The sequence below is a fragment of the Centroberyx affinis genome, unplaced genomic scaffold (genome assembly GCF_046629955.1).
Source record: "Centroberyx affinis isolate AG114_WGS23_722 - 3 ecotype Tasmania unplaced genomic scaffold, CSIRO-AGI_Caff_v1 ptg004369l_1, whole genome shotgun sequence".
Classification (NCBI taxonomy): Eukaryota; Metazoa; Chordata; class Actinopteri; order Beryciformes; family Berycidae; genus Centroberyx; species Centroberyx affinis.
Window position 1 is genome coordinate 132,339 of NW_027282064.1, and position 55,162 is coordinate 187,500.

Here is a 55,162-nt window from a genome sequence, read left to right on the forward strand (position 1 = left end):
GCAAACACTAACATGATGTACAATGTGCAGCTGGTGATTTGTGATTTGTACCAGAACTGTAAACAAGTTCTTGCCCCTTATTTTTCATATGCAAATAAGACCCAATGAGGATTTATCTGCTGTTTGCAAATGTAGTCAAATGAATGCAGATTTAATCACTACTTAAAAACATGAAGCCAGTACCATTTCAGATGTAAAGCTTTTGGGACCAAAAAACATCCGTAGATGTTTGTAATACAATACAAAGAAATTAAAAAGTTATAAAATGAAAATCAAATGGTTCATATTAAAATTGGTGAATTAATTTAAAAAAAATACATAACACAGGAAACAAAATGTGGGATGTGGGACACAGTTAAAGCATCTTTGTAATGTACCTTCAAGTCAGATAGTAACTGCTATGTGTACCAATATTGTTTTTCTCATTTTAATAAAGGAAAACAATGGGATTTCTAACCAAAGCCTGCCTGTGCATGTCATCAAATCCCTGTACCATGTAGTTTCTCCACTGACAGACTCAATGTCTCCCACAAATTACCATGTGTTCACACAGCTGTTATAGATGGTTTACAACATTATGTACCAAGTGTCCTTATTTACATTAAATAAGATTAAGTTACATTACAACGCTGAAACAGTGGACTGTGTTCAGATGTTTAAAAAAATGCAACCCTTTCCCTTCCTTGCAACCTTTCCTTGATCTTACTCATTAACTTTTTTTTTGTTAGCAAGGTCAAGGAAACAAGTGAGGTAAAGAAAACATTACAAATAAAGGAAATGACTTAGACAAATCCAAATTAGTCCTGGTCTCAAATGGAAAATGAGGTGATAGGGTGGTGATAGTGCAAGAAATAGAAGGCAAGTGATTTGACTTTGCTGTCAGATAAGGCATTGGCTGAATCTCAATAAAGGCTTGAATCTTGCTCCACTGCAAACTAACCAGATGACACAGAACAGTTGCCCTGCAATTGTCTATAATTTCATGATATTTACCAGAACTTGTCTGAAGGAGGATAAAGTGAGGTTACAAAAAAAAAGGAAAAGGTTGCAATTTTTTTTGACAATGAGAACGCAGCCCTGATGGTCTCCTGATAAATTATTGGTGATTTTGCAACCATTCAGCTTCCACTTTTGGACAGATCTCAGCTCCTGTTTGTCTGGCCTCAGGACTTGTCTGACGTCAGCGCGCAGTCAAAAGAGGCCGACAGCACCTTGCAGATGGACTGAGCATGCTCCTGTTCAGACGGAGGACAACACCATCAAATCAAGCCGTGTTCAGCAGCTGGGCAGATGTTCCTATCCTATGTGATATACTTTGATTTCTTTAAGTCTGGCACCTTCATACCATGAAGACAGAATCTCTCTCTCTCTCTCTCTCTCTCTCTCTCTCTCTCTCTCTCTCTCTCTCTCTCTCTCTCTCTCTCTCTCTCTCTCTCTCTCTCTCTCTCTCTCTCTCTCTCTCTCTCTCTCTCTCTCTCTCTCTCTCTCTCTCTCTCTCTCTCTCTCTCTCTCTCTCTCTCTCTCTCTCTCTCTCTCTCTCTCTCTCTCTCTCTCTCTCTCTCTCTCTCTCTCCACCACTCACCGAGCTGCTGCACTGGTAGACCCAGATGCTGCACTCCTCTTGCTTGGTGTCCGTGGTTTTGAGAGCCAGCAGGTTCTTTCCTGCTCCGAGGCCATCATCATAACACAGCATCCGCACAATCAGGTAGAGAGGGTGGCGATGCAGCACATCCTACCCAGGGGGGGGACAATTAAACACCCGGTTATGGACTTATTAGATCAAGCAACTTTCTTTTTTCCATTTGTGCTACGCTGTCAGAAGAGATTAGCCTCATCCATCAGTGTTGTTCCTGTGGTGGATCTCCATTAAAACAAAAATCTTTTATTTTCAGATAAAGCCTAAACCTATCTCAAATTCAGCTCACAATGTATCTGCTCAGATAAAATGGGCAATGTGTTGGAAAAGGGAACGAGTGAAATGTCTGAGTCAGCAGCCTTGTGTGAAGCCACGTCAAAAGTATAAATTTGATACTGAATTCATAACCCATGCTGTTACGCGGTATTGATGATGACACAGCGGTACTGCATGGCCCAATCAATGCGCACTCATCTCAAGTACAGTATATCACTTTTTTATTGCTTTGGTAAGCAAAGCCACTACTCACACACTGGTCCAGAGAGGCCACTTTGACTCCATACTTGGACACTCCCAGTATCATCTCCTCGTCTCCAGGCACAAAGGGCAGTTTTCCATCTTGCTGCGAAAGGGATTTATAGTGTTTTATATGAGATCGTAAATTCACATGGCATGGGATATTGACTGCTATGAGTGGAGATAACAGACGCTTAAAAGTAAGGCCCAGGGAACTGGCAAAGCATCCATCCCTGCTTGAACATCCGTGTTCTTATTTACCGCTGTGCAGGTCACTTTACCAGCTTCTTACCTGAGCTGCATCAATATAGTTGATGAGCTCCAGAGGCTCCTGGAGGGTCTTGCTCATGTCAAACTGCAGTTTCTCGATGGCTCCCACATACTTCACCCTGAACTCGGCACACGTGTCTGACGCGCTGTTACCTACAGGAACAGTCAGTCAAACAATCAGTGAGAGAAGAAGGGGAGGAGTAGAAGGGAGAGGAAGGAAGGATGGAAGTCAAGAGAGGAGCCTGGGAAGAACTAGATAGCAGTGGTACTGGTCGGTCTGACCTGAGCTCTTGGTGGAGTCTGTGTCGAGGCTGGCGACAGTGCTGGACCTGGACAGACCGCCCAAACTGGAGTCCACAGACTGCAGACAGACACAAACACAGTAAGACCTCAGCTGGATACAACAGGGAGATTGTGGGGAAGGAATATCTGGCATTTCTCTCTGGCTGAGTGTGTGTGTGTGTGTATGTGTGTGTGTGCGTGTGTGTGTGTGTGTGTGTGTGTGTGGTCTTGTACCTTGCTCTTGGTGCTGATCTCACTGCTTTGAGAGCTGCTGCTGCTGTGGCGCTTTTTGACCTTCCGGAACATCCTTCACCATGACGACGGCCCTGCAGCCCTCCAGCCCCGCCCACCTGAGCATCACACACCACACAGTGTTAAACACACCGCAGGGCTGACTTTCTTGTCTCTATAAAGGTGATGGGTTTGGTAACTGATGCTGACCTGTAGGCTGTAAGTTAGCCTAAATGTTGAGCATCCTATAAATGAGAGCGTGGACCTTCAGCAACATAGTAACCCTGCAGCTATCCTTTGCCGGTGTCAGTGTCAGTGTTTCAAAAATCAGGGAGGATGCTGTCCTCAAAACACAAGTGTTTTGTAAACAAAGGCCCTCAGGTGACTCATGACCCCCACCAACACGCCTATCTCCCAACTACATCAATAAGTTTGCAGTATGAGAATAGTTCTGGTTTAATAGTTTTGTTTTAATTGGCTGAATCACTTTAGAAGCCGATAATTGCACAGCTGTGACGGCAAAAAAAAATAAAAAATCATTCATTAAAATATTAATACGCTACCGTGTTGCTTGGCAACCATTTTATTTCGCTGCCGTTCAAGAACTATATTACTTGGCGGAAGAATAACACTTCATGATTGTTTTAATATTACACATTAAAATAAAAAATGTGCGAACAATTGTGTTATTAATTTTTAAATACAATGATGTGCTATAGTTTAAGTCGTGCCAAACCACTCTTAGCTGTTGTAACATCACTTTGAAACACTTAGCTTATTGCATAAGTAGCGTTAAATATTTAGAACTGAATCAACAGGTATGGACGCCATACTTTTACTTGCTTGGTTTGCTCTCATCACGGATCTACACGGGCTCAGTTGTACTCAAGCCGTTGATGAATCCTCCGTTAACGGAAACCCGTTGCTAGGATAAACAGTATTACCCTACCCCACCTATAACATGTCCCCCACCGCATTCAGTTTCACACCAAGTTGAAAAACGGCGTTTTTCACCAGGGAGTGGCAAACACAAACGCGCTGCTCATTCCCCACACATGGCCACATACCTGTAAGTATGTGGAAGGTGATCGTCTCAATGTAGAGTGATTTTTCTTCAAAGGAGCGGGTTGAGTAGCTTTCTGTTTATCTACAGTTGACACTTCAGCTTCCTTTTGAGTTTCACAGCCTCCACCCAACGCCACTTAAAGGGGACGCAGCAAAGTAGCACAGTGGTTAACAAAAAACACTATCCATGAAGTTGGATGTTGAGCCGATATATCGTAGACCCATGAATTCATTGTTGTAGAGTCTCTCTTGTGTAAAGTATTAAGTAACAGAGATAATTCTGAACGGATTTGATATTTACGATGACCCTTTTAATATTTTATTATTTTATTCACGTGAATTCGTTTATGGCAATAGCCGAGAAAGTCAAACAACTGTCGCGGAACAAATGTCAACGCCTCGGTTTCTCGTCGGCGGTATTTTGGCCCACCACCGGAAGTCTCTCACCTCAAGAGACCGCCCTCCCATTCATTCAACACACTGCACGTATTGTCAGATAACAGTTCCCAGTTTCTACACTATGATATAGTGTAGCTGTCTTTTTCCTCTCTTCAAATATAACAGCGTAGGTAGCCATGGCTGCAAAACGCAAAGTAGATGTGATTGTCCCCGCCGAGGAAAGCGACCAGCTCCTCATTCGACCATTGTGAGTTACTATCTGTGATTTTCATGAATAAGCCTAATGACTGAAGGATAACTTGGTAGTGATAATGACTGAATGTTACAGTATGTGCCTATATGTAACCACAGTATCAATAAATGCGTGCAAAATGCTCATTTCCCACGTACAGGGGTGCTGGTCAGGAGGTTGGCAGGTCATGCATCATCCTGGAATTCAAAGGGAGGAAAATAATGGTAAATCCTCACGCAGTTACACTTATTTATGCTTGACACACTGTCCACAACATAGGAAACCTACATATGGCTAGTGTGCTATAGAGGAATGATGTTAACAAAGTGTAGATAAGCTGTGTTGCCTGTGGGCTGCTGCACCCCAAACAGGCAAAATGAATCTATACCTGACTTCAAAACTTAAAACTAGCAATATTCCTACGACCAATAAGACTGATATCAACTGAGTTATGGTGAACAGAATTAGTAATAAGGATAGAGGATGGTGTGCTATTAAGATGTAAGCTGTAAACATGTAATTCTGTGTCTTTTCCCATGTGATCGGCAGCTGGACTGTGGCATCCACCCGGGCCTGGAGGGAATGGATGCTCTCCCTTATATAGACTTGATCGACCCAGCTGAGATCGACCTGCTGCTCATCAGCCAGTGAGTTTCAGCTAGTCAAGCCCTCTGTAATAGCACATGTACACATGCTATTACATTAGTTGTCAATATATCACTGCACCAATGTCACCAAGGCAAATTCCTCTATTTAAATTGTACTTTGCAAATCGAGTGATTTTGCTTCTGATCCATGATGAGTAAGGATATATACTGTTTGATGCTGACGTCTGTCTCTCTTCACCAGCTTCCACCTGGATCACTGTGGAGCCTTGCCCTGGTTCCTCCAGAAGACCAGCTTCAAAGGCCGGACCTTCATGACGCACGCCACCAAGGCCATCTACCGCTGGCTGCTGTCCGACTACGTCAAAGTCAGGTTGGGCTCTCTTTACTGTATGTTATCACTCAGTGATCATGTGTGGAAGGAACTATTCCTCTTTATAGAACAATCTTGGGGAAAAAGGTGCAGCTCTCCACCTATCTCCTGACAGTGAAATATCAGACAGTGTCACACATAATTGTAAATCCTTAATGTCCCTCCACTCATGCAATATTTTGACATGAATTATCATCTAGCCTGCAATAGTTTTGACTTTGATTTACTGCAGCAACATCTCGGCAGACGACATGCTGTACACTGAGACCGACCTGGAGGAAAGCATGGATAAGATCGAGACCATCAACTTCCACGAGGTGAAGGAAGTGGCCGGAATCAAGTTCTGGTGCTACCATGCTGGACACGTCCTGGGAGCCGCCATGTTCATGATCGAAATAGCTGGAGTCAAGGTACTGGCTCTCTTACATAAAGGACATCCTGGTTTGTTTTATGTACAACAAGATGTTCTGTTTTAGAGAACACTGTATGTTGATGGAGTGTCCACTAAACAAAGCCATTATCTGCTGTTTTGTCTTGCTTCATTTTGTCCCTCCCAAGCTGCTGTACACTGGAGACTTCTCCCGACAAGAAGACAGGCATCTGATGGCAGCCGAGATCCCCAGCGTCAAGCCTGACATCCTAATTATAGTACGCCGAAAGTGCTTTGCATATAAATGTAATCAATCATGTGTTTAATCAATTTGCAGATGATCGCAACTTATCGCTAAATGCTGTTATTCCTTTATCAGGAGTCCACCTACGGCACCCACATCCATGAGAAGAGGGAGGAGCGCGAGGCTCGGTTCTGTAACACCGTCCACGACATTGTGAACAGAGAAGGTCGCTGTTTAATCCCCGTGTTCGCCTTGGGCCGAGCCCAGGAGCTGCTGCTCATCCTGGGTGAGAAGTCCTGTGCCGACTCCCTGCTTTAGGCATTATGACTCTAAAGGCCCATTTCACCATGATATAACAGCAGTGCTATTTTCTACGCTGCTATCCTTGATATTCAGCACTATCATTCATCTGAGAGTTATGAGAGAAAAATTGCTGATACAGCACATTAAAAGTTAACTGTGTCCGTCACATCTCCATTCCACTCTGTATGAGACAGAAGTGTGTGTAAGGTTGTGTTTCGTGTTCCTCTGCAGATGAGTATTGGCAGAACCACCCAGAGCTCCATGACATCCCCATCTACTACGCCTCATCCCTGGCCAAGAAGTGCATGGCTGTGTACCAGACCTACGTCAACGCCATGAACGACAAGATCCGCAAGGCCATCAACATCAACAACCCTTTCGTCTTCAAGCACATCAGCAACCTCAAGGTAGAGCTTCCATCCTGCGTGTGCTGCTCGTCGTTTAAACACACTGGCTGGAAGCTCATCTGCTGAGGTACTATGACTCTGGTGTCTGTTCTTTGCAGAGCATGGATCACTTTGACGACATCGGCCCCAGTGTGGTGATGGCGTCTCCGGGTATGATGCAGAGCGGACTGTCCAGAGAGCTGTTTGAGAGCTGGTGCACCGACAAGAGGAACGGAGTCATCATCGCTGGATACTGTGTAGAGGGGACACTGGCCAAGGTGCCAGTAACTTATTTATTAAAGATCAACATGTAGCAGCATTAACAGCTTATTAAAGGATCAGTAAGGGGCAATGTGTTATTTTGATTCAGCCGATATTCCTTTCTTCCTTATTTCTGTGGTAGAAGTGCAATCATTTTCATTCATTTTTTTGATCTTCTAAAATTGAATCACGTGCGTCTATTGCAGCACTGAATGTGTACAAAGTGTATAACTATATGAAAGCACCTCAGTGTGGTATGATGTTTGTTCTGCAGCACATCATGTCAGAGCCGGAGGAGATCACCACCATGTCAGGTCAGAAGTTGCAGCTGAAGATGTCAGTGGACTACATCTCCTTCTCTGCCCACACCGACTACCAGCAGACCAGCGAGTTCATCAGAGCACTTAAACCTCCGCATGTGGTAGGAGAACCAGAGCGCCACCTGTGTCTCTCTCTCACTGTCTCTGCCTCCCTGATTCTCCTTAAATTCTGGTCTGTGTGTCATCCTCAGATCCTGGTTCATGGGGAGCAGAATGAGATGGCCCGTCTGAAGGCCGCACTGATCAGGGAGTATGAGGACAACGACCAGGTTCACATCGAGGTCCACAACCCCCGCAACACCGAAGCCGTCACCCTCAACTTCAGAGGGGAGAAACTGGCCAAGGTAAATAAACTGCCTCTCTGTTTCGGTTCGGTTTTTTCCCCCTCTCTCTGGAGAAATTTGTATGGGCTTTATGGTCTGAATTCACTATGTGCTCTGCATTATTACATGACTGTGTAAGTCAGAGTTATTGATTCCTGCACTTCTTCTCAGGTGATGGGTTCTCTGGCTGATAAGAAGTGTGTCCAGGGTCAGAGGGTGTCGGGCATCCTGGTGAAGAAGAACTTCAACTACCACATCCTCACTCCCTCGGACCTGTCGAGTGAGTAACTGCCGCTTCCTCTTCCACCCCAAAAAGAGTCAATTCCTCGACTCCAACAAGTTTGAGAGTCGAGATCGGGATCTCTTGGTGTCAGTCAGTTCCACTTTTTTTTTTACGTTTAAACACATTGCTGACCTGATGTGTCTGGTTTGCAGCCTATACAGAGCTGGCTATGAGCACGGTGAAACAGACCCAGGCGATTCCCTTCACTGGACCTTACTCTCTGCTTGTCTGCCATCTGAGGAACCTCACAGGTAAGACCGCCATGTTTGTGCATGTGTACTGTGTGACCATAAACTTTACATGTTGATATATGTGTGTGTGTGTGTGTGTGAACTTTTGGGAATAAACTCTTAATGTTTGTTGCACCAAACCCGCTTCCATTCATGTGGAGTCCAGCAGTCCAAATTGTAGTTTACCCCATGCTGACTGTTGCAGTCTGCTGTCTGTCTCAGGTGATGTGGAAGAGCTGGATGGAACTGAGAAGAACACTTTGAAGATCTTTAAAAACATCACTCTGATCCACGAGGTCGGCATGGTGCTGCTGGAGGTGAGAGGTTAGACCAGTTCAACCAGCTGGGGAGTTGTGTGTTTTGCTGATGTACAATTTTGTCTCTCTTTAGACCTACGGTGTCTCATGTTATGAATTCAGTTTGTGTTCACAAAAATCCATGTTGATCAGGCATAGGTTTTGTGATTGTTTCTGCTTTGGCTGTGTGTGGTTCAAGAAAACATAGTCCAGTTCCCCTCAGTCCCCTCCAGTTGAGTTGTACAGCTGCCTTATATCGAGCCTCTGACCTACAGTCAAACTGTATAATGGCTGCAACTAACTCAACCCCCTTTCTCTTCCAGTGGATAGCTAACCCTCTGAATGACATGTATGCTGATGCAGTCACTACAGTGGTGCTAGAGGTCCAGTCAAACCCCAAGGCTCAGAAAGGTTGGTTTGGCCACCGTCTCTGACTACATAAAGAATGTAGATGGCTATCTCGACTAACCATATTCTGTTTAGTTTTGAATGTTTTATTAAGTGCAGGAAGCATGCGATGAATTACTGTGAGAGCTTTGTCTGAACCCATTTACTGTTTTAGTATCAGTGAAATGGAACTGATAGAAAAGGGCATGATCATCTCAAAGCCACTGGTTACTGAATGGGAGGATAGGCAGCCATCTTTGTTGCATGTTGCCTGCCCATAATGTGATTCATGTGATTCAATTTGTGTTTCACCAACAGTCATGGAGAACCAGAGTGCCATTGTGGACATGGAGGTCTTCCATGCCAGACTGGAGGTCATGTTGCAGTGAGTATCTACTGTATATCTGTAGTGACTTGCTCATAATGTGAACAGTTTGATCTCAAAAGGCAGTTCACAGAAATATAACACAACAAACAAACAGATAAATAAGATATATACAAAAAACTCAATAAGCACATTCTCACACACAGAGTGGGTGTGGTAATCCTTAGTTATAATCCTTCTTTCCCTGTCTCTCTCCTCAGAGACATGTTTGGAGATGAATGTGTGGATTTCAGGGATGGTAAAAACATCGCTGTGACAGTCGATGGGAAGACCGTCCAGATTTGCCTGGAAACAAGAGTAAGAAGCTTTCAGCGTATATCACACCCAGACACTGACATAAAAATGCAACAGGTGCGGTTTTGTTGTTTTTCTTTTGATGTCTCTCACTGGCTTCCTCTCCCCTCGGCAGACGGTGTGCTATGAGGACGACTGCACCGAGGACGACTCTCTGAAGGAGATGGTGGAGCTGGCTGTGCAGCGGCTCTATGACGCTCTCAACCCCACCGTCTGAGACCGGACAAGCCTGGAGACACACACACACACGTTAGGACAGACTTCACCATTGGCCTAACAAGTGACCTGAGACTCAGACATCATGGATATGAAAGTGAAGAATATTTATACATATTCAGTGGGGAAAGTGAATGAGCGGATAGCATCTCTGAACTGGATTACAAATGTTCCCAAGGTTACCAGTGGTTCTTGGGTCTCTTTCAGAAACATGCATCATCTTTGATGGACTAGTCTGGCTGCATCCATCTTTTGTGCACTGTTCCAAATTACCATCATCTATATCAATTCAGCTCAGCAGAATTGTATCCGTCCCACATGTGAAAGCGCTGGTTTCACTGGCTATGTCCAATCTATAGATCCTAATCATTTAGTTATGCACCGGCCCCGTCCAGGATTGGTCATTTGGCATCGACCTGGGTGGTGATTGACAGCCTTAACAACCAATCCCAGGCATCCCAGACGTGTGTGTTTTGCAGAGCATGCTGAAAGACTTGGAAAGACCAGATTGGTCCCTTAGTTGTCTTTCCCTTGACCTCATTAATTGAATATGAAGGAAAACAGAAGGAAAAGAAAAAGGTTCCGTTTATGGGTGAAACCCGTCTTGTCTTTCTCTTTGGTTCAACAGTGGTACACTGGATCGATTGATATGCATCTTAAGTTTACATTTACATTTTAGGCATTTAGCTGATGCTTTTATCTTGAGTCACTTATAATGTGTGCAACAGTAAAATAAGCTTAATTTTCTTGATCACCAACATTACAAGCAATCAATAGTGAGGAGTGCATGGGGATCAGGATTACAAGAGGAAATTGCTGGGAAAATAAGGGAGATAGAAAGAATTCTTTTCATACTTTTAGTAGGCAACTTAAGTTTTTTGATATGTAAGTATTTAAAATTTTAAAAGCACTTAAATTTACTGTATTTCTGTAGATTCACTGTAGCTTGAGAGCTAAATGCATGACTGAATTGCACTGATCTGACACTGACTTATTTTGTTTACTTTTACCTTTGATGTAAACAGTGTATTTGTTAATGCACTAAACTTCTGTGATCAATGTATAACAAGTGAAAAATAGAACTCATCATTTTTGCATAAACTTCTGTGCTTTGATGACAGCAGTGTGTCTTGTTAAGTAATTTAGGAAATAATCAATGAAGGTAATTATTGCATCTGCTGTTAAGAGATTTTTTTTGTTTTTGTTTTAAATTATGTTTGCTGTTATTTTAATGTTTTCGTTTTCTAGAATTTTTTTAGATGTTATTTTTTTCATCCATTTTTTCAGGCACAACACATTGTACAGGTGGGGTTTTATCTAGCAAATGAATTTACAGTTACTGTAGTTATTAATAGATGTGGTTTCCTCTGCTTTCCCCTCCCAATACCACATGACACAGTTACAGCTGGCAGTGACAGTTTGCCGGTTAGGGGCAAGAAAGTTTTATGTTCTGAGAACTTAATTTTTCCCTCTAGCTCTCAAAGATAATCCAACAGCCTCAACCTACACCTAAAGGCCTGTCGCTGTCTTTTTGATATACAAACATGAAACTTTCATATTATTGATGTGTGTAAAATAAAACAGCGTAGATTATACATATCCATTTTCCCAGTCACGAAAAGAATTCCAACCTGTTATTTAAAAATGTGTGCTATAGAAAATAAAATTGTCACAAACCTTTCATTGTAATCATAATATAATGTGATACTTCTGGTAGGGGAATTTTCTATTTGCTTGTCCTTCCACAGGTCAACCAGAGGTTCAGCAGGTTCAGCTCCAGAAAGCGACCCTGAAGCTGGCAGAGATTCAGTGTTTTATACAAAGTCGATGTATATTATCATCTGATGGATGCTACTAAAAAACAGACATGCCAATCTCTGTGTTGGTGTTGACTAAGAGTGGTGGTGCATGCTATTAAAAGACCCGAGCAACATTTTATTTCACTGCTCCAACAGCAGCACTCATAAATAATTTATTTGTTAAATATCAGGAGATACGATTTAGCCATTTATTTTTTACAATAAATATCATCTGAGGCACATTCTTCAACTGAACTACCTGACCAAAATCAGCAAAATGATTCCCATGACGGTTCCTGTATGTCCAGTTTGGCCTTACTGATGGCCTCTCAAGACACGATTGACAAATTTGCTAGGAGCTACACTTCCTAGCACAACCTGTTCCACATGTCACATATTCCGTTAAATTGCTATTACTTTTTTCATGAATAGCAATACATGAAACCATAATCAAAAGTTATATTTTACCAATAAAAATAAAGCAATCTGCATGTAGGATGACTTTATAAAAGCCAAAGGAGTTGAATTGTAGCACAAACAGGTTGTAAATCAACCAGTGAAGACTTCTGTCAGCATGTTCACTCAGTGTTGTGGAATCCATCAGGATTATAGTATACATGATGGCACAGTGTGTTATTTCTGCTGGGTTTCAGGCTGACTTGTGTGACATGACTGAAAAATGAAAACAAACAAAAAAAAACAGCTAAGTGTGCAATGACTGAAACATTTGGACAAAATCTCAGCTGAGTATTGAATTCACTGTTACAGAGTGAGAAAGTGTACAGTTGTCCTGTGATACACGGCTGGCAGACTGAGGAATTCAATCATATGCACTTTGTCCTTAGGTTAGCAACTATCAACAGGACAATTTAGCCTAATCCTTTGGAAAATGTATCTATTGCATAGATGTCAAGGGGATGTTGGCCCAAATGATGATGGTATATGTCATCACGCTCAGTAGTTTGTTAATGTAATGTGACACTTTATTAATGCCTGTAGGTTCCTGTAGATTATTTTTTGTCTATCCCCTCAATAGGGAGGTCAGAGGTCAGCTACAGATCAGCCCTCCTGGAGCTGGTAGGGATTCAGTGTCTTGCTCAGGAGCGTCAATTCGCTAAACCATAAGGTATGGCAAAGTCCCTGCATCTAATATCACTTGCCACCAAAACATTGAAACCCGCTTACTATATTGACTGAATTTCTGGAGACAAAGGAGGACAATTACCGATGACTGACAAGATATTATTTAGTAATTATTATATGTGGGAAAGGTCTCCAACCTGTTTTGCACAGGCACACACAGCTTAGAAGAAACAATGATCCTGATCTCTTGATAGGATCAGGTATGGCTGCCTCTGCTCTCCATTACAATATTAAAAACTACAAATGTAAATCAAATTGATCAAATTTAGGATCATTTAGGTAAGGTATGGCAAGTGCAATTACTGGCCATATCCATTTGATGCCAATGGTCTTCTTGCTCAAGGACACTTCAGCAGGGTGGATGCTAGTCAACATGGGGACTTGACTTTGGACCCTGCCGTCCTGCAAAAGCCTACAAGTATAAATAACACCATGATGCACACATCCAGTTCCACCTCTGTGACTCAGCTTCAGCCCCGCTTTAAGCTGAGCATTATAGCCAGGGCCATCGCCAGCAGCACCGCTACGGCCATCTCTGTCATCTTGCCCAGCTTCCAGTCACTGACCGTCTCATTCTTCTTCCTCAGCATCTCCTCTTTCCGGACTCGTATGTCTTTGTCTCTCTGAAGCTGCTCGCTGTAGTGAGACTTGATAAACTTGTCGAAGTCGAAGACGCCCTTGCCATCGACGCCCACGACAGACTGGCGGGTCCTGGCTTGTTTCGCGGAGCCGCTGGTGTCCTTTGCGGAGGGTCTGGTGGCTCCAGTCAGGTCTGCCTGATTCAAAATGCCCCGGTCGTATTTCTTCCTCAGCCCCTTGTTACCCAGCACGTTGTAGGCCTCGCTGATTTCAGAGAAGCGGACAGTGGCGTCCTCGCTGCCGCTGTTCTTGTCCGGGTGGTAGATGAAGGACTGCTTGTAGTAAGCTGTTTTTATCTGGGCTTGAGTGGCGTTAGGTGGCACCTCAAGGACATCATAATAGCCTGTTCTGGTTTTATACAGGGGCTCAGACCGGTCTCCGTTACCGCTATAAGCCCTGCTGAACACCAACTGTTCATGACCCAGCAACAAATGACGACCGACGAGGCTCTGTTGTCGACGGGCCAACCTGGAAGTGCAGAAAGTGCGATTTGTGTTGCGTGTCGCCGTAGTCCGGTACCGTGTGTCAAAGGATTTTCTATCCAAAGTGTTATTCCTTGCAAGTTTATACAGTGATCCCTCTTTGCTGAGTCCAATGCTGTGGTAAAGTTCAGCAACACTGTCCCTTTCCCTGAGGTCGTTACCGAACAGAGAGGTTTCAGTTGTGTAAGAAACTCCAACGGTCGCGTCCTGCTGAGAAGACGGTCTGTCCGCAGTTTTGCCTCTATTAACTTGGACATTTTGCATGTCACCCAACAAAAATCCCGTCGATAAAGCAGAACTATGTATTGCACGTTTACCTTGTTTGCTCCGAGTTTCTAGAAGGAATTGGTTACATGTTTTGTGTGCAATATTGTAGGCTCCCCTTCCAAGTCTCAGCCTGACCTCCGCCATGTTTACCGGGAGCGAAGAAGAAAAGCAGACTTCCGTGGACTAAGGGCAGCCTTCCAAGTCCAGCGCCTCCCGGTGGGGGGTTTATAGTATAGTTATAACTTTTATAGTAGGGTATAGCCTAGGTATAAACCGGCAAAAGTAGGGGTATAAGTATAGGCGTAAACAAACCACATATGTTTACAGTAACAGGTCTTTTTACTGAATATACATGAGAACTAAAACGACCAAATGTAAAGGCTTTTATTGTGAAGTGTGATTTGGTGTCCAGTGCGGTGTAACACCGGGATCCGGAAACGAGTCATATTTCACATAGAACCAAATTGTATGCAACACCTGAAAATAACATTATTATACTGGAAGTTCGGTTTACGCTGCAGGTTCATCATGTCCAAATTAAAAACAATACGTTGGCCTCAAGTGGTTTTATTTGGCGACTCCATCACTCAGGTTAGTTCGCACATGAAACAGCTTTTACAGACACAAGTCACGTATTTTGTTTGCCAGGCGGCTATTCTTTCACTTTCATTATCAGTCTGTCAGCTGCTAGTCTGCTATCACAAGTTTTGAATGAATGACAGCGGGTGATTTGTCTGAGTCGTACAGTCATATATTTATGGTTTGAGTGTCTGTTTGATCTGAGTGACAGTGTGCTGTTGATTCTTTCAGTTTTCATTCCAAGCCAATGGATGGGGCTCAGAGTTAGCCAACAAACTAGCTAGGTGAGTGTTTCCCTTGTGTTTGTATGGGTGTTCAGCTCAACTGAGATGTTGTGGCAATACAATATCCACACAACTGATGCAAAGACAGCAATAACCTAACTAGTAACTCATTAGTGCACATTATGCCTTTTTGTGATTTTGTGTACTTGCATGCAATGCATGTAAGCAGCCAGGTTCATGCGTATTTAACAGTCTGTAAATCTGACCCATGTTTTGCCCATCATCAGAAAGTGTGACGTTGTGAACAGAGGACTGTCAGGCTACAACTCCAGATGGGCCAAGATTCTCCTGCCTCGCCTCATCAACAGCCAAACCTCTGCAGACCACAACATAGCAGCTGTCACTGTGTTCTTCGGGGCCAACGACTGTGCTCTTGAAGGTAAGGTAACTTGAAGCCCTGTTTTGATAAACACTGATCCTTGATTGACTCATCTGAATGCCTGATATTTGGCTACATAGATCATGTAGCTTATTTCATAACAAGCACTGATCACCATGTTATTCTTAAGTGTTTAGTCTTCATATCTTACAGGCCCAACAAACCACTTGCCAGGCTGATAGATGACAATGAAACTATACTTCATTGATGATTGATTATACTTTTCTGATGTTATATGAACTTTTCTAATGATATTTGAGCACTTACATCATTTGAGACCAGCAACAGTAACACTCCACTGATCACCAATGCTGTGGTACCACACAGAAATATGATATAATTGATCATCTGTGATTCACACACACCCTGTTCCTCGTTCTCCAGACAAGAACCCCCAGCAGCACGTCCCTCTGCAGGAGTATTCAGAGAACCTGAAGGAGATTGCCAGACTCCTGGCCTCAGCTGGTGTGTCCTCAGACAAAGTCGTCTTCATCACCCCCCCTCCTCTTCATGAGCCAGCCTGGGAGAAGGAGTGCACACTGAAAGGTAACGCACACGCAAACATTGTTTTCTCTCATATCTCTGTATTCTCACGTCAACAATTTGCTGATGCTTCTGGCCTGAAGAAATTACGAGTGCCTCTGTGTTCCTCTTGCAGGATGTCCTCTGAATCGTCTGAACTCAGTAGCGGGACAGTATGCCCAGGCGTGTGTCCAGGCAGCGGGTCAGTGTGGCGCCGACGTCCTGGACCTCTGGACGCTCATGCAGAAAGACGGACAGGTGGGCAATGCTGCTGTTTCATCGATGCCTGCCACTGTCACCGCTGTGATCCCCACACAGCAAACAGTACAGTACAATCCAGTAGTTAAACTAGTTGTTTAAATAAACCAGGGCACAAAGAGAAAAAAACTATGGTAATGTGAAAATGTAAGCTTGTTTTACTGATGCTGTCTCATGCTTGTTTTTATAGTGGGAAATTACACTAGAAAAGTAATTTGTTGATACACATTTTGGATTTTCAATTAATGTTACATAATTGTACGTCATTTTAATATACAGTATTTCAACGCTCTGAATATTTAATTCTCTCAAATAACCTTGATTCCAGAGGGCTTTGGATTAATAACATTAACTGAATGTGAAGACCTTAATACTTATATATTACCAATGTAAGATTTTGCTCCACTGACAAGGCATTCTCCCCCAGCTCCCTAAGAAATCCTCCATTAACCAAAAATGCATCGATATCTTCCAATATTCCCCATCACCTTTCTCTTTACCCCTTTATCCATCATTTAATAAAAGCATTCCCGAGTCCTGAGCCTTCCTGTTTTGTCCTCTGCTCCACAGGACTACACAGTCTACCTGTCCGATGGACTGCACCTGTCAGAGAAGGGCAACCAGTTTGTGGCCCAGCACCTGTGGAGGCTGCTGGAGAGCCGCGTGGCCGACCTGCCCTTCATCCTGCCCTACTGGGGAGACGTGGACGCCCAGAGCCCAGAGAGCAGCCTGCTGTGTGACCAGTGAAGAAGAAGACAGCGCTGGATTCTTTTGGAAAGCTCAAGATACAACAGAATACACTGTGGAAGTGAATGTCACTCACTAGCATTCCTGCGTTTCTGTAGTCAGTGATTTCTTGGCAAGCTGAGAACGGACTAAAATCAAGTTATGAAACAGTGGAGCAACTGGAGTCTGCGTGAACTGAAATGAAACACACAAAAAAACCTGCTGAGATAGTGATGATCAAAATTTGTATTGACCAGTATGTGAAATGTCAGACACACATATATTGCAATTATTTTTTTTAAATGCACAATAAAGAGTTTTGTTTATTATTTTAGGATGTGTGTAGTTGATGCAAGCAAGAACATAAATGGAACTCAAGGGTGGACATTTATCAGCATAGAAACATTAATATACACAGCATCCATCCTATACATGACACAGGGCATCTGCTATGCAGCAGAGCCAATGGTATAAAGGGAATCTACATTTTTCTTGACCTATAAGAGAGACATTTGTACAATATAATATGTGACACAGGCAACAGTGGTAACACGGCATTAAATAGGTGAAGGAGGTACATGGCTCAAATTGGCACATGGACAGAAAAAGTGGCAAGGTGGCAATTCTCTAAAATTAAGTCAGGATGTCCAGATCCCAGTTCATCTATTGGGAATTCTCCTCTGCTTCCAGTATGATAATAAGAAGGCATAGAACATTTAGGCACAAAATCAGAAAAGGCACTATGCTGTTTTCATGTGTGGAAGAAAAGAGCAGAAAGAATACATGACAGATTATCACCAAGCTATGAAGACAAACAGGACAATACAACTTTCTCTTAGGGTCCCTTACTTTTCAAAACGGTTTTATCAAATGGTCAAAAAAATAAATTGAATACTGAAGAGACCTGCTTGTTCCTTAAACAGTATTAAAACTTTGCAATTAAAAATAAGAGGTCAAAATATTAACAAGAACAAAGGCATTGATGACATACAGTACAGTATGTACATTTTAAAACACACACATATAGCTAATCCTCCAGTGATACCAACAATACTTTAAGTGCAGTTATGACAGATACAGGATATAATCATCTTTACTAGAGTTACGGTTCAGTGTCCTTTAGTCTGCACCTCAACAGTTTACCCATGTATCACACTGAAATGTCTCACTCCCATTCAACAGAAAATAACTGCAGCTAGAAGATTATTTCAAATCTTCCACCTATTAAAACTGTGAAAGTGGGTCAAACCTGTGAGGTTGCATTGCAATACAGACAGTACATTTTGGGGAAAAAAGGTAAGTTGAGGTTTTAAATATGACGCTTTCTTCAACTTTGATCTACAATTGCTCACTTTTTTTTTTTAACGTCAACAAGACACAAGTGAAAACCACGGGATTAACTTAGTGGGTTTTGAATTTGATTGGTTGCTGAAAAGCATCTGCACACTACAATCACATTTATCCATGGGGTCACAACAACAAAGATAACTTAGCTCTGAGATGCGTTGGGGGAACCGGCCCATAGCAAATCAGTCACTTAGATTAACTTCCACAGGCCAATCTCTCTAGGTTTCATCTAATCAAGGACCCCTGCTAATGCTTTTACACATTTAACTGAACCCCCTCTACACACAAATACATTAAGTAACTCAGTAGCTATTTTGAACTGCAGTCACTGGCATTACAAGACTACTCATGTACATCTGTACTGGTGGTTTAATCCATATCTTACAGCTGGCCAAATAATATCCTCATCTAGTGTTGCCTGAAATGTGGTCCTCAGTTCTGTGCATCACCAAATGTTGAGCTATGTATGTAACATGTATTACATTACCTTTCAACGAGTGCCGCCTGTTCATCGATGAGAAAAATGCATATGATGATTGATCTATCTACATGTTCCCTAAAACACATATCAGGTTGTGTGTGTGTTGGCGTTTTCAACAAAAACTATTGATTGTTTTCCCTCAGCACTCGGTCTCTTTAGTGTCAATGCAGGCCTGTCTCTTCAGGCGGCGCCGGTCCCTGGCCGCCGGGTTCTGTTCTGTCAGATCCTCGTAGGAGGATTTCGTAGCCGACGAGTAAGCTCCTCCGGTTGTGAAATCGTCCTCCGACAGGCCTTCCTCTCCCAGGTGAGAGTCGCTGCTGGTGTCCTCCTGGATGGTGGCCATCCGTAGGCCCCCTGCGCTGGCCGGGGTGGGCCCGCAGCTCGGGCCTGGGGCCGGGGTACTGCTGCTGCTGCCCGCGGGAGCCGGCCCCGCCTGCCCTGGCTGCTGGGGCTGTGGAGGCAGGGAGGAGGGCGCGGTCCGGCCGGCGGAGAAGGAGGGAGGCAGAGGAGGCTTGACGATGTGCATGGATGCCAACTCGAGGCCGCTCAGCATGTCTTGACTCTGAAGAGCGAAGAGATCATGTGAGAGAAAGAAACAGCAAAGCGCTCTGTGTCTTCGACCGAGGCTGGGATCCATTCCATTTTTTACTCCAATCTGCTCAAATTACACCATCAGCTATTTCTACTTGTCTATGATCTTCATAGTTTAGGATCTTAACAGTTTTAGTATTGTATGCCTTGAGTCATTTCCATTATGTTTAATAAGAAATAACAACTAGCTTACATTTAAAACAATATCTCCATTACAAGTGGATGGATTGAATAAAAAAAATGGAAGGTACCCTCAGTCTCCATCTGCTCCCAATCAAACCAAAAAGGACTTAACAGAACACTGTGCAGACAGCCAATAAAAAAAACACAACCACCTAAATAACATTATCCTCTTGTCGTAGTGGCTCTAAACAGCAGCAGATGCAAACTTAAAAAGGTCTACACACTCTCCATCCGGCCCCACAAAAGACAACAAGGTGCAACCTCTTCAGTCCTCTCAGTCTGAATACTCTCGAAATGCACTCTTGCTTCCTTGAGGTAATCTCTGATCAGAATGACTCTGCACTGATGACAGCGGGACAGAGGAGCATACACTTAACACCTATCCAGTCACATTACGCAAGCACTAGCCTCGGGTTGAGCCTCTCTCACGTCATTTGTGAGGTGAAAGACGCAGGAGACTTTGGCGGCTGGAAACGTGAAACATGATCAGTGATTACATCAAGAAATAAGGGACTGCAAGAGTATCCCAATTGTGGGCCACTGACCATGCATCATCATGGACTCAATGGCAACGCATCGCAACACCAAGCCACGGTACACGCACTCACCTATGGCGGGAGCTCTACTACAAACTTCCACCATCTGCTGCAGTTCCAATGAGAATGGGAGGGGCCAAGGCAAAGAGTGATGGACAGGTCATTTGGAGCTCGAACCCAGCAGTGAGAGTGAGGCCTTTACTGATGGACGGACCGACCGCTAGCTCACGCTGCTTTAAGTTAGACCTCTTCCCAATTCTAAATCGACTCCTGCCCTTGACCCCTGTATATTCAATTCAGTGAGTCAATTTAGCACCAGATTTGTCAGGATTGTGTTAGAGTGACATTGCACAAAAATGTCAGTCAGCTTTAAGAGTACTAATGTGTAACAGTAGCACATATCTCAAAAAATCAACACTTATTATGTATGACAAAAAAATAATCATCAACTTGACATAATGACAAAGTGAGACATTACTCTTTTGAGACCAAAAATACAAAACATTTCTCTTTTATGTTTTGAAAGCTAACAAAAAGCAAAAAAACAAACTAGAACTAATTTTAAGGCTACTGATTTTGGTCTTTTTTTACTTTTTAAACACTGCCAAACATAGTAGGGATCAATTTGATGTTTATGTTTCAACAAGTAAACACTGATATATTATTATTATTATTATTATTATAATGATTTTGTTTTTCTTGTTTTTAGGTGAATTAACCTATTGGAACATCTAGTTTAATGGTCACAGACAATATGCCACTATAATGTTCCAATAATATTTGGAATTGCAACAAATCTTTTTTTCCTCCAAATAGGAGTGCAGGGTTCCAGAAATAGATTTAGAAAAAGGCAAATACTTCAACATGAACAATCAATTTCCATGCTCCCTCTCCCTCCCTAATCATAGGATGTCAGTATGTTAAGAAAAAGTGTTGTGGGGTTATATTAGTCTGGTTAGTCTGGCAGCAAGGCTAGTGCACAGGATCATGTCTGGGCATATGAGCACAGCGTTTGACAGGTGAGAAACTTACACTTGGAGGGTAGAAGGTCTTGGTGTTCTCCTCATACTGCTGATCAAGGCGTTTGTCCTGCAGAGACAAACACAAAAGGACAGTAGTTTCAGCGCTTGCCTTGACTGAGTAAAAGAAATAAATTCATTATGATAGCTGGTGTAGAGGAGGTCTGTCTTCAACAATGACGATGCTACAGAATCCAAAAGGACAGCAGTACATGGCATGCTCCAGACATTAGGAGCTAATGTAATGTGATGTACAGTCTTACCACGCAGTGAACCAGGATACTGAGGGGAATCCAGAAGATGAGGGAAAACACCACTACTGAGCCCACTATGTTATCAGCCAGGAACTTCCCTGATGGGGACACAGAGAGACAGAAAGAGAAATATAGAGAGCGACAGATAGAGTTAGGCAGGCAAGCCTTGACTCAGCTACCATAGCAGTCTAAAGCAGAAGCCTTTAAAGAGTAATTCTGCACCCAGTTTGAGCTTCTCTCCACCTACTGCACAATTTTAAACACTTGCGTTGAAGAACGTGAAGGGTGGGAGAGCTAATTTTAACCACTGGAGGGCGAACTGAGCCAGGTTTAGTGAGATAAATATGGCACCAGTGTATTTGGGCTCAAATGTTGACAATATGACCGGCGTTGTTGTATTTCATAAATAAATAGTATTAAATACAAATTGTTTTGGTGTGGTGTTACTCTTTAAAACAGCATACAAGGAGTTTATTTTCCAAATGTCCATTTCAGAAAAAAAATAGTGCCTGAATTTCATCACTGAATATAGAAGATCCAGTCTGTAAAACAGTTGCCATTCAAGCAACCACTACTGTTACCTACTATCTTTTAAAAAAAAGTCTATCATTTGTTTTAATTTTGTGCGATCAGTCATTCTGTCAAATGGGGATATCTTATTTTAGAATGAAACCCCTCACATCTACATATTAGCATATTATCGTTTAGGTTTAAAGGTATTATAACTGACTTACCAAATGTGTTAATGTCCAGCTTGTCAATGAAATCCCACAACCTCTCGATCACGTCCTGCACCTGCTTCATGCACTTTCCCTGTGAGGACAAGAGAGCATCAACACTATTCATGAAGGCACAAACAGCAAACTAAAACATTCTTAAGACTCTTCAATTCCAGTTACTGTGTTGGACTATGCAAGGAAAAAGATTCAACATGGTGAAAAACGTGAGCTGGAATCCAGTCTATAGGTGAAGCAGGTGGGGTGACTCACGCCCTCGTCACAGAAGCCCACAGTACAGGGTTTGCCCTTGCGCAGAAAGAGGAAATTGCCATCGTTTTGGATGAAGGGAGAACAGGCGCCATCTTTGCCCCTGCAGCACACTTTACAGGAGTCTTCCGTCTCTGGAAAAAGAAGAGGAGATTACTTGAAATGGCATTCAACTCTTTTGTCATGTTTCATTCCTAAACAGACTGTGGCAATAGCTGGGACTGCGCGAACAATCTCTTTATTCTTTGTAACATATCTTACAAGAACTATCACATATTCAAATCACTTTTTTCATATTATACAATGGCACTTGTATTGCTTTGAAAGAAGAAATTGCCTCATTGAAGGCATTACAGTTTTCTAATCTAATCAAAAATTCTGGTATGTTCCTGTTAAGTGACACATTTGTAAAATTCCTTGATATTCCATAGATTCTGGGGATTGTCGAGATACATAAGGCTACTCAGACAACCACCATCCACCAAAAGCATCTATGAGTTTGGACACTGGGACATTTTTCCATGATCTTGCGACAAATGCACTGCTTCTTACCGTTGCAGGCGCAGGACTGAAGGTTCTGCGTGGCTTCGCAGAAGGGGTTGCACTCTCCATCGTGACATAGGCCGTTGTCGACACAGATGGTGTTGTCAGGGGCGTTTTCAGGAGGAGGACACTCACTGCTGTTGCCTGCGACACGGAGGAAAGGTAAAGAGGTCAAAGTAACGTTCAAGATCAACACTGAGTGAAACTGTCATGCATCTCAGGGTCCCTGTGGAGGCACTGTTGATCTGTCCACCTTCTTTTACCACACAAAAGGCTGATCTGTCCACCTTCTTTTGTGTGGCAAATTTCAACTCATTTCAATAAAAAATATGACATTTGTTCCCATTGTATTTTAATTTACCACTGCCAAATAGCACCCAATACCATAGCACTGCAGTTCTTGCGTGTCTCCAGCAGGAGGCACTCACCTGTGCAGCTGGACATGCCTTTACAGGTCGCACTGATGGGTTCCTGGCACCTCTTCCCTGCCCGCTCAAACTTGCAGCTCCTACAGCAAGGGCTGTTCCTGTCACTGTGGGGAAAACAGAGATATGAGAATGTCTGAGTGCATGTGTGACTCAAACTGGTAACACAAAGACTTTCTGAGATCTAAAGTTGAATGATGATTCACAAGTTCGGTATGTGATGGTGCAGTTTGTACAACTTTTAAACAGATCAACTGTGCAAGATATCAGAGCGATGCTATTCATTTTTACCTTACACAGAGGCTCCAATGTTTGGGTGTGAATTTACACTTGAGTGTTTATTTTTCAACGTGTGTCCCCGTTGGAGTGCGTACCTGCACTGTGCGGCGTGTTTAAACTTGCACTCGAATGTGCAGCAGGGGTCATCGTTGAGGTGGAGCAGCCCGGGATCACACTCCTCCCCTTCCTCCACCCGGGAGTTCCCGCACACCTTGCTGTTCCTCTCCTTGAAACACACAGGAGCCTTGAAACGCAACGTCTTCCCTATGGAGATCTTGCTGCAGTTGGAGAAACGCTTTGGGAGGAAAAGAGGCAGGGGGTTAGATGTACTTCTGAGTGGATACATTCTTTGCACAACTGTGAAAGGTGTGGAGAAGGATTAAGAGTTCCCATGGAGGCAAAATACTAGAAAAATAAGGGTAGTGGAACTTCTAATGCAAAAAGAAACTATTTCCTAGAGCTAATAGTTGCATATAATATGTGGAAAAATATTGTTGCTGCCTGAGGAAGGGTGTCTCTTTTTGCCTAAAGTGTGCATATATTATACAGCCATATTTACTGTTCCATGGCCTTTGTATGCATTTTTATCTATTCAACTGTCTATTTAATAGTTTTCTTTTTGCATTAGAAGTGGTTCCCCTCCACTTATTTTTCCTGGATTAATTCTTAACAATCTACCAACACACAGATATGAATAAAGCACAAGTTTTATCCCATCTTGACTACTGCCCAGCTTGATCAATATTATTGAGTTCAGGAAAAAAGAGATCTGAAAAGGCTGCAACTGATACAAAATGCAGCTACACATCACGCCTTAAACTGCTGCAAGCAAACTAAAACAGTATAAGTCATATGTATATTTTGCTGATGGTGGAGGAGGAAGACTTACTGTTTCTCTCATATTCCACAGGAACATCTGAGTCACAATTCTCAAACAATCTGTATAAGCAACTTATGGATACTGGACTTTTTTATAAAACCCACAGCATTTTTTGTATGGAGCCTTTACTGATATTGTATACTTAGACATATTAGGTAACACTCTAACAAACACTAGCTGTATAGTAATGTTTTCTATGGTAACCTATGTTCAGCTTGAATACCATTCATGTACTGTTCATTCAGTGGGAAGTTACCTTGTTGTTGACGTGGTCTCCACTCACAGCAATGGGGTACATGACAAACTTCCCCCCATGGTCGTCACTAGGGGCACAGTAGGGGATGTTGTCAGGGTCGTGCTCTGCTCCAAAGTTATGGCCCAGCTCATGGGTAGTCACCAAATCTGCCTCCTGGAGGGACAAAGACACAAACACACAGATACACCAGAGTTAGTAATGATAATAGCCAAACAGTTTATTACTGTATCTATGAATCAATGAGACACACAAAAAACACACAACAGGGTGGGGGATTCGATTAAGTTTCCTTTTCTTTTTCTGTTGGACCTGTTTGGATCTATGATATAATGTGAAAAATTACAATAAAAAGACCCTGATCACAAAAAAAAAAAAAACACACAACAAATGTACAACTCTTCATGCAGCTCTTTGGAGGACTGAAATTTCTAAACTAAAAAGGAGATGCTGATGTTGAAGGAGGATCTTTCTCTCAAGGTTTGAATTGTCAGATATTTGTCATATGCTCGTGTTGCTTGTTTACTTATGACCAACAATTACATGCAGTATATTCTCCTACTGATCACACTGGGTTCACTGACAACAAACATCTATCATCTTGACAGAGGAAGAGTAACGCTCAGGGGCTTCTGGGTGTAAATATGAAGTTGGGTCACAAACAGCCAATACTTAAAGGATAACAGTTATCATATATAAAAGCTGCTGGTGCACAATCTTAAGCAACATACTGATACTTGGCAGCAAACAATGCAGCAAAAGAACTGAAATGATTACTCATCATACCACCTACAACAAAGGTGTGTCTGCTCTTATTAGAAATGGATTTTTGGCAGAATGACTGTTTGCATAGCATTGCATCATCTTGGCTGAAACTGAGTGCACCCAGCAATATCTGTTGTTTGTCAATAAAGATGAAGTACGAAGTAAAACAGACCTTTGTTAGAATGGTTTTCCCATAGTTATTGGTGCTGGTCAAACCAGTGTTGAGGTAAATGGGCTTCTTGTCATTGAGTCTTGAGTGAGTTGGGTAGTACGCTATAAAGATAACAAAAGGAAACAAAGACATAAGTTTTAGTTTTGCTTTACAACAATCCATAGCTCCAATATATTTTTGCTATTCAAATTCCATGACTTTTCCATGATTATTCTGTCATATTGTGCAATTCAATATTTATTAGTGTCTTTTCAAATGTTAAATAATCTACCAGCAGCCAAGCACTTGACCAGCTGAAAAATGGATTATAGTCCTGAAACACTTAGTCAATTGATTAGTCGATCGACAGAAAATTAATCGATTATAATATTGATAATCGATTCATTTTAGTCATCAGTCATGTAAAAATACCAAACACTTGCTGGTTACATCTTCACAGAGTTGCTGCTTTTCTCTATTTGATATCATTAGAAAATTAATACTTTTTTTGGCTGCTGATCACACTAAGTAAGCAATTTTAAGACATCACTTTAGGCTTTGGCAACATGTGATGGGCATCTGTCTTTATACTAAATTACTAAATGATTAATCAATTCTAAAAAAAATAATCGGTAATTAAAAGAATAGTTAGTTACAGCCCTAATGAATTATGAACAAATTTTGATAACATTTCTAAAACATAGATTCATAGATCCATAGATTCTCCAAGCCTGAGAAAAACTACTTTCAAATTCCATGACTTTCACAGATTTTCCATGATAGTAGGAACCTGATAGTCTTAAAAACATGACAGACATGCAACAATACAGAACTCTACAAATAGTGCCATAATCATAATCCAATATTTCACATAAACAACACAGATCAATATACCCCAGGTCAGCCTCCATAACCATATAATATAGCTGATACATGATGTTGCAACTGTATGAATACCATTTACTGTTTATCCTATCAAAAGAAAACCATTCTGCCACTAAGGGCAGTGTCCTTACGTTTGGGGCAGAGGCCCCCCAGGGCCTGGGGCTTGGAGGGGGCCACGTAGGCCAGCCCCAGCGTCCCCTCATCAAAATCCTGGTAGGTGAACAGGTGGGCCAGGCACACAGTGGAGGCGTTGTCCGCTATGTCTGAACTGAATTGCTGAGGGACACATGGAGATCTGTTATCTATTCAAAACCTTTATTTGTTCACATTACACCGAACTGATGAAGAGAAAAGGCATTTCACATTTAGATATAATTTGTATTATCAACACTCCTCCAGTGTAGGATCTTTGCTTAAATTAACCAGACTTCTTAACCCAACCAGTCTCCCAAACAGATACAATGAGGAAAATGTTAGAAAAATATTTTGTACTGATTGTGTCTGAGCCATTGGAATTTCATTGCTGGTGCCTGCGACTATAGTCATTCAAAATGCAAATGAGACAGTACAGAGCACTTAAAAAATGTATGTGAAAACACGTTTCACATTTTGAACATGTCGGTCCAGAATTCAATGCATTTCACTGTTCTATACATTTCGTTCTTCCAAAAAACATCTATTCCCAAGGGGTTTGGATGAACAAAGTCCTACTGTATTTCACAAACCTCGCTGCCCCTCATGTACCTCATCCTAATGGACTGTTCCTCATGTTATGGTGAACCCTGTCTCTCTACATATCTCTCTCTCTCTCTCTCTCTCACCTCCAGGAGTTTCTTGACATCCCAGATGTCCTTTCCTTCCACTGGGCTGTTCTTCATGTTGTAGTGGACCCAGCCACTGCCCACATAGTCTGGGGGAGGAGGAGGCTTAGTAGGCTCCTTGTTGATGATGATCTGAGAACGGTAATCAAAGACCCTGTTCATGAAGGCACAGTGTAGGGCTGCACAATTCATCATGTATAATTGTGTATCGTAATATTAGTTTAAACAATTTTGTCCATCAAATCACCAATAAACCATGATAAATAATTGGAACTGCATTTTAGACATAATCTTAGCATAGTATGTGTCAGAAATTATCTCATTAGAATAAAGCATAATACAAATTAGTTGTTCAATGGAGGCAGAAAAAAAGTCCCTTTGCCTAACTTCAGACATGTAACATTAGGTTAAATGCAGACAACATGAGCATCAAGTTCATTAGGGTATAAAGGACCGTGTGACTATTTGTTTCCCCTGTCAGTCAGCATCTTGTTTTGGGGAGCACGTTTCAATCTATAACATTTTCCTAATGGTAATGGAGCGGATTAAAGTAGCACATTACAAGCTCTTCTTGACATTTAGGGGTGAGGAAGATTGGAAAATAATTCAGAGTAGCTAAGTGAATGCATATCTTTTCAGTGAGAGAGCCTGGGATTCACAGTATGACCAAACAGTGTCTCCATTCATTCCCAAAGCCTGTGGAACAAATTAAATTACCCCACGAGGCACACACAAAAGCTTTCACTGCCTCTTAAAAAATGCTGTCCTCAAATTCAATGAGGGACAGCGTTATGCTCAGTTTCACTTCTGGGAGTGACACTACATACAATGAAGCTATCATGCTGCTGGGAGCTGTGATGTCTGATGCTGAAACGCCACAAAATGGTCCAGAAGTCAGTCTTGTGATCACATTACAAGGAACTACAACACAGAGAACGACAGACAGACACACACACACCTGATGGATCTGGACTCCGTAGCCTTTGAATTCATCGTCCCAGGTAGTGTTCCTGTAAATGTCATCCACTCGATCAATCAATTCAATCTGGAGTAAGGAAAGAAAAAAAAAATCCAAGACACCACATCAAGGCAGAGTAACAGCCATAAATATGTAAACAGCAATTGTGCACACATACACATGAAATTTGAGTTATAAATCATATGTATCATCTATACTGATTATAGCTAAGGACGACATGTATGGTGATTTAATTGATATATTTCATATTGTGCATCCAGCTGTGTGTTTGCGCAGCTTGTGAATATTACATGGTGAATCCTTGCTGCACTACTGAATTTCCCTATTTAGACTAATTGGTATGAAGATAACACAAAGCTTGACCAGGTAGTTGAGAGTGACGCTCTCCTCTCCACGGCCCATGTGTTTGAAGAAGCGATAATCTGCAACCAGCAGCAGGGGGCAGGTGTTCTTCTTGTGATTGTGGGCTTGTCTCTTGTCTCTGTGGTGCGGCTCTGCAGGGGAACAGGCAGCAGGAGCAGGGAGAAAAACGGACACACAGAGGGGGGCAGACAGACAGGTAGAAAGAGAGAAAAATAGTCAGAGACAGACAAACACGGGAAAGAAAAGAAATGAGGATCAGACATTCACGCAGCATCATTGTCAAACATAAAGATGACGTTATAGGTTGACACAGGCAAAGAGAGTCAGACATATAGGCTATTAGAGTTCAATGGTTCAATGGAGTTATGTAAGGATGGATACATAAGGACATAAGGAAGTAAAACAATGAGGCCATGCTCCAGTATCCCATTGTTAATTGCCCTCGTTTTCATATTTAGCAACCTGGCTTCTTTTTTGTTTGCCTATGAACTGATTAAGCTATGCCTTTGTTCTTCCAACCAGAGTGAACCGCAGCATTTTCACTCAAAACTCCAATAGTGATATACACCAAAATATTCTACCTGGATACATTATTTTTGCAGAACAAGGGTGAATGGGGTCCATATGCTGAAAGCTAGAGGAGTCAGGTTGTACAGACTAAACTAGGTGACTTCTCCTGTGCGACTGTCTTTACTGAGAGAGCCTTGTGTGGCATGATGTTGCTCCAAGCAGTGACCAAAGACCCCTCCCCGCCACACACACACACACACACACACACACACACGTGTCATGTGGCTTCCTTCTCCCCAGAGTGCGATATCTGCTGTACTTCAGAAATCATAATACGCCTCTATTCTTTGCCTCCTATTAGTCTTTCTTCCAGTCATGATGAAATTTAAAATTAAAGAAGGTACATTTTGACAGAGATGATGATGATAACTAAATGCATTCTGAACTCTTATAACAGTCTGGTGATGAAGAGGAAGAGAAAAGGAAAAGGAGGGAGAGGAGGCCATTTTCTAGCATTACAACATGCTCTTGGCTCTACACTACTCAGGAGTGTGGGTGTGTGCTGCTCTGGCTTTCACAACAAGCAGTGGGAGTCCAGTGACGACTCACAGCCATCTCATTGGGCAGCAGAGCCTCCATGAATTTTAATGCCTCCTCCATAAGAACCTTCACCTCTAATCACATCCCAAAGTGCTTTCAACCAGGAACCTGTGAGGGGTATTTTAGATATCTCCCCTGGCTCATCAACATTCACTTCTGCTTTACATTTCCAGTGCAACACAAAGGAATCAAAAGGCCTTTGGTTTTTACATAATACCCTCTTGTCGGTAGAGTGTATGTGCACAACATAGGCTAGGCTTTACAGATGAAAGGCTTTTATTAAAATGACTGTTACAGAATCACCCGCCCACCGCCTTTGTCTCACTACTACTGCCTCCTCCTTCCTTCTCGCCACCTTCCAACATTTGTTATCCTCCTACTCTTTTTATCTCTCTTCTTAACCATCCACAAACAAGGCTGTGGAATAGAGTCCAAGCTGTATCACATTTATGATCTGCAATTCCTTATATGCTGCATCGTCCTCCTACACATTTTCACAAAATGAAAGCGAATATGAACACACACATGTGTGCAGAACTCTCCAGGGGAAGAGGGACACCCATGCTTACCCTTCCCCTCCTCCTGTCCCACCCAGTCCATCCTGGCAGTGTCTGGCAGCAGGTTCTGGGCCTCTGCGTGGACGTAGCCACACACCTTTGGAGAGGCAACGCGGCTGAGATTCTTGATGTCCTCAGAGCGATAAACCAGCACCCGGCCATCATGGGGAGAATCTGTAAACCTCCACAAGGGCTAGATGGACAGAGAAAGAGAGGGGCAAAAGAGGTGAAAGTAGAGCAGAAAAAGTGAGTCAGGGACGGTCAAGAGGAGGCAAAGAAGGTGACAGGGCTCAAAAGATTGGGAGGGGGAAAAAAAGATGGGGCAACGAGAATAGAGAGGAAGAAAATGACAGATGTGGGGGAGGAATGAAATGAGAAAAAGAGGGATAGGAAGATTGGGAGAGACGTTGAAAAGGATGATAGAGACAGGGAGGAGAAAAGGATCAGGAAAGGTATAGGATGGAAGAGATAAGACACTTATCTAACCTTAGAAAGGCCAAAGGCCCATGAGATTGGGCACTAAAATTGAAAAATGTATTTTCTTGTCATGCATCTAAGACTTTAATAAATACTTAGCCTTGAAATGCCTGCATTTTTTAGAATTGGAAAATTCTAAACATCGGACATTAGGACCCAGGTATCAATGTCTCTCTCTCTCTCCTCCTGCAGTGCACTATTCAACAATTACTGTAGATGACTTGCATTTATCCATTGAGACACTCAATGACATCAGAACTCTATCGAAACTATTCACTATCCACACATATGATTACTCATGTGCCTTCAGAACAATATCGTGATGAGGATGATTAAGACTTCAGAATAAAGAGGAAGTGGTGTTAGACGTGAAATGGCATGGGAAAGCACCATTTGGACTGAACAAGCAAACAATGTCCGACCCGATAGAGAGTCCTCTGATAATATTGTCATAGAGACAGCAGGCCTAACTGATTAGAGAGGAGACAAGGGTGAACGTAAAAGCGCATTTCAAACACTCCAGAAAAGAAGACTTGGTGCTGAATTCACTGTGACTGTTTAACAGTCAGTTAATCTCAATATTTTTTTTTAGTTATTGCCCACATTAGTATTATGCCCTTTTTTGAAATGCCCTTTTATCAATTGTGTCTTTGTCATATTGCCACATATGCATATTTTTGGAACATTTATTCATTATATTTTTTTTAAAAACATCATAGTTTGTAGATAAAAAGGTTGAAATTGATTACGCAGTTTCATTTTTCAAAAAAATAAAGCATATGCTTTCATAACATTTCTGCTGTTCTGATGCAGACATCAGCTGTGACGCTGATGTCTGATGCAGCTGATGCAGACGCTGGGCATCACTTGTGTGAAGTGTTGCCTCTCTACTGCTAAACTTCAATCAAATCGCTGGTTAATATGGCTGACAGTGCTATGTTGGGGTTTTTTTTTACACATCTTGGGCACAATAGTATCCAGTAAAAATACTTCTTTTTGGATTCCACTGAGCAATGTTGTTAGTGTGGGTGCTCCTTACCTCTACATTGTACTCTGCTTCATCAGTTAGGATGTGGGCAGAGAACTCATCCCCGTCTATATGTGCCTGCACACGTGAATTCTCCTCTCCTACAAACCAAAAAGAAACAAGATTTTGCTATTAAAAGATGCACATACACAGATTATATATAGACATATCCTAAATTCTTCACTCACCAACAACATGTCCGGTGAAGTAGTTCTGTAGCTGAACATCATAGTTCTCCTCCCTCCCTTGTTTATCAACAAACACAGCCTTGAAGTCCTCAGTGAACAGGTCCGTGTTAGTAGTTAAGTAAAGCTTGAAATGTCTGAAACCAGAAAGAGAAAATTAAAATATGAAGCCAAATCATTACAGTATCCTGCTTTAACGATTTTGAGAAGTCACAAAGCATTGGGAAAGTGTTGGGCTTTTCATTTACTGCCCCAAACAACACATAAAAAGCAAAAATATGCTTTCTAGATCGTTTCTCTTAGTCGGATCAAACTCATTACTGCAAGGACTTGTGACACTAAACCAAGGATGACCACAGGTGTATTTTGAAGTGGGGTCACTGAAAGTGTTACTGTACCTGTGCAGGGCTTTGAAGCTGACCAGGCGCTCCAGGTGGGACTGGGTGTCGACATCCCTCTTCCTTACAGAGTGCAGCTGGAGGCCCGACCATGGCAGAACCTCAAAATCTGACAGGATGGAGCTCAGAGCCTCTGGGGGACAGGGAGAGGGGACAGCAATCTTTCATTGCCAAGTAACTGCCTTTGTGAATTTAAACACCAGAGTATCACGGTCACAAGGCTAGCGCCGGGCAGTTCATGGAAGGCAGCCTACGATTTCCACTGACCGCCCTGTAATATTAGCTAATTAGCTTGTTAGCCAATGTTATACATGTTCCTATTCAGCACTTGGGTGAATTAGCTAGCGGGCTAGAATACCATTTCATATGGTTTCATAAAATAAATGGCACCGAACAAATTTCAGTTTTAATCATTCTAGTAACGAAACTGTTCTGACAGTTAACGTTAACTAACTTTACTTTAACACGGCAGTCACAACTGAGGGCAGCTAACATTGACGTTAGCTTAGGTTAGCTCGCTACTTACCGAACTCCGGGTCTTCTTCCCGACTCTCTTCCGTTGTAATTCTCGCTTTAATAGCACCGTTGACCAAACAAGGAGCCAGAAAGGCTATAAACAGTAAGTACTTCATTGTAAAACAGCTGAACTAGCTACTCCAGTGCCGTCATTGTCACAAGTTGTTGATATGAAGACAGCTAGCTGTGCTACCCGGAAGTACACCAATTGCAAAACATCCGCTTTTTTGCATGTCGAATGGGGAAAAAAATCCTAATGTCGCTGAGTTGCATCACTTTATCGAATGGTAAATATAACATTGATGCGCTCAGCGAAAATATGATTATCATTATGATTATTATTATTATTTTCACAATTATCTTTTTTTTTTTATCTCCTCAAAATCCTTTTTACAATATGGGCTGCTCTTGTGAGATACTGCTCTACCTAACTGACAACTAAAGAGAGACTTAAAATGGCTGGCATAATCGTTTCATAAGGTGTTTTATGAGGCATTTTGGTAAATATAAAATAAATACCTTAACCCCCTTACACACCAAAAAAAAAAATCTCAAAATAACGGAGAAGCCCGTGAAAATGAGTTGTTTTAGTGCATTCCCTAAGGAGGGATGTGATAAACTCAAGTCATTAATAAAAGGGTTGAAAAAACAGATTCCTCATTACAGTGGGAACTTGGGAGTTATCTAAAATGATCTAAAATCCAGAAAATAATGCAATCTCAAAATCATATTCCTACCTAGAGGTTGTTATTTAAGCATCAAAAGTAAAATGTTATACTTTCAGTGTTGTTAATGCCATTGTAACTGAACTTTACTTTGGTCTGCATGGATACCAAAGAAACGGAACATACAAACAGCAGTAAAGCACCATTATTACATTACAACATTACACATTACATTACATTATAACAAGAGACAAACTTGGACTTGGTTTATAAAATGTTTTATTCATGTTACATAGCTGATACATAGGGCATCAAACAGTTCCACAAGGCTTTTGGGGACTACAATCGATGATTAGCAAAACACAATAGTGGTCCAAATCTCTAATGACAATCACTGGACTAACCAAACACCCTCTCTAGGATGTGTACAAACCTGCATTGAAAAGTACTAAACTGGACACTTGGACTTGGTGTGTGTTACAGCATTTGCTCCCATTCCAGTGTAATATCTAAATAGACATGCATGACAGAATCGTCTTCTTCCCATTAAAAGGTCCCTGTATTTGGTCAGACAAGCCCCATCGTTTTCCCCCAAAACAGACATGCTTCAGTGAAGGAGTGGCATCATAACCAGGGCAGAAAGTGAGGATTTAACCGACGGGCACTACTTGGCTGTATCATAACAATTGTTGCCAGCTTATAAAGTACACTGGCTTTCCCTGCAGTATGGAACTCATGTATCTGTTTCAAGTTGGACTTCAGCAGCTGTAACCGTACCACGTAACTGTGTAGAGACAGACGCACTAAAAGGGGACTGGGGAATCTAGTTCTTAAATCTAACAAACATTTTCAACCCTACTGAGAAAACAAATCTGAACCTTCTCAGTTGATGGGACTTAGGTTTCCAGTTGGTCAATGATGGGCCCTATGATGTTTCTTTGCCTTCTAAATCGAACTAGGGTTTCGATACAAAGTAAAGCTATCAATACTTTTCTACAGCAGAAACTGCACATATGGAAGGCCAGGACAAACACAAACCAAAGGATTGGAGGGTTTCTCTTTTCTCCAGTGTCTTTTTTTTTTTTTGTCCAAATCTGCATTGTGAAAAGACTAAAATGATTTTTTTTTTCATTTGCGTACACAGCTCTTTTCAGTAATGGGTTTCATTGGTAGAATGGTAGAATGTTTTTAAGTGGAGCAATAAGGAATGAAGGATGTGTAAAAAGTTTTTTTTCCTTTTTTTTTGTTTTTGGAGATGACCCCGACATTGAGGGTTTTCTTTTAGTTCTCATTCTCGCCGCCCTCTCCTCCTTCTCCGCCCTCGCCCTCCTCGGCCGCGTTGTCAGATGTCCATAACTGAAAAATAGGAGAAACAGGAAGACAAAGACAGTGTTATATGTTTGACCAGCTGCGTCACTTGCTCCCTTGCTTAACCCAAATATTATCAACCATCTCTTCAAATAAATATATCCTGCACAACCAGTAGGTTTGCTTCCTAGGCTGGGGAATCTGAATGCAGATGGAACTAAGACCAGTAAGACAAGACGTTCGGACAAACATACTGCGGTGCCTCCACTGACATGAATGTGTCATGTGAGAACAGGAGGACAAAACTCACTGTCAGGTTGTCTCTGAGCAGCTGCATGATGAGAGTGCTGTCTTTGTAGGACTCCTCGTTCAGCTTGTCCAGCTCTTGGATGGCTTCATCAAATGCCTGTTAGCAGAAAGGAAACGTTAACACTTCCATTACTTTGACAGCAGGGGAAAAAAGCTTTATCATACAAGAGGCCAATAATAACCATGATGTATTAAACATAACCAGTTATGCAGTCACCAATCAAGCTAATTAATATATGAATAAACAAATATTTCAACACACAACACATGGGTGCATTAAGGAGTTATAGTAGTTTCAATAAAAATATTATTAAAAAAATTATATATTAATATACAAATTTATGCAGCAAGATGCTCCAAAATCTAATCAAATCATCTACTCTAGAGGGGGAACCTGTGGTGCAAGTATGAAGTTTCTGTCATGTACTGTTCCTGACTTATTGTCTTCTCAAGAATGTGTCGACACACAGATGTCACCATGACGACACAACGTCCCGATAGATCATGGATAAGAACGTCTGCTGACCTGCTTAGCCAAGGCGCAGGCTCTCTCTGGGGAGTTGAGGATCTCGTAGTAGAAGACGGAGAAGTTAAGGGCCAAGCCCAAGCGGATGGGATGTGTGGGGTCCATCTTTTCCATGCTGATGTCAAATGCCTGCTGGTACGCTTTCTGAGATTGGTCAATGGTATCTGGGGACACAAAGGAAGGAATCAAACTTTGACGACAAATGACAGGGAAACGTTGTGTATTAGCATGTTGATTTCCTCTAGGCGAGTGGCTAAATCTGGAATACACAATGCTAATAAGAGAACAGTCAAGGCAGGGGGAAAAAACTCTTAAGCTCGTCACAAAACGTGCACCCTGTGGGAGAGCTGGAGGCCCACTCGGCTGGCCGACACCCACCACTTTATGCCCTCCTATGAGACGGGGCCCTGTGGTCGCGCGAGTGTTACGCACCAACCTACTTGACATCATTTCCAGCTCTCAGCATGACAAAATCTGAGACATTCCTATTTGGAGTGTGAAGGGGCCCAGAGTCAAAAAGGGGGATGGAGAGGCTTATTTTAGCTTTTACAGACAATTAAAAAGGGCTTGGGCACATAAAAGACGCCCTCTACACATCACACACGAGGAAAAAAAGAAAAGTATAGTTTAGGTACAATTCCCCACCTTTGCATTTGAAAATGTTGCTAGTTGCAAGATAGATATTAATTCTACTTAAATTAAATGTATTCACTTCAAAAACTTAAAAACTCAAGAACTTATATAGATCTCCTTATAGAAGGCGTTTCTCCTATGAGAAAAAGGCCTTTTGAAGGAAAGGAGCTCACACTTCAACTCACCTTTCTTGTCTGCTCCAGCGGCAACTTCGGCAAGGTATCTGTAGTAGTCTCCCTTCATCTTTAGGTAGAAGACTTTGCTCTCGGCGTTTGTGGAGTTTTCAATTAAATATTTATCCAGCAGTTGCTGTGAAGAGAAAAATGACAGGATCAATCATTTTGTTGAAGGAGAAAATGTGTACACAATCATCAGTCCAAACCAGAAGAACACTACGACACATGACAGATGACAGAGCTGGAGCCAAATCCAGTAGTGTGGATCCAGTAGTAAAAAAAATCGAGTTTGTCACTGAACTGGGCATAAACTAGGATTTGATGATGATTACGGTTTGGGTGTCAAAAAGACTCAAAAAGACTAGGCAGGCCGCACCCATCATAAATATTTCCATTAGCCTCTGTCCACCAGAGAGCACTACTCCCTCTGCTCTTCATAGCTGTATACCTCAATGATCAATGAGTACAGTTCTGCTCCATCAGGAACCAAGTGCATATGCTGCTCACCCAGTAGTCGTTTAAGGAGGAACCATTTTGCATTATGTCAATTCCAGCTCAAGTCTTTCAAAATAGTCCACAATCAGGCCAGGCCTCTTGTGTGTTCATGGCTGTCTTTTGCCCCAAATTCCACACTGATTCTATTAGCACTGTTCCTCCGTCATTACTGTATAGCTAAGCCTGCTGTCTTACTGCTGACACCGTTACCTAAGGTGTAATTTAACAGCCTTGAAAGCATTTCATTCCCTAGTGAAATTTCTTCCCAAAGTCTAGGAAACAGTAAAGATGCAAGCAAAAAACACGAGGCCAGTGTTCCCATATAGCCCTACGGTGCCGCCTGTGTTACATCATACCACCAGGTTTGAGGTTACTGCTGAACTCAGAAAGGACCATGCTCGCAGAATGAGCATGTATATTTAAAAACCAGAGGCAGCTCCATCTCTGGCAGGCAAGTTCAGGATCCGCCCTACTGTAAGTTTGTGATGAGTTAGTAGAGATGGGGAAGTTCAAATGTGACGAGTTTCATTCTGCAGAAGCAAAACCACCAACTTCTTTTAAATAACGTGACCCTGAAGTTTTGTATTCAATTCCACCACAGATTTAATGCAAGAATTGTTTATCCAAAACAACAAATTTGATCTTAAATTCTCAATGAAATTAAGTCTTTCCTTGATGTTTTGCTCATTTAAAGGCACCAAGGCTACATGTTAACAGGGAAGAGTTGAATACGGTTGTTTTATTAAGACAGCAGAGGGATTTTAACAGCAAACAGAGTAATATGTAAAGATCGTGCCCGCCGCTGCTGCCAATGAATACACTCTACAGGCTCAGCCATCTTCCTTTCAAGGGACATGGGAAGATTACTGTGGCTAATCTGTGTCAGTGAGACCGTGGCTTATGGTCAAGTTAACCGATTTAGAGAGCAGATTAACCGTTTCACCCAGGATGAAAACACTTTCCAACACCTCAAACCTAATGAGAGTCCTGACCCAGAGATAAGTACTGTGCTCAAGAGTGTATACATATTTCTCTCTCTTTAACTCCCACAGAATTTTGATAGAAAAGTGAATGAAAAGCTAGAAGAAAAATGATTTTTCTTCAAAAAACCGGGGGAAAAGAGGCTGGCCCGGCCCGAGCCCTACCCACCGCGGCAGCCACTCCCCAGCCATTTACTGACAAAGATTGGCTCAGCCGAAACACGCGCATGTCTCAAGTGCCAAGCATTCCTCTCTCATTGCATGCACTGCACAATAGACAAGCAGAGGAGTTGCCTTGCTCACAGTGCTTTCACACAGGGCTCTGATTTCAGTCACAAACGCTCACAAGACAGCCCAAACGATGCTGCTGGATGAAGGCCTAACTGGCTACATCTCCGAATGCCTTCACACGTCTAGCAGGAGCTGATATAATCCTTGGGGTTGAACTAACTGCTGTCCTTACTGTCAAATCAGTAACACTATAATTAGCAGTGGAGTTTTCAGTTTGAGAAGGGGCTAGGTTTCCTGCTTTGTTTCTCATCAAATATGATAATCAAGACACAATATTGATGATGAGCAACATGGGGCATCTCCATGACAATCTAGAGAAGAGTTTGACTTTGAAATGTGACTTGCCGAGGTTACGTCCCACCATAAGGATATCAGACAAGCCTAGACTACGGTAGAATGGACAGTGCACATCGACTTTTTTTTTTTAAGAACAGATGTATTTTGTTGCAAGCATTCTATTGTCAACATGAGGTCTGCAATGTCATGCTCTGAAGGAGAGTGTGAATACCCCGAATCTGCTCAAGTGGACAGGTCCCACCCTGTCTGGTCTAGGAGCCCTGGATCCCATCCAACATGGAAACCAAGCATCATCAAGCCACTGCTGCCTCCTAACCGAGACCTGAATGCTCTCAGCTGAGATGGGAGTCTGACTGCACTGGTTTCACAGTGTACTATGCAGGAAACCATCGAGAATGAGGGGCGCGCGAACAGCTAGCTGGTCTCTTGCAGTCTCCGTGCTGCTGCTTTCATGGGTGCATAGCTAACCTGTCAGGGCTCAGCGGACAAGTTACGGCATGAAGTGTTACACCCGCCCTCTTCTACTGACACACCCTCAGTCAACACTCGCTAGCAGGGATAGGCTGAGTCAGGGGCATGCACACACACCTCCCAAACACACATTTTCTCTCAAGAAACTCGCATGGGAAGGTGGTTGAAAATGAACAGCCCCTACAGCATTGCACTGCATTTTTAAGGCCAGCAGCTCAGGGAAATCATCTCAATCTTACAGCTAAGCCTCCACCCAGATCTCCTCTAATCCATTATCAAGGCAGGCTAGAAATAATGTAAAGCAATATTCCCTGCTGTTGCCTTGGATTAAACGAGAGGTGAAAGCGTGCCACCTCCCACCCCCTGAATAGGAACATTAACAGTCACTGTACTCCAGTACAACTACACCTGGCAGTGCAGAAACTAATGTCTGAATTTCAATAGGTGGCTCAGTAGGGGGTTGTAATTTCTAGTGACCTGAACAAACTAGGCTGTGGCTAATTTACGAGTCTTTTGTGCATGTGAATTCTTGCACTTGGCTAACCACATTGCAGTTCTACGTGCCAGATGGGACTGCATGGTTATCAAACAGGGAAGTGCACAGCTATACAGAGTGATCCTTTTTTTCCTGCGTATTCCTGTTTTCTGCCCCCACCCATTCAGACACACCTTGCTGGTATTGTCACTATGACCTTTTGTCAGTTCACGCCCTCACAAGGTTTCAAGCCATTGTTCCAGTTACAGATTCCCAAAAGGCAGGAACGGTGGGCGGACTACATAATACTTCCTTGTCCTCTCCGACAGAGGCCATATTTATAGAACAGGGGAACTCACAGGAAACAGGGGAGATGCCATTTGATGCAAATTATTGGACTAAAACAACCACATCATGTCCGACTATGTATTCTGCTAAAGCCGTCTTTACAGATGTGGCATGATTCATCCTAAAGAGTAGGACCACATTGCACATTGAAAGACTCAATACAGACGATGTGTTCGGACAGACTGTTTTTTCGTTGAGCAAACGTGATTCCTTCTATCAACTGTAGGTCTATTGAGCGATCAGTGTGCCTCTAACTGACAATACAAGGCATTGCTCTCAGTAGAAAAAAAGACCTCTCTTTCACAACCGATCAAGACAAGCGGCAGAGATTGCAAGGTCCCAAAAACAGCAGAGACGTTGAATAACTGATGTCTAGTTTTAGCACTTCACTGCCAACAGCAGGCGTGGGGCAGTAGCAATGAAAAACACCGACCAATTATGTGCCAGCTGATTCTGTTGGGCTGTAATACAATAATGCTTTAACTGCAACCTTAATAAGCAAAGCTATATCACTGATTCAAAACTATACTATTCCAGAAAGACGCTTCCCTAGTCCTTACATATAGGTTAACACAGTTATTGTCAAATGAATCCATGCCGCAGGCTTTGCTTTTCAACAATGGTAAAACATGAGACTTTACCAATACGTCCTGGCAGATTTGCCGCAGCTCAGATTCCACCTTCTCCCGATATTCAGTGACCATCTGCTGCTTCTTGTCGTTTCCATCGGTCTTCTGTCCGATGCTGGAAATCACCCTCCATGCCGACCGTCTCGCTCCGACCACGTTTTTGTAAGCGACGGATAGCAGGTTCCTCTCCTCGTTTGACAGCTCGTCCCCCTTCTCTGTAACCTCCTTCATAGACGCGGCCATATCATCATAGCGCTCAGCCTGCTCCGCCAACTTGGCCTTCTGAATAAGCTCCGTTTTATCCATAGTTTATATTTTTGTATTGCAGTATTCACCGGGAATTAAGAAATCAGAAGTCCGGGAATGTGACAGTCAAGGAATGTAAGTGGTAGAAGGGGCAGCGCAGGGTCGACAGCAACGTTGTTCCCCACAGTAACGTTAACGTTACAAGCTGCGAAAAGAAATGATTACATTAGCATGCTGTTGACAGACAGTCAGTGCAAGTTTTTCATAACTATAGGACAAAATAATCTGCTGGTATTCATCATGAGATCGGAGAACATGCATCATCATGATATGGATGGGAGTGGGCTGGTAACTGGTAACGTTAGCTGGGTAGCTATTAAGTTACTGTGCGAGTGAAGATCAGATTCCATCGGCACTTACTAGCTACTAAGTTAGCAGCTCGCGCTGACCATCCTTAAAAATCTCTGGTTACTTACAGTTAACTGACAGACTCAAATCTTATCACCTCGTAAACCGTTTCTAGATTAACGTTAGGTCATCTGCGGGCATCGGAAGCAGAGAGCTGCTGCCAAACACATTTCGTAAGACAACCCGCCACAAAGCTGGCTCGTACACCTAGCAGGGTAACGTTAAGTGTTAGCAAAAGCTAACTAGCATAGCTACTTGGGCCACTCCTTTCAATAAAAATGTAACGTTAACGTTGCTCACACAAAATACTAAGCATGCCGGAATTTGCCTTCGATTTACTAATCAACCAGTGTATACACATTTAAAGAAAAAACAGAAAAGAAAAAGATACTCAACGATTCTGACCTACTGAGGTCCAAATATGCTCCACAAATTGATCCGATTTGAGAGATTGGTCAGAAAGGCAAAGAACAGCAGCAGTCGTGAAATCCAACTGAACTTGCTAAATAGGGCGTTTCAACATGATTTTGTCGCTCCAATCACAAATCGTTATTTTACTTGATCGACGGTCATTTTTAGAGTTATTAACCAGTAGTTGATTAGCGCGGGGAAAGAGGCGGGCCTTAAGGGTAGTTTGACAGACCAGTAGGCTGCAGTTGGGGCCACGGGGTTTCCTCCAATTAGAGCAAGGGAGAAGACGTCACCGTATTGCCATGGTGATGCTCCTCCAATCACACCCCCCCTTTCACACGCTGTAGGCAGATGCAACGGAGGCGGGCGTGGCACTCACTCTTCTTTAGTGAGATAGACATTTATCTTTGACGTCTTTTCCAAACTTCTAATTTGGGAATGTTGTGTTCAGTTGTTATACACTGATTGTAACCGTTATTATACATTTATACTGTTATATATAATACTACTACATGTATCATAAAATCGAGCCCTTTTGTCACTTTGACGACAGGGAAAATATTCTCTGTCTCAAGATGTGCCATTGTTGAGATCTGTATGCCTGCCTTCCCTTCCACTCACCCCACTGCAATGTGTAAAAACAGCATAGCAGGTGATCCCTTTCAAGCGTTTGCAGTCAGTCAGACACAGTCACCCTCCTTCTCCTACAACCCATTTCTGGTTTTAGCCAGACACAACTCTCCTCAACTGGCTTCGGTCCAATTCAGATACATTCTGTCATGGCAGATGCGTAGCTGAAAGTTGTTTGGTTTGATCAGATTTCTCAAATCTAGCATATCCAGTCTAACTACTTATCCAGTCTGACTATGGCAAGCCTCATGCTGTCACTGTAAACAAAATCCCAATGTCTTTTTTTACAACAGAAATCTTCTCTTGCTGTCTCTTAAGAATATTATTTCAACTTATAATTTTGTATCCCCTCCCCCACTTCTTCAACCTTCAGTACCACTTCTTTCAACCTCTTGGCAGTCCACCCTGTATTTTTACTGTCAAATAATGGCAGGGTGCATTAGCTGGAGCTGATAGGCGGGGGCTCCAAGCTCTCAGAAGGGGCCAAGGACGCTCTCTTTAGTCTCATTACAGCAGTCCCACCATGCAGCACTGTCCCGTCTGCTCCACCCGGCTCCAACCCAAACCCCTGTAATCTCTCTGACTTTGAATGCCGATAACTCAGACTGACCCATGCCGCATATCTCACAGGGGCAAAACAGACAGATGACGGACAGTCCACAAACGCTCTGACGGTTATCCCTCTTTCTTTAGGCTCTGCACAGTCTCGTCAATTATCCTGTCTCGGTGTCCCGCTGCATTTAGGGGGATGACAATAGCCTCTGTACATCCGGGGAAGGGATCGGTTACCACTCTGGAATGTTCCCTAAGCTTGGAGAACTGTAATTCTACCCAAAACCCTTTGGCTATATGGATGAGCAGACAAGGAAGGGCTCACACACGCTGGTGTTCCTGTATTTTCACCTGTGTAATCCACTGACCTATTGGTTTAGTTTAATTTGCTGTAAAAATAGCTGCCATTTTGATAGCAGAATACTACAAACCTGCTGTATATGTACTGTATATGAATATGGATGTGGGTGTGAATATGTGTATGTATATTATATTTATGGAGTAGAAATAGTGTAGACATATGAGGGGGAAATGTATCTCTATCCTATATATGTATGGTAGTTTTTTCTAATAATTTACCCTTTGAGTTATATGAGAAAATGAATAGGAAGGACCAGCTTGTAGTCTTTCATCACATCTGCCATCACTTGCAAATCCTTCAGTGATCTCTGTGCTTCTGCTGCTTACCTCACACTTCATCGCTCTCACCTTTGCGCTAGTTTGACCTCCACCCTGCTTTACCTTTCAGTCACACAGGTAGGCAGGCCGGCAAGCTGCTGAGTAAATGAAAAGGCGTGGGCTTACATAATACTTGGAAACTCCTGGGTGGTTTGGGTTGGTCTCAACTGAAACCTGCCTACCTGGCAACAGCTCTCATTTGGTCTCTCTGACACTTCACAGATCAACATAACAGACTCTCCACTTAATGGTTCTGCATAGTGCGTTACGGGAGCAACCGCGATGCTGCCAGAAACCCACTGGTGTTATGTGGCTGATTACGTGTTAATTAAGTTTTGCTTACATAAATGTATGATCCATTACTCATACAATGACTGATATTGACCGGTATTATCCTGTGCCAAACCAAAGATATCCTGTATATCATATAAAATGTAAATCTCATTTGTGATAAATAAAATACTATTTGACGTACGTATATATATACATTATTGAGCATGAATGATTATCAACATACAATATAGTCTGGGGTTTCTTCCCATGCTATCAATATTCTTTATCTTAATATTTCTTCCTAACTGAGCGTGCTTAGTCATACATTCCCATGGTAACGAGTTATGCATCATTTATCATTCCTGACAGACAACAGTCTGACTGATGGAAGCTTTAGTCACAGCCTCAGCATCTGATGAAAGCAGGAGAGACAGAGAGAGAGAGAGAGAGAGAGAGAGAGAGAGAGAGACAGACAGACAGACAGAGAGAGACAGACAGAAAGGATTAAGACTTGTTCAAAAGTTGGCAAGCACTTTGTTCTTGTTGCTGTGCTTCACAAACAAGCACATTTATCAGGATAAGCTCTTTTTTTCTCCCTCAACGGTTGGACTGCAGTTCCACAGTACTGACTGCCAGGGAATGACGGTGACTGAGAAAATAATTGAAAGGCTCTCCTCTTGCACCGTACGACACGTTTTATTTTGACTCCTTTCTTCTTCACGGCTGACTGCAGGCCTACTCTTCCTATTGACTGTCCCTAATGATGAGGCCAGCTGTCTGACATGGTCTGGGGCCTTATTGGCAGTGAGGCGTCACAAGTGATTTAAGGAAAACTCAAGATGCCTGAAAGTGCGATCTGGGTCACTTTGACATTTCATTGGTTAAGGACTATCATCTAGGCAAGACTTTAACTTCTTAATTCCAGCACTGATGTTCACAAGATAGTGTTTAAGTTTTAAAAAAAAATGGGTAGACATCCATTGTAGGACATATTTCTGCACATTCTCTGCAAAGATAGGGCTTATTAGGGGGGTTTAACATCCAAGGAACGCTACAGGGTTCCTCACCAGAAAAAATAACCCTAAGCGGTTCCTTGAAGAGCCCCTATATGCTAGAGGATCATGGAAGTATTGTCAGGGTTCATCAACCCTTTATGAAGGGGTTCCTCAAGGAACCTTCTGGGGTTCCCCTACGGTTGCAATCTGAAGAATGCCTCGAGGTTCATCAAAGCCTCGGAAAGTTTGGAAAGTGTACATAAGTTTTCAGTTTTGGATTCTTCTCTTTTCACTTATAATGCACTATTTTCATTATTTCAAATCTTCTTCTTTTTTTTCTCCATTCATTCAAATCTCACAGTGCATCCTCACCCCTTTACACCCCACCCACACCATGATGGGGCCATAAACATTTGAATTAATGAAAAAAAGATTTGAATGAAGGAAAAAGACATTTGAATGAATGAGAAAAAAAGATTTGAATTCAGAGGACCAAGATAGACATTTTCAGGCGGTCTCGGTGCAGTTATTTGGTGCGCACCCAAGTTTGAATGGTATTGTTCTCACCTGCTCAAATGAACCAAGCTGAAAGAGAACAAGCTCCAGAGTTTGAATAAAACCCTCCAAAGTGAAGACTTGGGTGAGGCCACTGTTGGCATTACAAACATCTTACAGTACGCTTATTAAGTTTCTAATTAATTAATTGCAGTTTGATGATGATGATAATGTTATAGGTGTTATTTATGGTTTGCTTATGTTTTGCAGAACAGTCGTCCTTACAACAAATATATCCAGTCTGGATGAACTTGGCCAGCGAAGAGCTCATCAAGTGTTGGATTCAGCAGCTGCCAAACTGCTGTATCAATGATGACAACAGACAGACGGTGACTGCTGAATTTTGTGCATGAAGACTTGCTTTCACATTTCCCCAGTACTGCAGGCCAGGATGCATTAGAGTAGCTACCTTTGCTCTCAGCAGGAAACAGCATAAAATGGGACTTCCTGTATATGGCTATACCCAACCACACAACAAGCCTTTTGTTGCTTTTGCAGACTCAATGGCATTTAAAAGGCAAACTGATGAATATTTTTAACTGCACCAGCATCAAAGAAAGAACATCCTACAACAGCCAGCCAAACTCTGATGTAATGTTATGATCTGTGCAACTGGTCTGTGTTTCTATCCAACTGTTGTTTCAGCAAGACAAGCAAGACTTACAAAGGTAAAAACCATAGGATAGACTTTTTTCACAGGTTTCTTTCTGAAATGAAAAAGTATCAATGAATGAATGGATGAGACTGTTTAGTCAGAGCTACATTGTGGACTTATATTCTGGATAATCCAAAAATTTAAATGAAGCGTCTTCCTATTGGATCCCTTGTGACATCTACTGTAAATAATAAAAAACATTCATTTTGATTTCATTCAAATCCTCTCCTGAACTTAAATGTCTATATTTGAATTATTACTGCTACCTTAAACTCCACAGGCTAAGACATCTATTTCTTTTATTAGAAATGACATTCTCAGATGAAGAGTCTCTTGTCCACAGTAGGGCAGATGGCTATAAATAGAGATGGTTAATAGGTTGGGAAATCCCATGGCTTCAGCTCTAGTTTTGAGCTGCTTGTGTGGATATGAGCCAGCAGCAGGGCAGGTCCTATAGCTCAGGTTCAAGATCCTTGTTGCTTCATTTGCAGCCATTATCTCTGTCAGGACTGAATGAGCTACAGAGCAATTTTGATCAAATGTTAGGGATAGAGAACAAGATAGAGAAATGTTGTCCATGTCAATTATATGTAAGCATCTAGAGATTCTTTATTCTTTTTTGGACACCAATTAGCTCATGCTTTAGCTATTACTAATCAGGAGATTAATATTTTGGAAGCATACGCCTATAGGCTCCTCATTTACAGCAGGGATAGAGGAGCATTGATTTTGGAGATAGGTCAAATTATATTCTATTACCGACTATCCACTAGAGAATATCATTAATATTACATGCAATTAGAACGCGTGCACACACACACACACACACACACACACACACACACACACACACACACACACACACACACACACATAACCACACACACTGTATGCACACACAATCACATACACACAAGGCCACTTTAATACTTTCACAGTGGCTCTCTCTTTGCCTCAGTACCTACTGTAGATGTGCTGCTGCAAATGGACTTAGTGAGTTTCAGCAGTACATTTAGAGAGTGTGGAGCTGCTGATGGCTAGAGGTTGAATAATACATGAGAGATGAAGCTATTTTCTGAACCTCATTAGATCCTTGTTCTGTATTTAAGGGACACTATTTCTGCCATTTTCATCCTTTCTTCATATAATAATCTGTTTTGAACAATAAATTGCATGTTCTGCTGCTTGTAACCATGCATTAGTGAAGATTACCGACCGCATTAGTCTCACATGCAGAAATGGTTTAGAATATGAAGATTGTGTGAAATCAGTGACAGGTGTGATTGCTTGTATTTGTGTGAGTATTGTGAACATTATTATGTTTGTGTAGTGGTGTGTGGCCACGTAGCTGGCTGACTGATGGAAGTGGAAGGTGGTCTCCCCTCCGCACCAAGCAGTAGTGGGAGGTCTTCTCATGGCAATTAGGCCTCTGCGCTGCAGTTCGCAGCCTTTCTCTCAGCTCTAATTAGAGGTAATTAAAACACTCTCAGGCTCCTTCTCTCTGTGTGTCAGCACACACACACACACACACACACACACACACACACACACACACACACACACACACCACAATTGCAATAGGGTCTGGGCACTAATTAAATCCAACAGAGACTGTCACTGAATAATCAAGCAGGATTTAGAATCTCCCCCTGCCTCTCCTTCATTTCAGTAATGTCAGCTTGTCTTTTTCTCCAGTCTGACGCACTGGGAAGGTGAAGCCTGCGTAGTTTTCCATGAGTCTGACGCGTCGAGCTGCTTTTCACTCGTTTCTCCTCACAGTGGAGATTACAGAACATACCTGCACATTTGCATCAGGGATATCTGTGCTTATTAAACAAATGTGATATGCTAAGTCCTAGGCTGCACTGTGGAAAATGTACTGCATGAACCACTGTGTGTGTGTGTGTGTGTGACTGTATGTGTAGTGTGTGTGCAATGCTCAGCTTGGTATGCAGGTTGCATGCACTCTGGTCTCGCTATCTCTCATATTCTTCGACTGCCTGTATGAATAATGCACCAACTGGGCTCGCTAAGTGCACAACGCTGTAGAGATGCGTGTGTGTGTGTGTGTGTGTGTGTGTGTGTGTGTGTGTCTATCTGTCTCTTTTTCTGTCCATCTGTCATTTAGAACATACCTTACTGCAGCCCTCACATATATAGCGTAACCTTTATCAGAGTCAGCTAAATTATTCCTCTCCTCTCTTCTCCTCTTCTCTCCTCTCCCATCCCCTCCTCTCCTCTCCCCTCCTCTCCTCTCCTCTCCTCTCCTCTCCTCTCCTCTCCTCTCCTCTCCTCTCCTCTCCTCTTCTCTCCTCTCCCATCCCCTCCTCTCCTCTCCCCATAAAAGATTTACAGCTCAATCAGTCAGTCAGTGCAGTACCTAGAGATCTTGTAGGAATGCAAATGCAATGTTTACTGTAACACACTGAGATGGATGAGTAATCATTCTTGGATCAACGCTGCTCAGAGGGTAGAGAGGACCTTCATACTATTGCCTTTATACAGTAGAGAAAGAAAGTATGTGTGGTCCATGTTTTTCTTTTACTTGGTGTAACAAATAGATCTTTATAATTGCTTTTACTTACTTTTGCAGGAAAACCAAGTGAGGTCTGAATAGTGACGACCAGACATTAGACCAGATTTTGAATCCAAGTACTGTATAATTCAATGTCCAGGTCATGCAGCAGAATATGGTTCATATACTTTTTTCACAACAGTGCAGCACAAACTAAGGTTTGCACTGATTTACTCTTTTTATCCACCTAATACTGTGAGTCCTGTTGTCCTGTTGGAGAGGAGCATGGGGAGCAAGTGTGACTCAAGGATAAAGCTCACAAATTTCTATTTCTATTGCACTTGTTTAAAATATGATGTTTCAGGGAAAATGTGACATATCACTTTAATTCCAATGGCGATGGTTTATATTTCGATTTGAAAAGGAGTTATGGGATTGTGGTGACGACAGACAGATTTGTGGCAGACATGCCATCAATCACCGTATCCCCTGTTGACAAAAGCAGGAAGCTGACTGTTATTTATTAACCTGACTGATTGATATATATTTCTCCCCAAATTACTTGTCAAATTCTCCAAACTAAAAGGCACAGTTCATCCAAATGTGATATTATTGTAGCCATATGATTGATCAAGGTTATTGCCAGCTGTTAGGTGTACAGTGGAGTGAATGAAGAGCAGTGAATATTATAGCACACGGAAACATAGAAGCTATAAATAGGTTCTTGCTACATAGTGCATGGGAAGGTCTGTGCATTCTTCCAGAAATCGATCATCATTCAAGCAAAAATATGTGAATTAGGAATATATGAAGGAAGAGTATTTGTCATTTTTTTCTCAAAGGAATTCATGAGGCGTGCAAGAGATTTGCAGAATGAAGACTCTGAGTCTTTTCTCCTTGTGCAAATATGCAAGTGCATCAGTGGTTGAATGCGGAATACTCTTCTCTTTACTCCTGCCCACTGATTGGTGCATCTTAAATCTCATGAAGCTCCCACTGAGATTATATTTTTTAATATTCCATATGAGGTTTATTAAACAGCAGTTTAAGTCCCAGTTATCTTTAGATGTATGTATTTCCCTGTCTGTAATCCTGAATTTTGTGCTTAAGAGAAAATGGTACAGTATATCAGATGTGAGGATTCTTCTGCAGTGTTGAAATAGATACTGGACTGAGAGAGGTTCCTATCCAGTAGGTCCGCACATTTATTGAGGTTAAACAAGATGCATTGCCCTTCAAACAATGTCCTCTCCCTCTATGGTGTTTGTTTCCTCTCCTGTTCCCACCTACTCTGCTCTCATAACATACAGTATGGAGGCTGCTCAGTACCAATGCTCTCTTTCTCTCTCTCTCTCTCTCTCTCTCTCTCTCTCTCTCTCTCACTCTCTCTCCCTTTTTTCACTCTCCCTCTCTTTCTCTGCCTGTCTCCACTGACTCAGCCTTTCCAGGGATGCTTCACATTCAAACATGTTCAGACACACATATGCACGCGCTCATCACAAGCAGAAAATCACGCCGCTTGTTCAAATCTGTACTCATTTTCCCCATTATTTTCATTCTTCACGTCCTGTTCTTTTAGCAAGCATGGAAGATGCACTTAAATTAACATGTATTTATACGCAGTCCCTCCCCCAACACACATGCACGCACGCACGCACACACACACACACACACACACACACACACACAACCACACACCACAACACTCCCGGCCTCGAAGCTTCGGCCGCCAAGCATCATTCCACCTCACTGCAGAGTGGAGAGGCAGTTGGCTGCAGAAAGGCCCTGAGCTATCCACACTCTGGCAGGATTTTGTGCCTCTCTGTCAAGCTGCTCCATCTGAGCCAGAAAACATGTTACACAGACTGAGGGGAGCAAAGAAAAAATGAGCAGCAGAAGAGAGACAGAGACTGAGAGAGCGAAAGAGAGAAAGAATGTGGAACATCGAATGTGATATGAGAAATATCAGCATTAAAATAGCAATGACAAAATACATGCATACACTGCATGTAGGCTACACCTTTTATTATTGATGCTTTCTGTGGTGTGACTAGTCTCATAGCCACACTGGCCATGTCAGCTGTGGTGCCATTGGTCTGGTCCAAGCAGAGGTCAACGTTGAGTAGAGTGAAGTTTCCCTTAGATGCTGATGTAGGGTCGGTTTTATCAATGTCTCCATTAGTCCTGAAGGCAGAGGTGTAGGGAAGCCAATCCCTAACTCAGCAGTAAGGAGCAGCTTCACTACAGTAGAGGTCAACAGAAGAGCAGACCAGCAGAGAGAAATCGATGAGGCTTGCGTGTTAGGCAGCATGATCGCTCTTTAGCAGCGACAATGTGACAGACATTGACCTCATGTGTCACAACTTCATGGAACATGATTCTTATAAGCTAAAGATACATTTTGCTTGTGATTAACGTAGCAATGCTGCAGCGATTTGAGAACCCCTAGACTTTTTCATAGGGTCATTTTGTGTATTAATATCAAGAGTTTGGTTTGATAAAATAAACAAGAGCTAAATAGAGGCTTTACAGTTGCATCACAAATCTAGCAACCAAGTGTGGCGACATTATTGAGGTCCATGGAGAATTGGCTGTGCACAAATAATCGCTAAATATATAACATCCAGGCTAAAAAAAGAGAGATACCTGAAAATATTGGTGTGGTGCCACTCCATTCAGTAATGTTATAAGTAAAGGAGAATAGTCTGATGAGGAAGATTTGTTTCCAAATTTGAGTTACTGTAACACAGTAAACTGTCATGTCTTTACTCCTAGCCCCTTGGATCCTACCATCACTCCAAAACACTATGTTGGAGAAGAGTCTACAAACAGCTGTTAGCTAGCTAACCAACCAGCAGGCTAATTTAGCAAAGCAACCGATGCTAACGTTAATGTGAGGTAGCCTCTACTAGATAATTATAATTGCTTAATGCGGTGATGGTCAGCTGACCAGTGACCACATACAATGGTTGGCTACGTATTTGTGTGAGATCATGTTGCCACAAAATCAATCAGATGTTTCAGTGTGGAAATGATCCATTCAGCACAGAAATTAACCATGTCTATTGGATTCTGCTGAGACGGCCAAGTTGTACATTTTAGAAATGCAATCCGCTGCTCAGCTGTTGCTGAGGACCTCCAGTATGGCTGTCACCTGAAAGCCTGCTATATAATTTGGACCATTGTCAAATGCTCTGAACATTTAAACCCTCTCTGCAGTGCCAGGTGGGTGAGTAAGAAGTTTTGGAGCTCGGCCTTCGGTTACTCTGGCACCAAGCAACATCTATCAAATAAAGACCATTAATGCACTTCATTGTGATTAATGTAAATCACTCCTCTCAGGGCAGTACAAAAGTGGTGATTACTACCTCTGACTGATTGATCGCTTATCGATTCACTGCACAGTTGGTTGGCTGATTCATTAATTGATTGAATGAAGCTGACAGAAGGAAGAACTTTCAGACAGTTTATGAGGAGAGGCAGGGTGAAGAGAGGGTAAAAACTTGGAATATCCCACATGAGAAGATGAAAGCTGTTGTGATTCAACCTTGTTGTAGCTGAGTTTATAGTGTGGAGGAGGGAAAAGGTGTTACACAACAAATGGGCTTCCAATACTCCCACCCAGGGTGCTACAGTACCAGAGACTCAGCCAAATGAAGCAGTGATGGGAGTAGGTGGAAGTGCTCCTCGCTTTCGCATTCACCCTCTGTCTCCATCTTGTTCTTATATTTTTCTTTCCCACTTTTTATACTGTATATATTTTCACTTTGTGCTGCTGGTCAAAAATATGCAATACACCCTCATACCCTCCTCCCAACACTCACACAATACCAAAAGTATGGATATTTGCGGAAGACATCCCTTTCTTGCTCTGTGTTAGCAAGGCACAGCACACGCCCAAATACCCTGCATGCATGCTGTCAGCAGATCAGACAGAAGGCATGATAAGCTCCTGTGCCGACCTGCATCCAGAGACGAGAAACACCCAATGCTGAACAGGAATGCTTCCAAGCAGGAAGGCGGAAAAGGGACCGTGAGGAGAATAAATGGTTCCTCCCATGTGTGCTGTAAGGACACATTTCTCCTGAGGGGAGTAGCACTGGAACACAAGTAGAGCGCATTTTCCCATGGGTGGAATGAATGAAAGAAACAATTATGCATAATCTATGGTTTTATTAGATTTGCTGTTATGAACAACTCCTAGGCTAGCACCTTTTTTGAATTGTTTTCTAAAAGTATGGGAGTCACAAATAAATAGTGTATAAAATCGCATTGTCATTCATCCTTGATTCAAAGGCTGGCAGGGAGAGCCTTTTATTTGGGCATGTCCTAGCGCAGTCAGGGCAGCGTGTGTTGGCCCAATGGGCGAGCCCTGCCCTCCAGTGACTCATAAAATAGTCAAGACACAGAAAAGAGGACATCTGTACCGGATTCTGAACTTTGCAATTATGTCTGTCTCTTGGTCAAACCGTTGCTGTTTGTTTTGAAACAAATAAATCCACGCATTTATCAATCTTTTCTTCCGTGCTGCAGCCACACAAGGGACATGCCCCGTCCCTCAGAGAACATTACAGAGCGACACTGTGACAGACCCAGCAACATGCCAGTCACTTCACCTTTGGGTAAACCACAGGGCGGGGCCTTAAGTAGAAGATGAGGTATCATAAAAACCAGCTTTAGTAACTTTCCATCTCAGTTTACCTCACCGCAGAACAGGGAGGGAGAGGCATGCATGATAGCCAGACACCACACTTCAGCCATGTGTTGTTTTATTGTCTGAAAAGAAGCAGATCTAGTGGGACAGGCAGGTGTTGCATCGTACACAGCAACCTGTAATAATGTCAAACTTAAACAAACAAAAGGGCTTATTCCTGGTTTATGGGTCAAGCTCAGAGACAGAATGAGCATTCCTACTCGAAAAGACTGGATAGAGATGGACCAGATCACTCCAGGGAAAAACTGACAATGTAAATCGAGAACGCTTTTCTCCACAGTCTCTGCTCACAAATTATTATATTTCTGAGGTCCCCATACGGCAGCAATCTACTCTCTTCACCCATGTAATGTTAAAGGACATGTTGGGCAATCCCTTTTCAAAACTGTGTCAGAGGTAAAATGTAGCAGACGCCCTCATGCGTGCGCGGCAGCTGCACGTATGGCGTGGTATGTAAACACACTCTGTAAGGCCGCAGCCAAAGGTCCATCTGTGTGAGTGGCATGATCTTATCAAGCTCTCGGCCCTGCCCAGTGCGGCGCTCCACCAGCAGGACTGAAGGGCGGGCAGCAGGCTATTGTTAGGAGCTCACCGCTCTGACCGGAGGGGCTTTTCCAGTGCAGCAGGACGTTTGGCTCCGGACTCAGAGTGATGATGTCAGCTCATAGCGTAGAGGTCACAAACTCCATTATTCACATGCACGCCTCATTTATTTAACCATAGATCAATATATTGAATAGGCTTGGAGTATTCCACTGCACCAACTACTACTGTGCAGTGAATTTGCTATAGAAATCTACAGTGCTGTTCTCGACTATAAATATCCTGGTTTGCTCCGATGCGTATCTTTAGGTTTCAGGTCACAAATGTTTCATCTCTTGTGTGCGACTCAAACCTTAGAGGGTTTGATCATGCAGAAAACAACTTGAGGAGAGAATGTCACCATGAAAATGACAAAAATAATATTAATACAACAAGCCCTATTTCTTTAATTTACATTTAGACAGCAAAGCTACTGCACGGCTGACCGGAAAGCTTGTGAGCTTTAGTCACGCTCAGCACCGCGGGCTACAAACACACATTCACATAGTACAGTGCTTCTGTCACTGTGGCATAATTAGCATGGGCCAGATGAAATGGTTTGGGGGGGTTGGTGTTAATTATTAAATGGCTGAGTCAGTTGCAGAGCTTTGCAGGCAAACAGCTGTAGAAAGGTCACCGGGAACAGGGCAAAGCAGATCAGATACACTGAGCTAATTTCTAATGATTAATGCCGCACTGCTAAAATGTTGATGCCACTGTTATCTAATGGCCTGTCTCTCGCTCTGTTTTAGCTAATCTGGTGACAGAGAAAAGAGGATCTGTAGGGTCTCTCTCTAACACATTCACACCCTCACACTCACTCGCCCACATTCCCCCCTCCATCCTACAGTAGATTACAATACCTCATGTGAAACAGAGCAGGCGATCATGAGGTTTTATCCCATCCTCCCCTCCCTCCCTTGCTTATTCCAACTGACAGTGCGCTGTGTCTTTTCTGGGTTGCCTGTGCATGCCTTTGGGGCACAGATTGGCACAGAGATAAACTTAGCAACACATAGCTGGCCCGGGCCGGACTGCTGCCCCAATGAGAGAGAGAGAGAGAGAGAGAGAGAGAGGAGAGAGTTTCTTAATACACTTATCAAGCCTTTTTCAAGTAAAATACTGTCTCCTTTTGTATTATATTGGCAATGGGACAATATTGGCTTAAAGATAAGACTAAACAGAAGAAAGAAGAGAGATTGGCCATGCAGTCACCCACACACACACCCCCACACACACACACCCCGCCCCACACACACACACACACACACACACACACTCATCACACACTCATCACACACTCATCATGCACTCATATCATCAGTGTTCACTTTACCCACCCAGTCCCC

At 42.5% G+C, this 55,162-nt stretch overlaps 6 protein-coding genes across 10 annotated transcripts; 2 read left to right on the forward strand and 4 right to left on the reverse strand.

Moving 5' to 3' along the window:
- Window positions 1-655: 655 nt before the first annotated feature.
- itgb1bp1 (integrin beta 1 binding protein 1) lies at window positions 656-4,257 on the reverse strand. 2 transcript variants are annotated; one of them, XM_071543719.1, is made up of 7 exons: window positions 4,003-4,257; window positions 2,939-3,054; window positions 2,705-2,783; window positions 2,445-2,575; window positions 2,166-2,258; window positions 1,583-1,732; window positions 656-1,235 (listed from the first exon to the last, which is right to left on the reverse strand). In XM_071543719.1, exons 2-7 carry the CDS (start codon window positions 3,008-3,010, stop codon window positions 1,164-1,166), a joined length of 597 nt encoding a protein of 198 aa, XP_071399820.1. In that variant the 5' UTR covers window positions 3,011-3,054; window positions 4,003-4,257; the 3' UTR covers window positions 656-1,163. The 2 variants fall into 2 exon arrangements, with proteins under 2 accessions (XP_071399820.1, XP_071399821.1); XM_071543720.1 differs by lacking the exon at window positions 4,003-4,257 and adding an exon at window positions 3,769-3,981.
- Window positions 4,258-4,534: 277 nt separating this feature from the next.
- LOC139664767 (cleavage and polyadenylation specificity factor subunit 3) lies at window positions 4,535-11,550 on the forward strand. Of its 2 annotated transcripts, none has more exons than XM_071543718.1 (18): window positions 4,535-4,646; window positions 4,792-4,855; window positions 5,181-5,278; window positions 5,481-5,609; window positions 5,842-6,019; window positions 6,168-6,257; window positions 6,359-6,509; window positions 6,758-6,933; window positions 7,032-7,190; window positions 7,448-7,594; window positions 7,685-7,837; window positions 7,988-8,096; window positions 8,252-8,350; window positions 8,552-8,646; window positions 8,949-9,051; window positions 9,331-9,397; window positions 9,598-9,694; window positions 9,807-11,550. In XM_071543718.1, the coding sequence occupies exons 1-18, from the start codon at window positions 4,576-4,578 to the stop codon at window positions 9,906-9,908; spliced, it is 2,088 nt and encodes a 695-aa protein (XP_071399819.1). In that variant the 5' UTR covers window positions 4,535-4,575; the 3' UTR covers window positions 9,909-11,550. The 2 variants fall into 2 exon arrangements, with proteins under 2 accessions (XP_071399819.1, XP_071399818.1); XM_071543717.1 differs by having other exon boundaries at window positions 8,949-9,036.
- Window positions 11,551-11,868: 318 nt separating this feature from the next.
- Window positions 11,869-14,452, reverse strand: LOC139664771 (uncharacterized). Its single transcript, XM_071543722.1, has one exon. The coding sequence runs from the start codon at window positions 14,379-14,381 to the stop codon at window positions 13,320-13,322; it is 1,062 nt and encodes a 353-aa protein (XP_071399823.1). The 5' UTR covers window positions 14,382-14,452; the 3' UTR covers window positions 11,869-13,319.
- A 228-nt stretch (window positions 14,453-14,680) lies between these two features.
- Window positions 14,681-18,350, forward strand: iah1 (isoamyl acetate hydrolyzing esterase 1 (putative)). Its single transcript, XM_071543715.1, has 6 exons — window positions 14,681-14,828; window positions 15,048-15,100; window positions 15,328-15,479; window positions 15,864-16,025; window positions 16,138-16,259; window positions 16,830-18,350. Exons 1-6 carry the CDS (start codon window positions 14,706-14,708, stop codon window positions 17,004-17,006), a joined length of 789 nt encoding a protein of 262 aa, XP_071399816.1. The 5' UTR covers window positions 14,681-14,705; the 3' UTR covers window positions 17,007-18,350.
- Window positions 18,351-18,487: 137 nt separating this feature from the next.
- Window positions 18,488-33,179, reverse strand: adam17a (ADAM metallopeptidase domain 17a). The gene is made up of 19 exons (XM_071543714.1): window positions 33,007-33,179; window positions 32,481-32,613; window positions 32,086-32,219; window positions 31,910-31,998; window positions 30,406-30,586; window positions 28,727-28,857; window positions 28,343-28,429; window positions 27,385-27,516; window positions 26,695-26,839; window positions 25,700-25,800; window positions 24,766-24,918; window positions 23,725-23,924; window positions 23,354-23,457; window positions 22,935-23,069; window positions 22,386-22,516; window positions 22,131-22,209; window positions 21,406-21,494; window positions 21,156-21,212; window positions 18,488-19,375 (listed from the first exon to the last, which is right to left on the reverse strand). Exons 1-19 carry the CDS (start codon window positions 33,110-33,112, stop codon window positions 18,953-18,955), a joined length of 2,610 nt encoding a protein of 869 aa, XP_071399815.1. The 5' UTR covers window positions 33,113-33,179; the 3' UTR covers window positions 18,488-18,952.
- Window positions 33,180-33,922: 743 nt separating this feature from the next.
- Window positions 33,923-41,768, reverse strand: LOC139664759 (14-3-3 protein zeta/delta-like). 3 transcript variants are annotated; one of them, XM_071543705.1, is made up of 6 exons: window positions 41,659-41,768; window positions 40,612-41,050; window positions 36,623-36,746; window positions 35,805-35,968; window positions 35,280-35,375; window positions 33,923-35,017 (listed from the first exon to the last, which is right to left on the reverse strand). In XM_071543705.1, the coding sequence occupies exons 2-6, from the start codon at window positions 40,903-40,905 to the stop codon at window positions 34,943-34,945; spliced, it is 753 nt and encodes a 250-aa protein (XP_071399806.1). In that variant the 5' UTR covers window positions 40,906-41,050; window positions 41,659-41,768; the 3' UTR covers window positions 33,923-34,942. The 3 variants fall into 3 exon arrangements, with proteins under 3 accessions (XP_071399806.1, XP_071399808.1, XP_071399807.1); XM_071543707.1 differs by having other exon boundaries at window positions 41,663-41,742; XM_071543706.1 differs by having other exon boundaries at window positions 41,650-41,738.
- Window positions 41,769-55,162: the final 13,394 nt, after the last annotated feature.

Coding starts and splice junctions, on each gene's coding strand:
- iah1 (XM_071543715.1), top strand. CDS start 14,706: ATGCAACACCTGAAAATAACATTATTATACTGGAAGTTCGGTTTACGC. Junction 15,101..15,327: donor TTAGCCAACAAACTAGCTAG/GTGAGTGTTTCC, acceptor GCCCATCATCAG/AAAGTGTGACGTTGTGAACA. Junction 16,026..16,137: donor GAAGGAGTGCACACTGAAAG/GTAACGCACACG, acceptor TTCCTCTTGCAG/GATGTCCTCTGAATCGTCTG.
- LOC139664771 (XM_071543722.1), bottom strand. CDS start 14,381: ATGGCGGAGGTCAGGCTGAGACTTGGAAGGGGAGCCTACAATATTGCA.
- LOC139664759 (XM_071543705.1), bottom strand. CDS start 40,905: ATGGATAAAACGGAGCTTATTCAGAAGGCCAAGTTGGCGGAGCAGGCT. Junction 35,969..36,622: donor CGCTGGAGCAGACAAGAAAG/GTGAGTTGAAGT, acceptor TTGTGTCCCCAG/ATACCATTGACCAATCTCAG. Junction 35,376..35,804: donor CCTGCGCCTTGGCTAAGCAG/GTCAGCAGACGT, acceptor TTCTGCTAACAG/GCATTTGATGAAGCCATCCA.
- adam17a (XM_071543714.1), bottom strand. CDS start 33,112: ATGAAGTACTTACTGTTTATAGCCTTTCTGGCTCCTTGTTTGGTCAAC. Junction 25,801..26,694: donor GGGGGGCCTCTGCCCCAAAC/GTAAGGACACTG, acceptor TTATCTTTATAG/CGTACTACCCAACTCACTCA. Junction 19,376..21,155: donor AGACCTTCTACCCTCCAAGT/GTAAGTTTCTCA, acceptor TTCGCTCTTCAG/AGTCAAGACATGCTGAGCGG.
- LOC139664767 (XM_071543718.1), top strand. CDS start 4,576: ATGGCTGCAAAACGCAAAGTAGATGTGATTGTCCCCGCCGAGGAAAGC. Junction 9,052..9,330: donor GAAAGGTTGGTTTGGCCACC/GTCTCTGACTAC, acceptor TTTCACCAACAG/TCATGGAGAACCAGAGTGCC. Junction 9,398..9,597: donor AGACTGGAGGTCATGTTGCA/GTGAGTATCTAC, acceptor CTCTCTCCTCAG/AGACATGTTTGGAGATGAAT.
- itgb1bp1 (XM_071543719.1), bottom strand. CDS start 3,010: ATGTTCCGGAAGGTCAAAAAGCGCCACAGCAGCAGCAGCTCTCAAAGC. Junction 2,576..2,704: donor AGACTCCACCAAGAGCTCAG/GTCAGACCGACC, acceptor CTGTTCCTGTAG/GTAACAGCGCGTCAGACACG. Junction 1,236..1,582: donor TCTACCAGTGCAGCAGCTCG/GTGAGTGGTGGA, acceptor CCGTCTGAACAG/GAGCATGCTCAGTCCATCTG.